General features: G+C 36.6%; 4 protein-coding genes across 6 annotated transcripts in view; 3 read left to right on the top strand and 1 right to left on the bottom strand.

Annotated features, from left to right (window-relative positions):
* Positions 1 to 1,161: 1,161 nt before the first annotated feature.
* Positions 1,162 to 4,081, top strand: LOC133866671 (mitochondrial import inner membrane translocase subunit TIM14-3-like). 3 transcript variants are annotated; one of them, XM_062303275.1, is made up of 4 exons: positions 1,162 to 1,361; positions 1,516 to 1,577; positions 3,484 to 3,662; positions 3,760 to 4,081. In XM_062303275.1, the coding sequence occupies exons 2-4, from the start codon at positions 1,575 to 1,577 to the stop codon at positions 3,917 to 3,919; spliced, it is 342 nt and encodes a 113-aa protein (XP_062159259.1). In that variant the 5' UTR covers positions 1,162 to 1,361; positions 1,516 to 1,574; the 3' UTR covers positions 3,920 to 4,081. The 3 variants fall into 3 exon arrangements, with proteins under 3 accessions (XP_062159259.1, XP_062159261.1, XP_062159260.1); XM_062303277.1 differs by having other exon boundaries at positions 1,507 to 1,577; XM_062303276.1 differs by having other exon boundaries at positions 1,431 to 1,577.
* Positions 4,082 to 4,830: 749 nt separating this feature from the next.
* Positions 4,831 to 10,848, bottom strand: LOC133866837 (cell division control protein 2 homolog). Its single transcript, XM_062303488.1, has 9 exons — positions 10,669 to 10,848; positions 10,089 to 10,120; positions 9,810 to 9,994; positions 8,981 to 9,101; positions 7,702 to 7,875; positions 6,836 to 6,999; positions 5,922 to 6,009; positions 5,734 to 5,787; positions 4,831 to 5,125 (listed from the first exon to the last, which is right to left on the bottom strand). The coding sequence occupies exons 2-9, from the start codon at positions 10,095 to 10,097 to the stop codon at positions 5,036 to 5,038; spliced, it is 885 nt and encodes a 294-aa protein (XP_062159472.1). The 5' UTR covers positions 10,098 to 10,120; positions 10,669 to 10,848; the 3' UTR covers positions 4,831 to 5,035.
* An 11,315-nt stretch (positions 10,849 to 22,163) lies between these two features.
* Positions 22,164 to 35,292, top strand: LOC133867101 (bifunctional D-cysteine desulfhydrase/1-aminocyclopropane-1-carboxylate deaminase, mitochondrial). The gene is made up of 10 exons (XM_062303782.1): positions 22,164 to 22,445; positions 22,538 to 22,603; positions 23,452 to 23,646; positions 23,768 to 23,878; positions 25,719 to 25,810; positions 28,443 to 28,535; positions 30,035 to 30,092; positions 30,176 to 30,289; positions 32,860 to 32,957; positions 34,983 to 35,292. The coding sequence occupies exons 1-10, from the start codon at positions 22,209 to 22,211 to the stop codon at positions 35,185 to 35,187; spliced, it is 1,269 nt and encodes a 422-aa protein (XP_062159766.1). The 5' UTR covers positions 22,164 to 22,208; the 3' UTR covers positions 35,188 to 35,292.
* Positions 35,293 to 50,672: 15,380 nt separating this feature from the next.
* The window catches only part of LOC133866287 (uncharacterized), a 25,967-nt gene continuing 15,089 nt past the window's right edge, over positions 50,673 to 61,550 (top strand). The window contains exons 1-5 of the mRNA XM_062302814.1: positions 50,673 to 50,730; positions 51,798 to 51,881; positions 54,490 to 54,563; positions 56,280 to 56,336; positions 59,732 to 61,155. Of these exons, the coding sequence (XP_062158798.1) occupies positions 50,673 to 50,730; positions 51,798 to 51,881; positions 54,490 to 54,563; positions 56,280 to 56,336; positions 59,732 to 61,155 (1,697 nt within the window). The remainder of the gene's footprint in view (positions 50,731 to 51,797; positions 51,882 to 54,489; positions 54,564 to 56,279; positions 56,337 to 59,731; positions 61,156 to 61,550) is intronic.

Here is a 61,550-nt window from a genome sequence, read left to right as displayed (position 1 = left end):
CGGAGTGACGGCGCGTGTGGGACACGCGCCGCATCCGGACGCACCCGGCCGAAGATCCGACGCCGGAGGCCCCAGACGCCGCCAAGCACGGCCAGAAAGTGCAGAGCGTGGCCTGCACACGCGGATAATAAGCAGAGACGTCCTGGCGCGTGAGGGCCACGCGCCGAGCTCTGAGGACCTGCCACGACCGCAGCTTCCAGCACCCAGGGCGGAACACGGCAGGGACCTCGGCTGGGTAGCGCGTGTCCACCAGGAGTCAACGGACATGCATAGATCTGGCTTCGAAAATAAGAGAAAAACCAGGAAAGTCCGACCAAAAAACAAGCCGTCGACGACACCAAAACCAACCTCACTCCACCGTCGACTGCTTAAGGAAGGTCATCTTGCCCAGAAACAGAAAGAGAACAAGAAAAAACAAGAACAAACAACGCCACCATAGCCAAAAGAGCTAGGGGCGAAACAACCACCACCGGTACAATCGAGGGGGACAAAACTCTACAGTCTGAAGACTGAGAGGAACAAAACAGCCGGGAGGAGGGAGGCGAGGCCTCCCTCCCCGGCGAAACGGTTCAACAACAGGGAGCTCTCTGTGCGGGAGTTTTTCAGAGAGAGAGAGAGAGCTGAGGCTGCTGTCCGTTTCTTCTTCATATATATATATATATATATATATATATATATATATATATATATATATATATATATATATATATAAAGAAAGTGAAGTGTGACTCTGGATCTTCCTTCTTATATTTTTCTATTTTTTAATTTTTTTTAAATTAAGGGCATAATTGCATTTTTTTAAAAAAATTACACGGATTAAATCGTACGAGAAAAGATTAAGGCCCCGTTTAGCAACTCCCTCCTTCTTCTCTTATTTTTACTTCTCCCAAAAAATATTAGCTTCAAAATATTTTTAATTTTTTTCAGTTTTTATATCACATAAACAATTTTTTATTATTATTTAAATAAAAAAAATTAACTACAATACAATTTTTTTTTTTAAAAAAAAAAATTATTTATACTTTGTATCACATCAATTATTTTTTAAAACCACTAAAAAAAAATTCCCTCCTCGAGGGAAGAGAGTTACCAAACAGCATTAAAAAAAAAAAAAAAAAAAAACGGTAAAAAGAAGTTAAGAGTTCAAATTAGAGAGAGACGGACCGGGTTCGAGAAGGCACCACGATTGGCCGCCTCAACTCAGTGGGCGGTTGATAGTTGGTCAGTTTCGTGAGGCCCAAGTCAGGATCCCAAACCCCTCCATATAAATAGCAAATCGCGGCATGATTTTCGAACTCTTTTTCACCAAGCGCGCGCACACAGATTGCTTAGAAAATCAAATCTCGTCGCTGTTCGCTCTCGTAAGCTCAAATTTCCTTCCTCTTTCTCATAATTCCGATAATAGCCCTTTTCTTTTTATTTCTGTCCAGTCTATTTTGAATCCATATAAGCTACGTACGGTAAACGATTACTGATTCGGGCGATTATCATCATCATCATCATCAGCAGCAGCAGCAGCAGCAGGAGCAGATAATTGGTCGCGCTGGTTTTTTGGGTTTGTGGTCGCAAAAGCCATGGTGAGTCGTTCGTCCATCGATTTCCTATCGATGTTTTATGCAGTTGTTTGTAGAATTTGCTTTGGATGTTATTGGATTTTGATTCAGGTTTGCTGTGAATTTATGTTCTTTTTGCTTTTTGGGTTTAATCTTCACTTCAATTATATGCTTTACTTTGAAACATAACAGCATCCTCGTCTTTATTACTACAAATATATATATATATATATATATAATAATTTAGGGACTTATCCATAAACTATCAAGTAATTTTTAATTGTTCCCTAAACTTTAACAATTTACGATTTACAACGTGGGGTTATAATCTTTTAGACCATTTCAATTACTTGCCCTTTCATTTTTTTAATTTTTAATTTTTATTTTTTAACTTCGATTGCTTTCATGTAAAATGTCCATTTTACCCCTATAAAATTTTTAAAAATACAACTTTTCCCTTATTTTTTATTTTTATTTTTTAAAATATTAATAAAGGGATATTTGGTCATTTTCTTTTATTTGTGAGGAATTAATGAAAAATATTAACGGAGGGGACGATTGAGAGGTTGGAAGATCATAAGTCCCCATTACAAACTTCTAAAATTTAGGGAAACATTGAAAATTGCCCGGTGGTTTTGGAGGGTTGTGATATCTCGAATTGTGAAGGGTTTATGTTCCAGTAGATGGGTTATATTATTGTGATAAAACTTTTTCCTTCTCTCTCTCTCTTTTTTTTTTTTTTCAAAACAAAAAATTAAAAAATATTCACAAAACATTTAAAATTATTTTCACATTCAGGTTACATTAGAACAACAAAAAAAAAGCACTCTTTAAAAAGTATTAACAAACGAAACCTAGTTCTTTTGAGATGTGGTTAGTGCCAATTTTTTTTTTTTTCAACAAGTACATATAAAATTATGGGAGAGATTGTGATACCCCAAATTGTGAAGGCTTTTTGTTAGTGACTAGTTCTATCAAGTATAAAGCTAACCACGCTAGGGGTACATGCGGATGTGGATGCAGTTATTTCCAATATCCGCATCCACATCATATTTTTACTAACTGCATCCGCACGGTTATTAAATGCGGTTATTATCTGCCATGCGAATATTAGGTAATGGGTTTTTTGGGCTTTCTGAGTCTCTATTAGGGCCTATTTTAAACGATTTAAAAAATAATTTTAAGCCGATTTTTAGTGTTTTGGGTTTGTTTTAATTTTTTGGTTAAATACGTTTTTGCCCTTTGAGGTTTAAAGACTTTATTTTTTTCCTCCTTGCGATTCATTTCGTATCTTAAATGGTACCTCGTTTATGGCTAAAGACGGAGATGGTACTTCCGTCTAAAAATTGACAGAAGTCCACACGACACATTTATGAAGCTAACACGTGTCCAATACTTAATTTTTTTTTTCCTCCTTGTGTTGAACAATTTTTTTTAAAAAAAGAATGGGTGGCTCGAGCCACCCCCATGGCCAGTCTGGGAGTGGTTTCGGCCACCCTTATTTTGCCCAAAAGCCACACCTCTTTTTTTTTTATTATTCAAAAAGTTTTTTTTTTTTTTTTAAAGCTTTAATTTTTTTTTTTTTTTTTAATTAGGTATAGAACACGTGTTAGCTTCTTAGAAGTGTTGACGTGGACTTCCGTCAATTTTTGGACAGAAATATCATCTCCGTCTTTAACCATAAGCATCCGCATGAGCGGATAGTGGATAGCAGATATGGGCGACTAATATCCACCCGCATGTATACCCCTAAACACCGGTTCCTTAGGGCATGAGAATGTTCACTTAGTTGCTTTGCTTGATTATTGTATCCAAATACCACAATTTTGGGTGTGCATAGGAGACGCACGATGCTTATTAAAAAATGTAGGTTTTGGTTGAGTGTTTATCATAGAGCCATAACTTGTTACTACATCTTTATTTCCGTCAGACAACTCCTCTAGTAATAGGTGCTTCTGTGGCAAGTGCTGCCATAGGGGCAAGATACATGATTGCAGCATGGCAAGCATTCAAAGCTCGCCCTCCAATTCCCCGTGTTCGAAGGTTTTATTATGGCGGGTTTGACAACGTCATGACTCGGCGGGAAGCAGCATTAATTCTCGGAGTCAGGTAAAACGTCAATATCCTATGGATATCTATCTCACCCTTTTATTTATATATATATATCAAATTGGTTGAATAATAATTTAATTTATTTCTCTTTCAGAGAGAGCACTGTGATGGAGAAGATTAAGGAGGCTCATAGGAGAGTGATGATGGCAAATCACCCTGATGCCGGTGGGAGCCACTATCTGGCTTCCAAGATAAACGAAGCCAAGGATGTCTTGACAGGTGGGTCCAAGGGAGGAGGAAGCTCAGCATTTTAGATGACAGGTCAGCTTACCAATGTATATCTGAGGGTGTTATTATTCATAAAGAAGATGAGGTTCTGCTCTTGCGTTTCTCTATACATTCTTTGAATTATGTTGTAATTGTATGTGATTTTGGATAATAAACCTCAAGCCTCATAAATAAGTTAAAAAGATTAATCATCCCAACAAGTGTCTTCCTCTCCATCCCAACAATATTTCTCTCATATTCTTCAAAACAAATTTGAGAGATGAATGGATTTAAGGGGCTTATCTCTTAGCCTACCACAGTTTCAAAGCTTACCAACCAGACATAGGTAGGTCCATGGAGAGAGAATGTCTAATAATCAACTATTTTCCTGTCTGTCTAAAAAAAATAGAGTGAGCTTGTTTGACAATGCTTCTTAGAATAGCTTTTAACTTTTTAGCAAAAAAGGAAAAGTTTTTTTTTTTTTTTTTTAATAAGTAAATCAAGTCTTATTAAATGCGTAAGACGTCCATCCATAAGTATACCAGAAATATAAAAAATGAATCACCTAACTAGAAAGAAAAAAAAAAATCGACATAATAACTAAGCAAAAAGGAAAAGTATTAACAAACAGTTTAAAACAATTTTTATCTTTATGTCAAGTCATAACATCACAACCAAAAAGTAAAACGAACCTTCTAAAAAGTTTTATCAAATGAGATAGCATTTATAAGAAACAAAACAAGTCACGGAATTCTGTTAGCTTCAAGGCTAATTAGGGAAAGAGGGAAGAGAAGAGGTATACATAGTAGCAAATACAAGGTAAACTTAACTTCCCCATTCAACATGAAAAAATAGTTTGCTGTCTCCTCAAATATGATAAGATTGTCAATTACAAGCGAATTGGACAGAAAATGCCATCAAATCAAAGTAATATATATTTAGTACATGGAAAGAAGGGAGAAGAAATGAAGCAGACTCTAGTTGATTCCAATGTATCCGTCCAAAACCAAATCAAATTAATCTAAAACTCAATCCAAGGAAAATGTGAAAAGAAGAAATCGCAGCGAAAGAAAGCACAAATATTTCTCACACAATCAAAAGCAATAATAGAACGCTACACATTAATATAGACACTTCTCTGCCACGAGAATGGTTACAGAGAATCAGGGTACAAATCCAATATCTTTGAAGTATTCATGCTCAAGAGCAATCCTGGCTGTAATTCTTCTGCTGGGGTCCAAGCAAAGCATTTTCTGGAACATGATATAGAAATGCTTAAGCAGTAGAACAACATTTTATCCATTTGTGATCATCTAGAATGGTGATGTGCTCAAGTCCACAAAAGGCTCCTAGATGCTACAAGTGGATTGGGTACAAAAAATGTTCTCTAGCTGTGATGGGGGGCTTGGGTTTATCTTATCACCATTTTATTTAAACAGGCAAAGAAGCTTAACGCCAATATAACAATGCAATAGCAGACAGCAAAAACCATTAAATTAGGAACTTGTTTCCAGGCTAACATAGAAGAGGTAAGAGTTCCTCTTTCCTTTTTATTTTTTGTAACAAAGTTGGGCATTACCAGGAAAAGGGACTTTGGGCGAACGAGAAACAAAGGAGTTGGAATAGTCTATACCTCGACAGAACTCGAACCCGACACACAACATTTAAGGCTGACTTAGGGTTGAGAGGTCTAACCTATTTTAATTAAATGAATCGGGTTAACGTTAACTTATATATTCTTATCTACCCATGCCTTAATACAACCTGAACCTGACGTGCAAACACAAATTGCCACTCCTAAAATTATCGTCTTGCCTCCCTGTGAAGTGCACTGTAGTAAATATATCAAATGTACACTTACGGAAAGAAGATCAACTCCAGCTGAATCAAGATTTGGAACTACAGCTGCCAGATCCTGCATGGTAATGGACACACCTTTTAAATTTTCAAAAAGACATACTCTGGAACTTATAATTGATTTTTTCTTCTTCTTTACATTCGGTCATGGCAATAGAAGTTTAAGGAACATATCACCTAAAGATTAGTTACCTTAGAAGGCCATTTGGGAAAAGCAGATTTATAATCAGGCAAAGAAGTCACTCCAGGCCATGTATCCTCGTTTGGGGTGCCCAAGACTCTTCATATAAAAGAAGATATGTTAATATAATAATATACTTGTTTGTTTGGAAGAGAAGTCGTGTACTGATTCTTTATAAATGTTTTCATTTATTTAACTATTTTGACAAGAACTTCAAGCATTATTTTCTTTAAAATGCAACTATGAGTGACGGCCACCAGTGTGAAAAGACTACTACCATTCTTGGCCATAAATATACATATGAGATATAAAAATGACAACATGGGTCAAACCTTATATATGGACATCTCATGACAGCAGTGAGCTATTCTTTTATAAAATACTCACCATGCATCTAGAAAGTGACCCATCAAAAGTTTAGTTTGATTTTTTTTATCAGAAACGAGTCCCCCCCCCCCCCCCCCCCCCCCCCCCCCTTCCCAAATAAGCCTTTATAATTTAATAACATAAGGATATCATATATTTTTGAAATTATATTTCCAACGGTTTAGCTTCCCAATATTATTGAGATGCAACCTAAACAAAAATTTAACAGAATGCCACAAATTGTGACAACCATTATCCAGTCAACAAAACCAGGGAAAAGGATAAAAAGAATGTGTACAATGAATACGTCAAAAGTACACTGAGTTAAAGCGTGAGAATAAGTATGAATGACAATCTGATCATCTTTTTTCAGATGTATCTAACGAAAATTTGGCGCCACTTTATCCAGCCACAAATTGATCTATTTTGGTATATGAGTAATCTATTTAGATGCATAACATAACATATTCATATTCAGAGTCATCCTACCGAACATATGTCTGCAACTAAATTCTCCAGAAAAATCAACAATGAATACTATGCCTGGGAAGCTACTCACCTGAAAATCCTAAACAGTTCATCAATTTCAGAGTCCCCAGGAAATAGTGGCCGTTGGTTAACCATCTCGGCAAATATGCAACCCACCGACCAAACATCAACAGGGGTAGAGTAATGGCGGGATCCAAGCAATATTTCTGGAGCTCTGTACCACAGGGTCACCACCTAAAAGAGCCGCCAAGAATCATCACCAGTTATGGAAATAATTGATGGATTGAAATTATTTTTCATCATTCAAATTTCTAATTAAGCCACAAATGAGGTATCATAAACATAGGATACACCAGGTGCCCCATATTATTTTGTCCCTGAAAACTAATAAATCCAACAATAAATTGAATTTTTAGATACTTTTTAACCATATAGATTTTTTAAAGATTCTGCTGGACACCAAGGGACACATTACTAAATGTTTTGACAAAGAAAGAATAAGAATTTTACATTGATTAGTTCCAAAAGATGCCTTGGGTGGCTCTACTAGAGGAATTAGCCATGAACAACAAAATTGCAAAAGAACTTTTGCTATAAAATCCATTACCATATCATGGATTCTGATTTTTCTACAGGACTAGCGAAAAAAAAAAAAAAAAAAACTCAGATCCGCAAAACAACAGAACAAGATCATTATTGCATGATCCTGGAGATCTTTTCTTCACTTTGTGTTTGTTCCATTTGATCCAAAAAATCGTTTGCTTTACTTTTTGATTTTTACTTTTGGGTGGATGTAAATTAATCACATTTGTTCAATTTTTGGCCATGAAGAAAGAAAGCCTAGAGCAATTGCAACAATTAAACATCATAATACACGATTACTAGAGAAACACAAATAAGAAGATAAGGAAACTTGAACACAGAGCATGCTTATACCTCATGTGTAAATGTCCTGACAGGAATACCAAATGCTCTGGCCAGTCCAAAGTCTGCAAGCTTTAGTACATTGGCGCTGCGATCTAATAGCAAATTCTGAGGTTTCAGATCTCGATGAAGAACTCTATGGGAATGGCAATAAGCAATGCCACGGAGAATTTGATGAAGGAACATCTGCAGAAATGGGAAAAAAAATACCAATTGAAGATAGCCATTGCCAATAGTCCCATTGCGCATCACTATTGCCAAATTTAATAATCGGATTCAAGATGAAGCTAAAAACAAGTTAAGAAAGCATGCATTTAAACCTAGAAAAAAACCAAAAGTTAAAATGTACTAGATTGAGCTAAAATGTATTCTAAACATGCTCAGTAGCTAAAGAAAAGAAAAGAAAATAAAAAAATCACTGTTGGCACCTGATAGAAATTGGAAAAATATGAAAATTTGTTCAAAGACTAAAAAACCAAAAAAAAAACCCATAAGCATCTTTGTCTACCATCTTCCCAATCTCATCACAAAAGTTGCAAGGCACTACAACCTAGAAATGGCCTGCACTGAACATGAAAATACTTTGATTTCCTGATCAAATAACTAAAAATGGACTATAATTCCTTCACCCAACAAGTTAAAATATGTGTGTATATATATATATCTTCTTTTTTTGGGAAACTTCACTTAACCCCCCTAAACTTGAATCACATTTACAATTACCTCCCTAAACTTCAAAAACTCTCAATTTAGTATATCCATTTTTTCAATTTCACAAATACCCCTCTTTTGTTTAGGGAAAAAAAATTTGCAAGAATTTAGGCGTTGGTCAGGATTTAACAAAATTTGCAAAAACACCCACGCCCGAATCTTTGAAATTCATATATATATATATATATATATATATATATATATATTTTAAAAATATGGGTATTTTGAAAAAAATTTGACAATATTTAACGGAAAATCCTAACAAATTGGTGAAATTGAAAAAAAAAAATTAAAAGATGGATACACAAAATTGAGAGATTTTTAAGTTTAAGTGGGTACTTGCAAAAGCGGGGATAATTCTGAGGGGTTAAGTGAAGTTTCCCCTTCTTTCTTTTCTCTCTCTCTCTCTCTCTCTCTCTTTTAATATATTAAAAAAAAAAAAAAAAAAAAAAAAAAAACCCGTAAGGCGCCCCTATGTACACAAGAAGTATACAAAAGGAAGCACCTAACTAGAACAAGCAAAAAAAAAAAATCTTATCACACGGATTGCACAAACCTCCAAAAGACAGCAGTCACTTACTTTCACTTGACGTAGATCCTTTCCGAAGTCTGGAGATGAATCCATGTGCTTCTTCAGATCCAAGTCAAGGTACTCGAAAACCAGATACAAGCGCTTCTCACTATGCACCACGTCCTGTAACCTGTCAAGCAAAAGCATCAACAATTACAGGCAACCCTGACGAGACAAAATAACCATAATAAAACAACCTAAATTCATAGGGAAAATGATGATGCTAGACAGTACACATAAGAAGATTTCCATAGATTAAAAATTTATGCAGCACCTATACTCTTCCGACAATCTCTGGCCGAAGTCAAAAATAAAAAAAGATTGCGCTCATTTTATTTTGAAGTTGCCATGCTGTACAATCAGACACCACCCAGATACCAATACAAATGCCATTGTCCTTTTTAAGCTTCATAAAATTATGAGAACTAACATGCTCAGAGTAGCATGCTGAAGGTTGAGTACATATCCAAGAAAGAAAGAAAAAAGTCTACCTATATATAAGCCGTGTAACTGTACATGCATTCCTCCATCAGTTCAACAAGCAATCAACCAGGAAAATGGCAAAGGATTTCTCCCAGAAGAAACAAACCAGATTTATTTGTAAAAGAAGAATTAAGGTGCACTTTTCTTCCTTCAAAAAAATCAGAAAAGCAGTAGCAACAGTGCTCTTAATGATTTAGAAGGGCACCTAAACTAAGTTTTTTTGATTGGCAAGGAAAAAAAACACAACATACATAGTGGACAACACGGTGCACTTAAAATTTCCACTCTCATCCTTATCTTATATGCATACTCCTAAATTAATGAAATCAATAAACGGCATGAATCTAATGAATACTTGACAATGTTCACATGCTGCATTTCTTTCAAGAGGGAGATTTCTCGTATTGCGGTGCTTGGTACTCCCTCATCTTCCTGCTCCAAGCGAATCTTCTTTAAAGCTATAGTCTCATTGGTCGAAAGGTCACGACCCTTATAGACCACACCATAGGTCCCTTCGCCAATCTTCTCAACTTTCTCGTACTGTCACATTCAGAAGCATCGTAACCATCACAAGAATTCCAAACAAAATTATTCACAAAATAATAAAGTAAAAACTAGGAATAATTTTACTAACCTGGTCCATCCAGCCCAGGTGAAACAGCCTCTCTGCTCAAGTTAAAGTTACAACACCCATGGAGATATAAACAGATTTAGTATAATGTTCTGAAACCCGTATAGTTGTAATATTAAAGAGTGTACAGACGAACAAAACAAGCAGATAATCAACAAACTAAATATTATACATATAATCACGATTTCGAAATCAATTATATATAAATATACATGCCATTTCTACTGTGAAATCTTATTTAGTCGAACTTTCTGAATGAAAGATGCACATAATCAACAAATAAATATACGCATTTGCGAAAATCAACTCTCAGAACATAATGGAAGAAGAACGCTTCGATTTACGCACTGCAATCCAGTAATCAACACAGACTCACACTAAGACCAACAAAATTCTTCAAATCCAAAGGCAAACGATTAAGCATTCGTTCGGCATTGCAATTGAACACAACAATTGCAGTGAAAACGAAGTAAAAAGAGAAAGGAAGTGGCGGTGAAGTAAATTGAGTAATACGGATGTAATCGTAGAGAAAATGGACCGATTTGCGTAGATGAGAGCGGCGATTAGAAGAGCAGCAACGTACCGAGAGAGAGAGAGAGAGAGGTCGGATCTGGTCAAGAATGGTCTCTTTAGGGTTTCGCGATGGAAGCCACTACGGCGTCGCAGTGACACTACGACTTCGCGGCGACTTGGGCCAAGACCAAGACAGACACTGCTTGTCTCCGCTTTCCTTTTTTATTTTCTTTCCCTGGCTGCTAGAGTGCTTGTTATGTATAATTTCTGTTTCCCTCCACCTCCCTCCAATTTCGGCCACGCCACAGCCCATGTCTGTTTGGTGCGCACCATTTTATTTTTTTATTTATTTATTTGAAATTTTTACGCTATCAACCTCAAATTCTGAGTCGGATTTGAAATTAATCACTGTAGTTTTAGGTACGTTTATATCCGGATTATATTTTCAATCTCAATTTTAAAATCAATTTGGTCATTTTTTGAATGAATCAGAGAGAGTGGTGCTAGATATACATGTTAATAATATAATTTTAAGGGAAAATTACAATTTAGTCCTCGCCAGTTGTTATGTAAGTAGCCCTACTAAAAGTTTTAAAAATATTCATTTTGTCAAAATATGCCTATAATACCATTGTCACATGTTATTTTTCAATTAAAAAAAAAAAAAACAGATATTTTTTATTTATTTTTTTTAAAAAAAAAAAAAATAGGTGTTTGGAGTGTTGTTCATGGCCACCCCGGCCCTAGGGGGTGGCTCCCATTTTCTTTTCTTTTCTTTTTTTAAAAAAAAGTTTCTTTTATTTTATTTTATTTTTTTTAGTTTTTTAGTTTTTTTTTTATTTTTTAAATGAAAAATGACACGTGACAGAGGTATTATATGCATATTTTGACAAAATTGGCCTTTTTAAAACTTTTAATAGTTTGGAGGGACAGAGTTCAAGCGTTGGCAATTCGTGGGGCTACTTACAAAACGGCTGGCAATTTGGAGGACTAAATTGTAATTTTTCCTAATTTTAATTATTTCATCAATTATGAATTGTCACATTAGTCGGTAAATGATTTTGTAATAAAAATTATAGTGCCTCCAAGTATTTTCTAAATAAGGACAGTCACACAGTAGTCCAAATGACACGTATCGCATTTACAAATTCATATGACAAACTACTCATTTTTTAGAGTACCCCCCAAAGCCCAATTCCGTAGATGATTTAATCAAGTTGATTGAAATTAATGAAAGTATTCAAGTTTATGATAATTTATGATATGTGATTTATCTCTTTGAGTTGTGACTCATTTTTTCTTGATGGTGAGATTCTACTAAAAGTTCATTGTTGACCAGTGAAACTCTGAATAATATGGTTTTATCTATTATTTCCTATTGTTCTCCTTCTGTCCAGTGTCATGTAGGCTATCAAACGAATTCGAAAGGGAATTATGAAGTAATGCTATTATTCACATCAATTTATTACACATATTTAATATCCGTTAATAAGACGTATTTTAAGGAGAAAAAAAAAAACACTTAAAATATGTCATGTCAGCCTGTATAAAATGAATGTGAATAATAACCTATGCAATGGTCCCAACATTTATCTTATCGTCCTATTGAAGATAAATTCTTTCCAAATTTATCTGTAACACGGTAATATTAGGGCTGTCAAAACGGATTGACCCGACCCGTTTGACCCGTGAACACGTTAAGGATCAACCCTGACACGATCCGTTTAGATAAAATAGTCAAATTATTAAACTCTAACACGACCCTGCTAAATAACGGGTTGACACGACCCAATCTGTTTGACTCGTTTATTAATAAAATCTATAAAAATAAAAACACAAATTTAAACTAAAAAAAAAAATCATATTGTTTGAATAATCATATTATTTCACAGTTGAAATATAAAATATTGAGTTGTTTTATTATTTACTTGTTTTGGTTCAACTTCTAAGTTCAAAAACTTGAAAGAAAAACTCCGCTAATTTTTTTTAGTCTTTGCCTTTTTTGTTCAAGTTCTAACTCAATAAAAGAAAAAGACTAGTTTTGTTTTTTGTGATTTTTTTTTAGTTTAGTCTTTAATCTTTAGACAATGAGAGAAAGAGAGAGGTAATATGATTGTTTAAATATAATTTTTAATGTTGCAAAAAAATGTTTAAGTATACTGGTCAAACGGGTCGACCCACGGGTCAAGTAGGTTGACCCTGTAACGACCCTTTTATTAAACGAGTCTAACGGGTCAACCATTTTAAGGTTAACCCTAACCCTTTAACTTCGTGTTGGATTCGCGGGTCGCGTCAAAAATTGCCAGCCCTAGGTAATACACTACAAGGTTCAAGAATTAGCAAGCATTTTACCAATATTGAAATTAGAAAGCAATCATTGATGTAATTGAAATTTTACAATTGAATTTAAAATCATAATTAATTATAAGGCTTGCAATATAATTATTACCTATTTTTTGTTTAAATAAATTAAATAATACATCTAATATATAATATATCTATATACAAATGTCAATAAGATAAATGGAAGACGATTAATATCTAATCGTTCTATTGGGATACATGACGGATAATAAATATAAATGACAAAAAAAAAAAAACACTTTTTTTTTTTTTTTCTTAAGGTACATGTAAGGGGGTTTTCAGTTGGAGAAGGAATACGGTGGAAATAAGAGATGAAAAAGGAATATAATAATGGATACTTCTATAATAGAAATACAAAGCTCTTCGAGAGGTCCAATATCTCCAAAGGTAAGCTACAATATCATTCTAGCCTACTCTGCCTTCATTCCTAATAGTTCTTATATAGACCATAACTAAGGAAATAACAACCGCATGAATCCTTCTAGAATCCTCTATCTGACTCAACCCAATCCATTGCACGTCACCCTTTCTCCTACACCCTAGCTGAAGGTTGGGGATGATCCATGGTAGATACGTGACAATGCTTCCCCCATCGGAGCACTTTGCTCACAAGGTGTGGATATTGGCTTTGTAGGGTCCAGAGGAGCTCTCAAGAGTCATTAGTAGAGGAAACCCCTTTCCAGCGAACTCGGACTTTGGTGGCTGCGCGGCCCAGCCACTTGACCATCCTACGATCCACAATGAAATCCGGTTCAGGTCGTAGCTCCCCATTGAAGGCGAGTGGAGAGAGGGTCGGAAGAGGGGAAATCTGATGGCCTAGTTTTTTCTTCAAACAAGAGGCGTGGAACACTGGATGAAGACGAGAGTCAGGGGGTAGAGCAAGCTCACACGCAACGAATCCAAGACGGCGCACCACCTAGAAAGGTCCATAGAAGAGGGAGGATAGCTTTAAGCTACGATGCAGAGCAATGGATTTATGGCAATATGGCTAGAGCAGTAGGTAAACCCAATCCCTTGGCTAAAATTCGCATTCAGAGCGGTCTTTGTTTGCCTACATTTTCATGCGGTTTTGGGCCTCGTGCAAGTGCTCCTTGAGAAGAGACACAACAGTGGTGTGATCCCGCAACTAGGTATCGACTGCCAAGTTAGTTGAGGTCCCTGGAACATAGGATAAGAGAGTCGATGGCGGGTAACCGCAAACGGCCTCAAAGGGAGTAAATCCCGTAGAGGAGTGGAGGTTCGTATTGTACCACCACTCAGTTAGAGGAAGCCATACGCTCCATTCCCGTGGCTTAGCACCTAAGATAAGTTTCAAGGCATTTGTTGAAGGCCTCAGTTTGGCCATTCGATTGGGGATGGTATGCCTAGCTGAACGCCAGAGTGGTGCCTTGGAGACGAAAAAGTTCCCGCCATAAAGAACTCATGAAAATCGGGTCTCTATCCAAGACGATAATGGAGGGTATGATGTGAAGTTTCAAGATGTTGGCTATGAAGGCTTCAGCCACAGTTGAGGGTGTATAAGGATGGACAAACGGAAGAAAATGCTCGTATTTCGTCAGCCGGTCAACAATAACCAGAATCACTGAAAACTTGTGGGACAATGGAAGTCCTTCAATGAAGTCAACCGATACATCAGACCATACACGCAGAGGAATGGGCAAGGGCTGGAGCAAACCTGGGGAGATGATAGTTTCATGTTTATTGGTTTGACAAATAGGGCATTCGCGCACAAATTTTTTGATGTTAGCGCGCATTCCCTTTCAGTAGAAATTCGCCTTGGCCCTGTGTATGGTCTTGTGATGCCCGAAATGACCTGTGGCAGGGTCAACGTGGATAAACTCTAGGAGCTTGTGCTAAAAAGGGGAGGCCTTCACAATCCAAAGCTTGTTCTTGTGAAGGATTAGACCTTGCTGGAGAGAATAACCCCTCGGGGCCAGTTCCCCGTTCTGAAGGGAGTGGAGTAACTTGGATGTGTGCTGATCTGAGTGGTAGGACGCCTTAAATTCCGAGACCCATGAAGGGGTTGGAAAATAAATGATGGACAAAGACATGTGCTATTGGGCTAATGCAGAATCAGTGAGCCGCGATAGGGCATCGACGACTTTGTTATCACGACTGCCTTTATATTCGATGATAAAATCATATCAAAACAGCTTGGAAACCCAACGCTGTTGGAAGACAGCACCCACCTGCTAATCTAGGAGATAACAGAGGGCTTGCTGGTCGGTGCACACTGTGAAGGTACGTCCCAAGAGGTATGGGCACCAATGTTGTATGGCTGTTACCAAAGATAGTAAGTCTTTTTCATATGTTGAGAGATGGAAGGCTTGCCCCTTAAAGGCTTTGTTGAGGAATGCAATTAGGTGTCCTTCCTGCATGAGGACCACGCCGAGTCCTGTGCCACAATCATCACATTCCACCACAAAGGTCGTGTTGAAATCTGGGACCTGTTAGACCGGAGGAGACATCATAGCATCCTTGAGCTTATCAAAGGCTATAGTGGCAGGGAGAATCCAGGAGAAAGCATGCTTGTTTAATATGGCCGTTAAGGGTGCCACCATGACTCCATAGTGGCGAATGAATTTTCGATAATAACGGGTGAGACCAAAAAACCCTCGCAAAGCTTTGATCGACTGTAGAATTGGCCAATTAGCCATGGCCTCTAACTTGGATAGATCTGCCCTCACGCCACATTGAGAAATGAAATGCCCGAGATATTCAATTTCCTTGACAGCAAATGTACATTTTGACAGCTTCGCAAAGAGATTGTGATGGAATAAAGTCTCTAGAACCGACTTCAAATGCTCCAAGTGATCCTCAAGGTTGCGGCTGTATATGATGATGTCATAAAAAAAAAAGAAAAAAAAAAAAGAAGAAGAGAACAAATTTCTGCAAGAAGGGCTTGAAAATGTCGTTCATTAGGGCCTGGAACGTGGAAGGTGCTTTAGGTCAAATTGAAAGGCATGACCAGAAATTTGTAGTGGCCTTTGTATGTACGGAACGCTGTCTTCAGAATGTCCTTCTATTGCATCCGGATTTGGTGGTATTCAGAGCGGAGATCGAGCTTTGAGAAAATGGCTGTGCCATGGAGTTCGTCCAAAAGCTCATCTATGATCGGAATTGGAAACTTATCTTTGATAGTTTCTTTATTAGGGGCCATGTAATCCACGCATAAACGCCAACTCCCGTTAGATTTCCGCACCAACAACATCGAAGCTGACAAAGGACTCTGGCTAGGATGAATGACCTCTGTAAGTAAGAGTTCCCGAATAACTTTCGATTTCGATTTCTTGGAAGTAGGGGTAACGGTAGGAGCGGACATTGATGGGTTGAGGGCTTTTCAGCAGGATCTTGTGATCATGTGTAAGGGATGAAGGCAAACCCGTTGGTGTGGAAAAAACCTGCCCAAATGACTAAAGAAGGGTCTAGATGGAATCAGGCAAGGAAGGAAAAACCTGCCCATCAGTGCAGGACAATAGCTTCAAAAGGACACCCTTAGTATATGACGAGGAAGACTTGAGAATATGTGGGCCGTCCTCCAAGGAAAGCTCAACAGGAGTCACGCCCCTAAGGGTAGTGGAATGGCCCAACCACATGCATTGCATGGTCAAATAGGAGAAACCCCATTGAATGGGCCCCAATGTGCGTAACTAGTCAACGCCCAAAACAATGTCGCAAACTCCCAAAAAGATGAGGTAAAAATTAGTGACGATGGAGTGGCCTTGGATTCTTAGAGAGACAGAGGTAACCTACCCACAACTTTGAATATAAGTCTTATCTGCAATTTTCACATGCAGCAACGGAGTTGGAGTGACTTGGAGCTGAACCTTGCTCAACAAGGCGGGATCCAGGAAGTTGTGAGTACTTCTTCAATCTACCAAAATGCTGACACGACGGTGAAGTATAAATCCCAACAGACGCAAAGATTTGGCACCGAGAGAACCTGAAATAGCATTCAGTGAAATCTCCGACTCCTTGCATTCGACTACATCAAATTCCGGAACAGGCTCAGCTACCTCAGTGGAATCATAATACACATCCTATGTAGCATCATCCGGGTGAAGTTCTAACCCAGATAAGAGGTACTGGTGCAGGGACTTGCACTTATGGCCTGGCTGCAATTTGTCGTCACAGTAATAACAGAGTCCCTTATCCCTACGTTCCTTCATTTGACTGGGAGAGATGCGTTGGATCAAAAGACCTGATTGTGGCTTAGAAGGAAGAGCCAAAGGGAAAGAAGAAAGGCCCGGTTGCTAAGGAGAGAAACTTCCAACATGGCTCTAGCTCTGTTGTCGACCAAAATAGAAAGAAGTCGAAGCAGCACGAATATGGCATTTGAAACTCTAAAGATACTCTTCTTGGAGCTTAGCAAAGCCGAAAGCAGAAACGAGGCTTGTGGGATTTAACATTCGTACTGGGAGGCGAATGTCATCCTTCAACCCACTGAGAAAAAAGCTCGACCTGTTATTCTCGGAGACCCCATGTAACCTATTTGAGAGAGCTTCGAATTGGGTAGTGTATTATGCAACGTAAGAGGATTGACGCAGCTACATCAAAGCTTCCATGGGGTCGTCATAAGCCGGCCCAAAACAAGTCAAAATAGCGTGTACAAGGGCATCCCACGTCGAAAATTGCTCAGATTCTTTGGCATCTTGGAACCAGATGAGAGCCTCGCCCTCCATGTAAAACGAAGCCATGCAAATTCTTTGATGGAGCGGGGTCTGGTAATAATCAAAGAACTGGTTAACTTTATTAGTCTATCCTGCTGGGTTCTCACCGTCAAAATGAGGGAACTCAAGCCGCAAGGGCCAAGTATGCATCAATCTGTCCCCCTTATGAGGATCGTGATGGTCGTCATCGAACTGAGCACGACAATCGTCCTGATGATGCCAACCAGGATTGGGAAGGAACCCGTGATCATCACGGTATTGGCGGTGCTCACCTCGACCTTCACGACCATTGAAACGAGGATCATCTCTTTCATTAATACCTGGAAGAGGGTAAATGCCTTGGTCGCCCAAAGGTGGTCTCTCCAGGGGTGGTCTTGCCTGAGTTGTTGCCAAAGTGCAGAGCAAGTCTGACACTTCAGTGAGCTGCTGTTGGAATGACGTATTATGGGTGTGTTGCTGTTGCTGTTGTTGGAAGGCGGTGGTAGTGTTTTGCTACTGGAGGATGGCATCCTGGCATTCTTTCAGGGCCTCGAAAAGTTGGAACAATCTGGTGCTGTTGGCCATGATAAGGAATATATATATATATATATATATATATATATATTTGAGATGAAAAGGGAAGCTGCGGAAACAATGAATGGGAGAACTTTGGCTCTAATACCAAATGTAAGGGGGGTTTCGGTTGGAGAAGGAATATGGTGGAAATAATAGATGAAGGGTGCGTTTGGGATTGCGATTTCGTAGACAATAAGTGCGATTTTAAACCAAATCGCAAAACATAAATCGTTTGGAAACTGCGTATTTAAAAATTGCGATTTGAAAACGCATAAAATCTACTTTTTCAAATCCCAGATAAGATGATGTTTTTTTGAAAACGCATAATTTTAAATGTAAATTTGCGATTTTAAATGCTAAACTGCGATTTTGCCAAACGCTTAACTGCGTTTTTAAATATCAATTTTTTCAAATCGCTCATTTTAAAATCGTTATTTTAAATCGCACTTTTTGAAATCGCAAACCCAAACGGACTCGAAAAAAGGAAGATAATAATGGATACTAGTGGAATTGAAATGTTAGAATAGAAATTCAGAGCTCTTAGAGAGGCCCAATCTCTCCAAAGGTAAGCTACAATATCATTCTAGTCTACTTTGTTCATTCCTAATAGTTCTTATATAGACCAATCGGTTGGAATATTACCAACTGACTTGCAACCATCCTCTAGCTACTTAACAATAAAAGATACCACTAGGACATAAAAGTAAAATAACCAAGGAAATAACAACCGCAGGAATCCTTCTAGAATACTCTATCTGACTCAACCCAATCCATTCCACGTCATCCTTCTCCTACACCCTGGCTGAAGGTTGGGGATGATCCATGGTAGATCCGTGACAGTACATAGATAATGATGTTTGCAAAAAAATTTTATAAACTAATTTCAAGGAAGATAATCATTGAAAGTAGAGATAAATTATCAATCTCAATGCATTCTGATAAAATTCCAAACTAAAAAAGCAACAGAACTTTCTTAGGATTTGATAAACTTGGCAATTAGGAGACCCTCCGATAATCAACCATTTCATAGTCCATATTTAATTTTAAAGCATATGAGAGTGTATGTGGTGTCACATTATTTAAAAAATTTAAAGGGTTAATTATAAAAAAAAGCCTCATAAACTACTAGCCGTTTTTAAAGTAGTCACACTACTAAGTGAATCACTCAGGCCCCACAAACTACTAAAGAGTACAAAAAATGCCCATTTTGTCGAAATATTCATATAATACTATCGCCATGTGTCATATATTCAATTAAAAAAAATAAAAAATAAAAAATAAATTTAAAAAAATGAAAATAAAAAATGAAAAGAAGAAGAAGAAGAAGAAGAACTAGTTGAGCTACCCCATGGCCCTTGGGGGTGGGTTCGGCCACCCCACAAGGCCAAAGAAAAATAAGAAGAATAAGAAGAATAAGAAGAAGACAATGAATAAAAAGAAGAAGTAGAAGAAGTTAAAAAAAAAAAAGAAAAAAAGAAAAAAAAGAAAAAAGTTTGAGGGTTTGGCAATTGGGGATGGTTTGGCCACCCCCAGACCGACCATGGGGGACGGGGGTGGCTCGAACCACTCATTTTCTTTTTTTCTTTTTTTTTTTCAATTTTGTTTAACTTCTTCTTTTCTTTTTTTTCTTTTTTTCTTTTTTTTTTGAATATTTTTAATTTTATTGGATTTTTAAATTTTATTAATTTTCAATTGAATATATGACATGTTGCGATGGTATTATAAGACTATTTCGACAAAATGAGTCTTTTTGGCACTCTTTGATAGTTTGTGGGGCCCGAGTGTTGCATTTGGTAGTTTATGAGACCACTTTAAAAACGGCTGATAGTTTGATGGCCTTTCTGTAATTAACCAAATTTTAAATTATGTGGCAACGTAGACAACATATACACCGTTACATGTTGTGAAATCTAATATAGACTATGAAATTATTCCTCTTTATTTCACTTGAAATGGAGAGGATCCTATCCCGGACCAGATTTATATGAGGTAGTTAGGGATCCTCTCCATTTCAAGTGAAATAGAGATGAGTCGTTTCATTGTTAAATTCTTATTTTGTTATATTTAACGGTGTATATAATATTACGTGATGCATGCGTTGTAATATCATTTAAAACTTACAAATAAAGTGATATCATTTATATCATTAGATACAACAAAATAAAAATCTTTGTCATAAAATACTTTCATTCCATTTTAAGTCCAATTGAGATGATCATTGTCCAACTGATCCACCCACCCTTGGTCATAGGCCTTTATCAGACATCCCTTTCGCCCATCCATTTGGGCATTTTCATCGAATGCTCAATTTGGTGTGAAAGTTGCAGTGGCTTTCATGTTGTGGATTCTTTTAATTGCGTTGGTGAGTGAGATTGTAGATTTTTATTCTTATTTTTTTTTTATATATTTTTTTAGATATAACTTGCAAAAACCTACCGATTTATTACTAATTAATAAATAAATAAATAAATAATAATAATAATAAACTAGGAAGACCAGATGCTACTTCGCCTTGGAGGAGTTCAAAAGATATGATCAATAGTTAAGTGAAAGACCTGGAGGGAGGACTAAGATAAAAGAGTAGTGGTATATAAAAGGCTAAAGGATTTAGGTCCGTTTGGGTTTATGATTTAAAAATAGATATTTTAAATTGTGTGATTTGAAAAAATAATTTTTAAAAAACGCAATTAAGCGTTTGATAAAATCGCAGTTTAACTTTTAAAATTGCATGTTAGCATTTAAAATTTTGTATTTTCAAAAAAGTACACATTTATCTGCGATTTGAAAAAGCATATATTTGTTTTTTCAAATTGTATTTTTTTAAAAACATAATTGTCAAACGATTCATTTTTTACAATTTGATTTTAAATCGTATTTTTTTTTTATCTACGAAATCACAATCCCAAACATAGCCTTATACTCACTAGTGATTTTAAAATAATCGACCGTTAGCGGTTATTGAAACTCATAACCGCATTTTAGAAATGGACTTATTTTGGTATTTTGGGTCTTCCTTTAGCTTCTTTTTATGGCATATTTTAGATAGTTTTGGGCATTTATAAATAATTAGAAGGCTTTAAATTATAACAAAGCTTAATAATAATATTATTATTAATTTTTATTATTAATAACAATGAATTTTATTAAACTCAAAATGAAAATCCTATTTCAAACTCAATGAAATGACGTCGTTTTGTATGGTATTATTATTATTATTTTATATATAATAATATATATTATATATAAATATAAGAGAATGCAATTAGTTTTTTCAACCGCCTATAAAAACAGTTATACGGTAGCGTTAGTAGCTATAAACAATTAATTAGTTTTTTTTTTTAATTTTTAATTTTTAATTTTAATAAATAAGAAGTCAACTAGTTTTTAGTTTTTTAATTTTTTATAAGTAAGAAATCAGTTTTACACTCGTATATACTTTTGAACCCTTAAAAAACATTTTCTCAAATGTAGATTATGCCAAATAAATCATATTTCACATTTATGACACATTAAAATTATTTTTTCAAACTCAAGACACAAAAATACTTACCCAATTACATATGTAACATTACTAACAATTTTATTTTTTCTGAGTCTTATTCTTTCTCATAAAAAATTAAAATTATGTGGAAATGTTTTTTCATCTATTATTTTTTATTTTTAAAAAAAATTAAAGTAACTATAAATAATTAAGGGTCCGTTTGAATTTGCGATTTCAAAAAGTTCGATTTAAAATAACGATTTTAAAATGTGCAATTTTTGAAAAAGTAATTTTTAAAAACACAGTTAAGCAATTAGTAAAATTGTAGTTTAACCTTTAAAATTTAGCGTTTTTAAAAAAATATCATTATATTTACGATTTGAAATTTTTTTTTTATTTTATATTTTTAAATCGTAATTTTTAAAAACCGACATCCAAAATGAAGGACATAATCGGAATAAATAAAGAGTTACGTGTCATAGAGAAGCATTTGACTTTCTCCTTTCCTAAAGACGGCTGGCATGACGAAAACGAACTGAAATGTTGTTTTGCCGTTGGCCAGTCCGTCCTCTCAGTCCACTAGTCCCTATTCCTCCGATCAACAAGTCCTTCAGTCTCTCTCACTCTTTGACAATGGACGCCAACTCCAAAACCAGCGATGAAGATGCACCAAAGCAGCCACCGAGCTTCGACTTCCTCACCAGGAAAGCCTACGCCCCTCCTTCCTGGGCCTCCCATCTCAGCCCCATCCCCTCTCACGTCTTCTCTCTCGGCCATGTGAGCTAAATTCTCTTCTTTTTTAGTTCTATTTTTCTTGGATTCTAACTTACAAATTGGAATCATAGCAATTTGATCTTGTTCTTTATCAGCTTCCAACTCCAATCCACAAATGGAACCTTCCCAATTTGCCCAACAACACCGAGGTCTGGTTGAAGGTAATAATCCCTTTATACCTCGTCTTTGCTACTCTTTTTTAATCGTCCATTGCAATATTTGATTTTGTTCTTTTTGGTGGGTTATTGTTTTGAAAATGTTTGACTTGTTATATTCAAGGAACCAAAGTATGTTGGGGTGTGACCGTGTAATCACAGATCAACAGGACAAATTTAAATGAAAATAGAGATAAGTATTAACATGGCAATCGAAAGTTCTCTCAATTTTTGACTTATATGGCGTTGTTGATGCCCATTTGGATGAATTGAGAAATCAGAAACTGTGACAGTGTAATCACAGATCAACAAGAGAAATTTAAATGAAAATGGAGATAAGTATTAACGTGGCAATCGAAAGTTCTCTCAATTTTTGACTAATATGGCGTTGTTGATGCCCATTTGGATGAATTGAGAAATCAAAAAATCACTTAGGTTAAGTTTCAGTATTTTGAGAGTTTGGTTTTGGGCCAGTGTTAGTTGCCCATGAAATATTGGAAGAGTGCATTTCATATGCATGCATATGATTTGCTTGAAGCTTTTATTCTATTGCATTACATTATTTTTTTTCGTCTTTTACCCTGAAAGCATTCTTAATTGTTTCTGTTGTCTTTCTCATTTTATTTTGGTCATAATTTTAAAGCTAGTCCTTTTGGGGTGTATGTGTGGATACCAAATTTTATTATGTGGTCAAAAGAAGAAGAAAATGAAGGGGAACTATGGACTGTTTGCACCTATGAGCAATCTAAGCACAAATGGCGATCTTGATATAATGTATTGAAGTTTGAGATGACCCTTGGATATCTTCTTCAATTTCATGGTTTTCACTGACAGAAAAATTTGCAATTCTATAGCGTGATGATCTTTCGGGAATGCAATTGAGTGGGAACAAAGTCAGAAAATTGGAATTCTTGATGGCAGATGCCGTGGCGCAGGGTGCTGACTGTGTCATCACAATCGGAGGCATCCAAAGCAACCACTGCCGTGCAACTGCAGTGGCTGCAAAGTATCTAAATCTTGACTGTTTTCTTATACTACGAACCTCTAAGGTCAACTATTTTATTTTTGAACTTTCCCCTCTCCCTTGAAAAAATATCTCATGTAAAATTTGCCTATTCTTGAATAAGTGTTTGGCACCCTTGTTGCTAATTATCTCTTGATAAACTGCAGGTCCTTGTGGACCAAGATCCTGGATTGACCGGCAATCTCCTGGTTGAGCGTTTAGTTGGAGCTCATATCAATCTTATTTCCAAAGAAGAATATGCCAAAATTGGAAGTGAGGTTTGTCAGTTTCTTTTTTGTTCTGAGCTATGACATATTGATGCATGTTTAGTTACGTAATCATTACTGCATGCACTATTGGATAGTTTATTGATGTGTTCTAACTCCGCTGTTACTACTATTAATATCTCAAGTTGAAGTCTGAAGCTGAAAGGTGTTTGTTTAAGTGATACTTTTGCTAGACTTATTTAAAAAACTACAACTTAAGCAATATGTATGGTTGACATGGATTGTATTTTGTTTGGACAATGAGAAATGTTTGGTTTCCATCTTTTGCCCATCTCTTGTCCATCTCCATATAAGAAATGGGCAAATCAACCATTGAATATGTGGGACAGATTATAGATTTACAAAAGAGATGGGTAAAAGATGGGCTGGATGTGTCATGTGTGTCATCTCTCTTGGACAATACCAAAAGCGCTAGTTGACCCTTTTTAGTTACAGTAATATGGATATGCATAAGACTAAGGTCTGAATGAAAATCCTTGTTCAAGGATGTGAATCTTTCTTTCCTGGTTAATGATACAGAGAGAAGAAAGCTTCTCCCTCGGGAGAATGGAAGATAATAGTTGAGATTAGATTAGATTCACCTCCCCACCTCCCTCCTGCGCCCACCTTTTTTTTCTGCGGAACATCTTCCATGCATATGGATTAAAATTTCTTTTACAAGGCTTGAGTAATGAATGTAGCTAAGGATGCAATTAAAAATATCCAGTTCAAGTTAGAATGCTATGTCTTATTTTCTCTCTCTCTCTCTCTCCCTCCTAACAAAAGGGTAATGAATGTTGTGGTAGTATTGCATTGAAGTATCCTTACCCATATCTAGTTCACAATTAACTTGAAACATTTTGGAATGGATTTATTCATTTGGAAAAAAAGTTATGTCTTAAAAAATTTAAGAGGTCATATATGTAATGTATCTAGATATAAAAGAACTTTAGACTAGTACCCAATGTTTGCCCCATAAAGGTCTGGTACTAGAAGGGAAATTTAAATACGATTTTTCACTTTTGGCAATTCTGCATGAAGTTGCATTTTAAGGTTATGTTTGGGTAGAAGGAAGAGGGTAAGATGGCAAAAGGGATATCCTTTGGTTAAGTGGTGAAACAGAGAGGGAAGAAAATGGAGTGAGCCCCCTTACCTTTGGGTCCACCATTTTGTTTTCTTCCAATGGGGAGGAAATGGAGGGAAGAAGAGAGAAGAAGAGTCTATTTCAATCTTTAATATGGGGCCCTTCATTTCCTTTCCTTCTTATTTTTCTCACTCAACTAAGCACCTAAATTGAAATTTACTTTCCTTTCTTAGCACTTGTCCCAAAAGCCTAAGGCGATGAGAAACGGTGAATTTAATTTAACCATTATTCTAACACCCTCTCCTTACATATGCACATGGGTTCCTTCTCAATAAGTAGGGTCCAACATGTGGAGCTTTTGAATTTAAATGGGAGGTATAGAGTGGAGGCAAAATTTATATTTCTTCTTCTGTCCAGACCTTTGTGTTGAATGATCATGGTTAATTTATATATTGTGTAATGCTCTAGCTGATGGATAGGTTGGCCATGCCATATAATGTTGTTTTCTTTCACTATTCTACATTCATCCATTTTGCTTTTGACTGTTGGTGTGGCTTTATGTGGCTGAACTCATGTAGTGGAATTTGTGTTACCTCAATCAAATTGCTCAGATAATGCATTATTGACTAAATTATTATTGACTCATGTAAGTTACATGTGACAAACTGTATTATGTTGCATACAATATTCATTTTTTCATATTGATTAACTGAATTTTTCCATTGCAAATACTTTTAGTGATTTTCTTTGTTCTTCTGAATTTCTCAGTCTCTTACTAATCTCTTGAAAGAAAAGTTGCTAAATGAAGGGAGAAGGCCATATGTTATTCCTGTCGGTGGATCAGACTCCCTAGGGACCTGGTGAGATTGGGTTGTTGATTTCTATGTTATTTTATTTTTCCATTTGCATTCTATTGTTTGGGAGAAGTAATTTTGTCAATTGAAAATTATAGTCGGCTTTCCTTGTAAGCTACTTGTTATTGTGAAATCTTATGTTTTATTCTGTATCAGTAAACTGTTCTCTGGTCCAAAACCATTGGAATATGTCTGATATCTGAAAAAAGGCTTGGCAAAGCATATAACCTGACTTTAAATGATTTTTGGTTATGCTGCAAATCTCATGACCATGAGTGGCTCAAGGGATGATAGAAATGTCAAGTGTGACTTTCGTGACTTGAGAGTCTAGCTGGAGTGTCTGAGAGGGGAGATGGACCATTTAATTGAAAGTTTGGACGTGGGCTTGGGTCATTATGGGTCGGAGGATAAAGTCAGCCCAGTGGGGGCCAACAATTTAGTAGTTTTCATATTACAGTAGTATGGAAGAGGGTTCTGTCCTACCTAATGTGGTATATATAAAGAGAATGAAATGATCGAAGTTTTGAAGACTATGAAAGGGTGGTGGTGGAATTAAAGGCCTTTTTCTTCAATACCCTTAGACAGCCGCCGATGATTGCTTTCATTTTTCTAGCTTTCATGATTTTCTTGATTTTTCTTTTTTCCTTTCTTGGTTAGGTGTTTTTCTTGTATATTTCTTGTGTACTTGGGTTGTGCCCTTTGGCCTTGCGATTACTAATGAATTAGCACCAGTGATGAAAAGAGAGTAGGACGGAGGCTCTCCATTTTTACCTAAATGTAATATAATTTTCCAGTTTTTCTGTGATGCTGATTAGAGAAGTTGGCATTTGTAGAACCCACTTAAAATTCTGGAATTCTAGGAAATTTAGCTCCTTTGGTAGGATTATTGTACCCTAATCTTGGGAATTCTATTTTTTAATTTATGTGTGCTCGTGTTTTTCATTTTTCCCACGATAACTGCAGTGAGGGCCAAAGTGGAAAGAAATATTTGGATTGACATACATATCTAGATATATTGCTACAAGGAAGTGGTGTGTTTGTAGTCGGGTATATGGCTTGACAAACTGTTTAGTCTCTTAGGAGGTTATTCTTATTCTTTAATTTTTCTTTTTTTTTTTTGGGGGGGGGGGGGGGGGGGGGGGGGGGGAGTTTGGACACGTTCCAAAAGTAGGATGCACTTTGTGGCCATTCTGAAGTTTTAAGTGGTCTGGTGATTAGGTGCTTTGTCTTTGTTCCAATTGAAGAACTGGGGTGATTAAGAATTTCCAGATCTCATCAACTTGCTAGAACTTCTGTATCTGAATTGCTCTAGGGTGCAGTTAGGGGGAAGGAGGTACTCTGTCCTTGCGACCGTAGGTGTTCTCCAAGCTACTTATTGGTTTCAAGCAAGCATCAATGGGAAAGGAGTGCCAACTTTTTTCACTGCTTCTTTCTCCTGATTTATGACTATCTATGTCAATATCTTGTTGGATGAGTTTTTATGAGGAGACAATTCGACCAAAGGTTATGGCAGGTGCACTTGTTGTTTCGTTGAAGAGCCAATTGTTCATTCTTTAGTTGTTGACTTGCATCAATTCTTCGGTCTTGTGCTTTGTTGAATGGTGAAAACTCTTTAACAAATGAACTACTTTATGGTCTCATAAAGTAACACTCTTTAATAGCTGATAGGAAATGATAAATTTAATCACTTAATCAAATATTCTAACACTCTCTTTTATGTGTGGGCTCAAACTCCTTAATAAGTGAGGTCAAACACATGAATATTTAATTGAAATGAGAAATGAATGACAGAAACAAGGTTCGAATTCAGGATCTTTGTTCTGATACCATGTTAAATCGCCACTTATCAAGAAAACTTAAGCCGATAATGAATGATAAATTTAATCATTTAATTAATATTATAACACTTGTAAATCTTTTCAGTTTTTGGTTTGTGAGAGGGAAGATTCCACTTTTTATGGTTTGCGTACACGGAAGGAAAAATAACATTGGACAATTTAGTAGTGTTTTTTATGACTGCAGTTTGCTGTAAAGCGGTGATGGTGAAAAGCTTTTCAACCTGGTGAAAGCTCATAATACCCTAGGTTTCAGAGGACTTTTCAATTAGGTTTCTGAATAATGATTGGGCTGATTTGATTTTCTCAAGAGGTTTAGTTTTAATTGTCTTCTTATTTGTTTCCTCTTTTCCCTTTTTTTTTGTTGGTAGAGTTTGGGGTTGTAGGGGGAGTTTGAGACCTAGGTGCTCCACTCGTGTTTTTTAGGGCCCTACAATGAAAGTCAGTTTTAGTTACCCTTGAGTCGGTTTTAGTTACATTTGACTTGCCCTTGGGTGCTCTCCTATTGGTTCCTTTTGGGTATTTGGGTTCACCCTTTTGCATCTCTTTTAATAAATTACATTAAGAAGTTGAAAAAGGATCTGGGTTACTACTTGCCAATTTTTCTTATTGGTTTCTCTCTTTCTTCCTTTCTTTCTTTTTGGTGTGTGCCTATGCAATTCCCTTCAAACTCAAACTTCTAACCACTCTCTCTTAATGAGTTCCGTTATTTTTTTCCCAAAGTTTCCTCGATTTCTTATTCAAATGTTATTATAATTGCTGTCTGCATTCTACCTTTTTACATGCGATATTGTACTGTTCAGGGGCTATATTGAAGCGATCCGGGAGATTGAGCAGCAGCTTCAGACTGGGACTGGCAAAATAAAATTTGATGATATTGTTGTAGCATGTGGCAGGTTCCACTCTACTCCATCTGTCAGTTTTTGCTGCTATCAGTGATGTTTTTTTCCCCTTTAAGCTTCTGTCTATCTTTATCTGGTGTAATACTGATGTTGCATAGCCCTTTAGTTCTAAGATTAGGGGCTGCCTACAATCTGAATGGGTGGGCTGAAGGCATTGAAGTTTGGTTTTATGGTTTAGAAAGCTAATTTGATAATTATTGAGAGAAAAGGGATTGTTATGTTTGGAAGAGATACATGGGTTAGGCATTCTTTGTGTGGACGGTGGCATTAGGGAAAATCTTGACTTTGGGTAACCCAAGGAAGTGGAATGTCATAGTGGTGGATTGGTGTTGAATGTGCAAGAAGAATGGGGAGTCCATTGATCACCTTCTTCTTCACTGTGAAATGACAAGATATTTATGGAGTTCGATTTTTCGTCATTTTGGTGTTGATTGGGTTATGCCTTGAAGGGTAAAAGAGTTGTTGGCTAGTTGAAGAGGTCAGGTAGGAAGTTGTAACATTTTGGAAGTGTGGAGGATGACGCCTTTGTGCTTAATGTGGTGTATTTGGAGAGAGCGGAATGTAAGGTGCTTTGAAGATCGTGAGATTTCAGTCGTAGAGCTAAAAAATATTATGTTCAAATCTCTTTATACTAGGGTTATGCCCCTTAGCGCTTTCAAGGAGGTTGAAATACTTATCCCAAAAAAAAAAAAAAAGAGGAAGAAAAAGTGAGATCGCAGAAATTTTCTAGGAATCATCTTTTAGGAGTTGTGTGCTAAAATTGGGGTTTGAGAGTAATTCTTCCTCCAGATGTGCCTTCTTATATGATCCCTTTCAAAGCCATTGGTTTGGTTAAACAATCAGACTCAGCTAGAAAATTCATGCCAGAACTACTCCTAGTAAACATCCCTGAATCCAGATAGGTGTTCTTAAAGTCCGCTACCAAATCATAGATCTTCCAGAAAAGACTGAAGCAAATTAACTCACTCAGGACTGGTTGTCAAAGAAGAGGTTGAGGCCAACGTCCTGGTTAGAAGACTATTAATCCAGACCATTTGTGTAAGCATTCAAAGGCTCTCTATAGAGTCAACTCAAACAGGCTTTCAAAATTCCGCAAAGCACTAAATATCTGACTTTATGAATTTTAAAGAGTAACAAAAGAGTATCATTTTTGGGGTTCAGAATACATGGGCACTAGAAAAGCTCCCTGTATACCTTTGGATTTGTTTCAATTATTTCCTCTTTAGTTTTTTCACAAATATATTTGTTCTTTTAGTGACTCATTTGCAGTAACAATGACTTCACTGAGTTGGATTTGAATTTAGTTTAATTCTATAAACTCTGCCTTTTATAATAGCAAACATTTTGTAGGGCGTTTTACCATCAAAGAAATGACTATTCATCTTTCATATCGTTTATTTTTGGGAATTTGAAAGAATACTGTGATGCAGAAAATATGAGAGTTGATGATTGTACTGATACCTCACTAATACGTAATTTTTATTGATTTTCAGCGGGGGTACAATTGCTGGTCTGTCGTTGGGATCATGGCTGAGTACATTGAAGGCAAAGGTTTGTCCTTCTTAATGTATTTTCTCTTTTGCTGTTCTTGAACGTGCCAATTAATTTCAGTTCTATGTTTCACTTATTTGTAGGTTCATGCATTCTCTGTTTGTGATGACCCCGATTACTTTTACGACTTTGTTCAAGGCCTACTCAATGGACTTGAAGCAGGTGTTGACTCACGTGATATTGTTAACATTCAAAATGTGAGTTTTTAATTATATTAACACAGGTCTTTTATGAGAATATTATGCTGTTTCATTTCTGAGCTTGCTGTCATTTGCCGTCTGCATTCTAGAAATGCATAAATTAAAATGTGACTACATATATTCACTTTTGTTGAATTTATAGTGTTTGCATGAGTTGGAGATCTTTCTTGGTGGCATGTATTACTTGTAACGTGACTGAGTGAGCTTGCTGTAGTTTGCCTATTTAAGAAGTTCACTTACCAGAAGGGCAGACTACAAATTTTACCTACATTCAACATAGCACGTGTGTCATTGAGAGAGAGAGAGAGAGATCTTTTTTTATAGACATGTATTATAGGGCTGCACTCATTTCAGTTTGAGAGAGAGAGAGAGAGAGACAGTTTTTTGTTGACATGTATCATAGGGCTGCACTCATTTCAGTTTGCCTGCTGGTTTTTGTTTTACATAAATGCTAAGGAAACTAAAATTTTTCATCTTTTTTAATGTAGTAAGGGTGGGTGGGTATGTGGGGCACACACCTGTACCTATACACTTGAAGGATAGTCTCGGGTATTCTTGAACTTTTCCTTTTTCTTTTTATTGTTAATTATTTTATCTTTTCCTTTTTCAATTATTTTTTTCTTTGTATTGGGCCCTCATGGAAATCTTTGATTTCTAGCTATCTGGAAAATTAACGTTGAAGTGGTATGTTTTGTATTTTATTGGTAAGTTACGCAATGACCCAATAGATATTGAAGCCACAACCTCATCCTCTATCATTTTTGATTGGCATGTCGAGTTCTCTCATTCATTCATTCTCTCTCTCTCTCTCTCTCTCTCTTGTCCCTGCTTGGGGGTAGGGGTTGTATTCCCATAAATTTTGGGCTTCTTTAGTAACATGTTGGAAAGACTTTTCTCTTTTTAAACACAAAAACACATGCTCTGTTTATTAATGTATTTTGGGGGGTATTTTTTGCTTTTTGTTTGAAAAAGCATTTTAATGTGATGTAAAGGCAAAAACTATTTTTGTGTTTTTAGGAGTATTTTGTGTTTAGGTTGTTTGTTAATGTTTTTGTTTTGAGAAGAGAGAACAAAAGACAGGAAGCTAGAATTTTGACAAATGGAGCCACACTTTTTGAAAATAGGTTACTAAACGAAACATTTTTCAAACAAAGCACAAAACACTCTTAAAAAATAATTTTAAGAAATGGAGCCACACTTTTTTGAAAACAGGTTACTAAACGAAACATTTTTCAAACAAAGCACAAAACACTCTTTAAAAAATAAAACACAACACAATACTTTTTAGAAAACTATCCTAAAAATATTTTGAGAAAGCACATACTTATTTTTTCAGGTATGGAGGTTGGCTTGTTATTTGTGAAAAATAAATAAATAAATTATTAGTATTTTTTTTTAAAAAAAATAGAAGGTATCTGCACGATGGAGGAGAGGGGTGCTGCAGCGGGAGGGTGTGGCCATGCAACGGCCCCTAAAGGGACATAGTGGCCAAGAGGGTGTGGATGGCCGCCACTAAGTTTTTTTTTTAACAAAAAATAACAATAAAAATTCAGGCCATCCTTTATCTTTAGTTTCTTTGGTTTTGGAAATACCTAGATTTTTTGCTTTTTAGAAACGTTAAAACACACTTTTCTAGTAGTTTATCAAACAATTTTCTTGTGTGAAGCCCACAGACAATACTTTTCAAATGTGAAACCTATTGAAAACACTTACTCAACTTTCTATCACATCAAGAACTCTTTTCAATTCAAAACACACAAAACCTTTTTCAAAACACTTACCAAACATACACTATATAAGCCTATTCTGGAAGATTTGGGTTTGTGATTTTCTTGCAAACTAATGATCAAACCCTGAAAAATCACACTGTGATAGCTCCCAGAATTAGAGTTAAATTCTAAAAGAAACAATACGCACGTTAGTTGTAGATATGCTCCCTTCGGGTGGGAGTAACCACATACAAGTGTAACAAGACTGAATTCTCCCCCTCTTCCACCGGCAACAACACTTCTTAAATAATAAAGACTCCCCTAGCTAGACACGTACTATCAAACATCAACTACATTACAGTTAGATTAATGCTAAATGTCACCCAATATCTCCTTGTGTCCTCCTAAAGTTGATGTGGCTTTTAAACTTACCATTGAATCAAAATCCAATAGTGATTTTGAAAACTACATCAATTTTGGAAAACACAAGGACGACATGCGTCTTACATTTAGCATTACTCTTACAGTTAACTCTCCTAGACACGTACTAGCAAGCACTCACTTCTAGTGATACGTCCCTTGTTTCAGCCTCCACGAATAGATTTGAAGCCTACGTTTTTCGGCCTCCACAAAGAGACGTTTTGGCAGTTTTTTCGTGCCTATCACACTGTTCTTTAATGACAATCCTTTAAGATGCTGTGTATGCTATAGATTTAATGAGCTATGACGCACAGACACAGACCCATGATGCACACAAGCACATATTATCTAGGAAAATTTGCTTACAATAATAATCAGCATGAGAATGCTGGTTGATTGATTATAAAAACAAGTAATCAGATTCTTATCTCCCTACAGGCCAAAGGGCTGGGCTATGCAATTAACACCTTGGAGGAGCTTAAATTTGTCAAGGAGGTCGCTGCAGCCACTGGTGTTGTTCTTGATCCAGTATACAGGTATGCATAATATTTTGCAATGCGTCATATTTTTTCTCCATATAGATGCTTAGTACAGGAGAATCTCAACTCATAAGACAACTTTTTGGCTAGAGAAAAGTTTAATTTCTTAAGGGGAAAACAATGCCTTATGTCAGAGCTTATATGGAATATTGGTGTGGGAGAGTTGTATTGGCAGTGGTGATACCCCTGACGCACGTCTCAACTTTCAAATACTGAAGTACAGCTAATCGTAAAAGAAATACTCCAATGATCCAATCAATTAATAGTTTCCCAATAAGAAGAGAAATTCCTGCTTCAAAGCTTTGATTAGAGGACTGAGCTCTCTTCTTTTTACACCCTAAATCGTTAGCAATTAGTCGTTTGGTCAATGTATGCTTCAAAGGGTCTCTCTCTCTCTCTCTCTCTCTCTCTCTCTCACCACATTACAGTGTCATGGGGCAATTTTTCTTGAATTTTCCTTTGCCTTGTGATGGCAGTCAGTATTCCAATACTTAGTCTCTGCCTACACACACACACAATGCACGCACAAGAATTACGTGAAAACTCCTAGCCTTTGTTCAACAAATTGATCGGTACAAAGGACAGATCAAGGCCCCTGCAACCTTCGTGTCCTCAATCATCTTGCCACCAACGCTTACAATATTTTTCCACGCATAACAGAGGCTAGCACACTTCACATTCTGTTTTACACACTAGAGTCTAGATACAAAGATTTCTCTCATCCTTGGGGCAGTTTCTTATCGAGTAACTGCCCCTCAATGTTTGGGAGCAAGACAAGTAAGATTGCCATGTCTTATAACTGCATTCATGGACTGTCTCAATGCCTTGCTGCTAGTCTCATGCTTGTCTAGTTATTTCAAATAACTATTGATAACTGCTTTTCCATGGGCTGCCAGTCACATGCGTTGGAGCATGCATGACAAACCATTTGTCCAAGAGCTTTTGTAACTGGCTTCAACACTCTCTAACTGACACTGATGTGCACATAGCACAATCTGCCTCGCCTGCATGCTTGTGTGCCCATACTCGTGTATTTGTTACTTGTGCTCAAAACACACTCACTATGATCCATGTGCGAGGTTGTGCATGCATAGATTACTTTCTGCACATAGCACGCCACACATCCATTCGCAACGCATAGCACACTCGCACCACGAGCATGCGGCATACTAACACATCAGCAACATACTATCATTCAAAGAGTACCAGTGGCCACAACATATAGAGGCCCATGTTGTGTTAAGCCCAGGGCACTGCTCCCACATGCATCCATCAAGATAGGCTACTCCCATACCCGACATATGCACCTCGCAGGAACACAGTAGGCTACATCCCAACAATCTATGCTAGGGCTAACTTGGAGCCAATACATGGCACACCAAGCCATCCTCGACACCCTGCTGGCAGCATTATATACCTTCTTCCACCAAGCTCCAACTCGGTGCAAGCGCATGCCTCCATGCATTTAGATTGCATGGTTGGCATGGATAGAAGCTACCACCGCATGTTACCACCATTGTCATCGAGTCAAGGGTCTGGCACACGGTAGGATTATTGTTGAAAGGTTCCTCTACACATGAAACTGCCAACCATGCAAGCTAATGGCCGGTGTAATAATGTCTAGTCTAGTTATTGAGCATTTCTTTCAGCATAACATGGTCTCTTTTAGGACGGGGGTAATTGATAGTCACACACAGTGGTTAATTATTGGAAATTATATTGCAACAACGGGAAAAAAGCTATTTCTTGACTGTTTGGATTCTGAATGAAACAAGGTTATTGTTAACCCTGATGTTATTTTGTTTTGTTGTTAGTTTGTTTCCCCCTTCTTGTTTGGTTTCATGTGAAGATTTAATAAAAGAGTTCACCTATGTTAGTTGAGCAGAAGTTTCAACTGATTCCTATGTACATATTATTGTTTCTGATGAGAAGATTGTTGATTCGATTGATATTTTGTTGTGGGTAAGCATAAGCATAATTGGTTTGAATGATATTTTCCCTTATTTGGTTGTTTCATTGTAGTGGGAAAGCTGCTTATGGGATGATAAAAGACATGGTTGAGGATCCTAAGAAGTGGGAAGGGAGAAAGGTCCTCTTCATACACACAGGTGGACTCCTAGGGTTGTTTGACAAAGTTGAGCAGATGGATTCATTTGCAGGGAATTGGTGTCGAATGGATGTCCACGAAAACGTTCCTCGCAAAGATGGCACTGGAAAAATGTTCTAGAGAAGCAAAACAAACATTTCAAGTGCTTTGTACTGATGCATGTAAAATACTCCTATATTTACATTCATATATAATGGATCTATAACGATTCTGGAGGGAGTACAATCTTTTTTTTTTTTTAATAATCCCAAGGGTGCTCAATCGGTTTGGAATCACGCTTCATAAAGCGAAAACAACTAATTCGGATAACCTGAAGTTTTGCCATTCTTTCTTCGGGAGCTCGAAGAACTTCTCGACTTCACAAATTCAATCTAAGAAGTGTTTTTTAATACACATTCCCATTAAATGTGGGAATATCAGCTTTTACCTATATTCATTGATATCGATTCTTAGTCCATGAACAACATCGTTGGAATTTGCTTCATTTGCCTCCTTATGTTGTTGGACATCATATTTGTCCGAATTCTTTCAAATTCAGGCAAATGATTGTGGAAGGCTATTTATAGGACTCATCTGACCAAATAAAAATTAGATTGTTCAATCATTTATCTGGTTAGATGGGTTCTATAAGTGATGTCTCACAATCACATGCGAGTGAATTCTCTCAAATTCGAACAAATAATTTGGGAGCCCTCAGCCAAACGAGTATTTTATAGAGAGTCGACAAGGAATTCCATAAATAACTGCCATTTTGATCCTCTGGTACAACTTGATGAATTTAATAGATCCTTTTAGGAGGCCCCCCTATTAGTAAGCTTGGATCGAACCTATCCCATTTTTACAGTGCGATGGTTGGCTATTCACGGACTTGCTATACCTACCGTTTCTTTTTTGGGGTCAATATCAGCAATGCAGTTCGCTAATACTAATCTAATAAGTGAAGTAGCCGTCGTTTGACCAATTGGCTTAGGCACCAGACTGCTCGTGCCCGCCCATTGTCTCGCCCTAAATGGAATGGCTCTCTTAGTTATGTTGCGCCCTAACCCGAGTCCCCACGTCCGCTCTTTTCCACCCACAACCCAAGATGTTGGCTTTGCCAACACAACATTAGGGTCGTCCCCTTCATTCTATGCTAACCCTAGCACAGAATAGGGTAGGATTGGTATAACGATTTTATATCATATTAATAAAGGTGAAAGCTTAGTTCTACTTTGTTCAAGTGATTTTGTCAAAGCCACAGAAAGGAGAAGGGCCTTTTCAGCAGGCTGATAAATGAATGTGAATAGCACAATGAGAAAAGAATTATGATCGTTAGAATGCCACAACAAGATCTTAATCTTTATCCTTTTCCTTGTAAGTCAAAAACAAACCCGAATGTGCTGTTTCACCCCTATTCTTGAAAGCTTTCTTCCTTGATTCTAATACCAAGGAAGAAGATGGCCAACCTCTCTTGCTTGATATTCTTCTTTCAGATAGTATTCTATCTTCCCTATCCGAGTAGGTCGTTTCCACTCATTGAAGATTTTATTATATTCCCCAGTTGACCTTTTTTTGTTGATAGAATCTTCAATGAATGGAAACAAGCCACCTTACTAAGAAAGGTGCTTGTTGAATAAGGTCGGCTTTCGAGCCCAAGCCCAAAATATAGGTTGGGTGCTTGAGCGGATGTTTCTCATATCGAACAAGGCTTTTCTGTGCTTTGCATTGTACTAGGGTATATAAATAAGTGCATATATTCAAACATTACTTTATGTTAAATTACCACTTGTCCCAAAAGCTTAAGCTGATAGGAAGAGGTAAATTTAATCACTTAATCAATACATTAACACTTCCTCTCACGTGTGGGCTCAGACTTTCTTTTAATAAGTGAGGCCCAACACGTGGAATATTTAATAGAAATGGGAGTAAATGACGGAGTCAAGGTTCGAGTTCAGGACCTTTGGCTCTGATACCATATTAAATTATAACTTATCTCAAAAGCTTAAACTGATTGGAAGAAGTAAATTTAATCACTTAATTAATACTTTAACATTTTAAAGGCTTAAAGTGTCTTGAGCCTTGAAAATGCCAATTACACTTTCTCTTTTTGCCATGTGGGACTCACTTCATTCAATGCTCTTTAAAAGCTTCCATTTAAAACATTTCCAAAACACAAAATAAGATATATACATATTAATTTGAAAATGCTTTAACATAAACACTGTGGGACGAAAATATAATTTCTAATATTACTCTTTTTAAAATAATCTCTAAGAGTGGCCGCCTGTATAGGGATTCAATTATTAAAATCCTCCCCTCATGCCAAACTAGACCCTTAACCATTAAACCAGACTTCAATTTTAACAAGAGCCCCATGGCACATGGCCAACTGGCCCCTAGTCTTGAAAACAAATCTGAAAAATTAAATTTTCAAAGAGTAAAGGTTTCCTTATCTATCAAAACAAAGCATGTTGCTGGCTTGATGCTAATGAATTTGGACCCAAATTTTTTTCCTTTCCAATCTATATTCTTTTCCTCCAACCTTTGAAGCCAAGTTGAAGGTTGGGTTTGTAGTTTCAAATTTCAAAGTTTATTTGTAACGCAACCAAAGTAATAAGTTTTTCTTGGAAGCAAAATAATCCAAATTATCTCATTAAATTTTTGATTAGTAACTTAGTATCTATTTCGGCCCTATTAAGTATTTGTGTTTGGAAATTAGTAGATTAAAACAAATTAATATAAGCATCGTAATTATTGAGTCATGGCGTCTGTCTATTGAAGATATCCAAAATGTTTTAAAAATTATTAAGAATATGTTACGTGAATGATTTATCAAATACGGAATATGATAAATTGTTAGGTTCTGAGAGAACCTAGACCTTTTTAAGTTATGTGGGAAACCTAAACTTTGGTGTTAGAACAGTTTTCAGTCTGGTGACGTGTAGATCTTTGATTCGTCGTGTTCTTCGTAATCTGCAAGGAAGAACAAACAATGGGTTAGAGGGGGAGTCTCCTGACGTCCCTTCTCCGATGCCTAAGTCAGTGGGCCATTTTGAAGTGCATTGAGAGTCGAGAGTTTAATATATTTTTAGTATATATCAGAGTGTATTTTGTACCAGGGGTAGCAGCCTATTTATAGGCACATAGTTATCAACCGCATTGTTCCACCTTCATGTCATGGCCGAGTGGGACCCTTAGTGGGATAAGATAGAGGTTGAGTGGGAGAGTGGGGGAGTGGGACACTTACTCTTCATAGGATATTTGAATCATGTATCTTATTCCATGTGTTCCAAATATAGCCTTCAAGTGTTATAGGATTCTGTTAAATCCTAGTGACTAAGCGGGTCAAGTTGGGCTAGCAAGATCAATTGGGCCCTGGTTCGGGTATAAGCCCATTTGCCTAGGGGATGATAATTTCTCCAATACTTAGGTTATGAAGGAAACCTAGACCTTAGATTCTAAGGGAATCTAGAAATTTTTATACACAAGGCTTGAGATTAATTTTCTTCTTCTTTATTCATTCAATGACATCGCTTAAATAGAAGGGATACACGACTTAGACTTGGACTATAACTCATTAATGACACCTACTTTGAGATAACTCACACTCAGTTAGGAGATAACTCCTACACTACTTAGAGTTACACCCCTTACACACAAATAAATGCAAGACTCTAACATTTGATTCTAACACCACACTGACACTAATAATAAAGATAAAGCAAACTACAATATGTAATCAACTACATGACTACCATATATAATCTGACTGCAACACTGACATATAATAAAAAATATAAGAGTAGATACTAACTATCTAATGCAACACTGACTTCACAACAAAAGTAGATACTATGGCATGCTAATCACTTGCACTTTATTATCATAAGAGAATATCTACCAAGTATTCCTCAAATTTCAATAATTGTTTTCAAATTAAATGAAAAAGAATTTGATATAGCAGTACGAGTAATGTTATATGTCACTCTTACCCTCCCTAAAGCCTATGTGGCACGGTCCTCTTTATTAGAAAAATCATTCTCCATGCACCAAATGCTATAGAAGACCACGCCACATAGGCTTCAAGAGGATGAAAGGGGATGTGAGGGTGACGTATAATGTCATTACTCTATATCATTATTCATGAAAAAGAATGAAGTATTGATTAATTTGACAAAATCTTTGTGATTTAATTTGAAAACAATAATTGAGATTTGAGAGAATTTCTAGAAATTCTATGGAATCCTAATCTTGTTTGGTTTCTATGATTTAATTCCCTATTTGGGTTAGAATTATTTTCTTATTGAACTTTTTTTCTTATTTGTTGGTACAGTTTTCAATACGGTGTGAACTGTACGTTTTTTGATGTTATTCACGCTCCCACGAACAACCACTGCAAAACAACTAAAATTAAGAAACCCTTACGGGGGTTTCGCTCCGATGCTTAAATTAGCTTATGAGAGAAAAATATGTTTTGCATAAAATATTTAGTCTGTCGTTTATACCTAGGTATGAGTCTATTTATAGGCAAAGAGGCGTAGTAAACCTAAATGGGTTTACTACTCCAACTTAAACTAGGAGTATCTGGAGTTTGATTTGGTCTATGAGTCATATCCCCGTTCAACTGGAGTTGGACTGTTGACCAGATTATTCAAAGAGTCCTTATTGGACCCCGATTAGGACTATTACCTCAATTCGTCTTGGAGTAGGATTATTTCCAACATTAATGAACTCTTGATTTAACCTAATTGGTCTAGATTTTTTTTTGGTAAGTTTATTGGTCTATAATTTATTTCTTTACTTAGCTTCTTACTTTAATTTAATAGGTTTAGAATTATTTTCTTACTAGCTTCCTACTTTTAAATGGATTCTTCAATCTACCTATATATAAGGTGAGGTTTCCACAAACTTTAGAATATGTAGAGGGAGGCAAACAAGAGGGCTTTAGTTCTTCAGAGCTTTTTAATAAGGTAAATTACACTATCTTTTTTTTTTTCCTTTATTTTTTTTAATGTTCAATTATATTTTTTTTCTCTCTCTCTCTCTCTCTCTCTCTTTGTAATATTATATTTTCTCTTTAACCACCGCCTTTATGTGGTCTATAGTTGAAATCAATAAGTGTGAAATTTATTTTCATTGATAGATTTCAAGCTGTGCATTTTGTGATTGCAAAACCAAAACGGATTGTAGTGTTATCCTTCTAGTAATGTGAGATATTATGTTTTAATTTTATAATTGTTTAATAATGTTGACGTGACATTTTAAATTAATTATTGATTTTTTATTTAACAATTATAAATTAAAAGATTGATTGAGAGTACTACGTTAGCTTTATTTGATAAATGTTTGATAGAATTATAATATCTAACATTTAACTATTTCTTTTAAGTTGTCCCCCCCCCCCCCCCCCCCCCTTTTTGATTAAAACTTTTTTGTGTTATGATGAATGTTTTGGATTGTTTGTTGATATTTTTGTTGTGAGAAAAAAATATATATACATACATACATACATACGTACATACGTACATACATACATACATACATATATGCTAGGTCTTCTTTGCTTGAGTTGTGTCAGGTCTTTTTTTTTTGCTCCGAAACAGGCCGAGTTGCACCGATCCCTTATTTCGAAGACTTTGTACTCGAAACAAGTCGAGTTTCACCGATCCTTGTTTTCGAGGTTTTTTGCTCCAAAAGAAGCCGAGTTTCACTGGTCCTTTATTTCGAAGACTTGGTACTTGAAACAGGTCGAGTTTCACCGATCCTTGTTTTCGAGGTTTTTTGCTCTGAAACAGGCCAAGTTTCATCGGTCCTTTATTTTGAGGGTTCCTGTATTAACACAGCACAAGAAGACAAACAGATCAAAAATATAAGTTTGAAAGAGATGCTTTGAGTGACCATCGATTTTATTGAGGCTTCTAGCTGTCATCGAACGAGGCGGCGCTAAATCTCCTTTGTGTGTTGCACAAGCTCGAGGTAGTGTAGCTTTTTCATGGCCTCGGATTTTTCACCCTTGAATCGGATTTTCATGGCCTCGAATTTTTTAGCATTAGTGAGCTCATGGTTGCTCTTCAAAGTAAAAAGTTCCAAACCTGGCCATGTTTTGCTCACGAGCGGGCATTTCTTTAGAATTTTCCGATCTCACTGGATAGAGACCTCCAGCCTGAAATATTAGCTTCGCCTATGTCTAAAATGCACATAGGCATGCATATATGCAGCAGAGTCTAGCAATTAACAATTTATTAATGCAAAGTATGCAAAATTGCATCAAGATTCAATCATGCGACTTGATATAGTCTTCTGTTTCAGTTTTCTATTTCACCGGGTTGGTACCGCCCAACTTTTATACTTAGCTGATTTTTAGCTAAGTATGAAAGTTTTAGGATATTTGTTTTGTACTACCGGATGAAAAGTTTATGGATACCCCCCAATTTTTTAAACTTGATGTGTAATCATTTTTGCGGTGAGAAGCTAATTTTAAATTTCACTGATCAATGCATGAGATATATATTTGACTGTCTAAAAATTTATCAGAAGGCTAGCATAAACGAAAATGCAAAGAGTGAACTTCTCTCAATATTTTGATGAAGTTGTGCATTGGGACTTCTCGGAAGAGACCTTTGAAATGTGCCCTCGGATTGGAACCTCGGGAAATCAGACCCTCGGTCGAATTTGAGCCTTCAGGAAAATTGGATCCTTGGTCAAATTTGAGCCTCGATCTGATTGCTCCTTTGTCTCGGAATGTTTCCACAGCTCGGAATTTATCTTCGACTCGTATTTTATCCTCAGCTCGAATTTTATCCTTGGTCGTATTGGAGCCTCGGTCAAATTAGACCCTCGGTCAAATTGGACCTTAGGCTCGGAATGTGTCTTTGGCTCGGATTTAACCCTTGGGTCAGGATTTATCCTTGGCTCGGATTGGATCCTTGGCTAAGATTTCACCATCGGGAAAACTATACCCTCGGTCGGATTGGAGCCTCGGTCGAATTTGTCTTCAGCTCGGATTTTACCCTTGGGTCGGGATTTTTCCTTGGCAGGCATCCTCCATGACCCTACAATTATGTCACTTCGTCGTAGCTATCAAGCAAGTAATTAAGTATGTTGATTTTCGCAACACAGCAGGTAGAAAATACAATAACTAATTAAATTACTGCATAAAGGAACAATACCACTCATTTTTTGTCAGCATTGCTTTTTGCTTTTGATTGTGATATCACCTCACCTCATTTATTTTTTTTTTCCTTTTTTATTTTTTATTTTTTTTATAACCTTTTGTCTTTATCTTAAAAAGAAGGAAATAGTAAAGCACTTATCTATAAATTTGGTGAGGTGTGTCGGAGCTTGCTCCAAAAGTTGATTGTGGACGGATAGGCCTCCTCGGGAAAATTGGACCTTTCGGCTTGGAATTTGCCATGGTGGTTGAAAGACCCCGAAAATCCTACAGGAAGGAGTCCCTCGTTGTGGGAAGCTCGGCCAATATTCTGTATTGGTCGGCATTTAAGTAGTCGGCTTGGAAAATTGGAGCGTCGGAAAATTTCTCTTCTCTACCCTTGCTTCGGTTTTTTTTTTTTTTTTTTTTTTTTCCAGAGAGTGTTCTCTGCATGTCTCGGCTGGTAGCCTTTTTATTTTTGTGCGGTAAGGAGCATATAATTGTAAGATGCCCAATCTGCATAGAGAGCTTAAAGGGGCTCCACGATAATGAAGGTTCCTTGGTAGTGATAATCTAAGCCTCTTTGCTTGCCATTTGGTTGAGTTGGGGCTACTTTCCGCTGTTTGGATACTGTACACGATACTCGTGATGTTTACCCACAAACGTTTCCATTGAGACTTGGCCACCTCTCAACCTCTTGCTTAAAGACAAAACTTGCAAACAGTAATGAATCATTCAAGCATAACTCTCTCGATAAGCAAATTAGACATTAACTGCAGATTCCTACAAGTCGTGCTAAACGACGGTTGCTCTAATATTCATGTAGCAATTACTCAGAGAAACTTTTATTTTTTTTTCTCGAGATTGACTGTCAATAAATCGTTTTCTTCTATCGGGATTACCAAAAATATAGATCTGAATAAGATATCTCATAATATGAGAATGCAGAAAACTTGTAACAGGTGAGTTTCCTGTTACAGAATTTGGATTAAGGGAGAAGAAGACAATGGAATTGAATAAGGAACACTTTACTAAAAAATTAACAAAACATAGAAATTAGGCATTCGAGGTGCTTGGCCTCCATGAACATTCGAGGTGTTCTTCCTCCTTACAGTCTAAGACTGAATTACAAGATGAATGCCCACTCTCTCACCCTTCTCCCCATTTATATAAGATTCTCTCAATACCGTCCCTCCCACAATAGCCTCGCATCTTAACAGAATTTGGAAACCAAAACCAACTAACAGAATACTATTTACACCCCATACCCTCCACGTCATCACTGCATGAGTTGGCGCTGGACTACTCGTGACATTACCTTCCCCTTTTAAGCACCCTGCCCTCAAGGTGCTGATTGAATGAAAGAAATGTAACTCAGTTATGACATCTCTGCCCTTCCTTTGAAACAACAATTCTTCCCTTTCTAGTAAAACAACCCAGTTGATCCTCAGTACTGCCGGACTCCAGCAAGACCCATGATGCACTCTACTCTAGCCAAATGCGGCCACAAGAACTAGAATCCTCCACCCCTCTCCATGTTGTAGCATATGCCTATGCAACTCGGCTACTAGGATGTTCCAAGCCCAAATTACAGCCCCCTTTACGAGATCAAAATAGAGCTCAATGTGCTCGTCACGTGTAAAAACACCAGCTATACCAGTTCCAGCAAGATTACCTCCAAAAGTAGCCGCCTCACCCTCTTCTTTGTCACATAGCAAGAGTGGCCAACTAAACCCATGTGGAAAAGTTGTTGTAAGGTGCAATAATTCCTCAGCTGCCACGTAACAACTGACTGAACTCCACGGCGGTTTTCAGGTTCATTTACAGCTAGTTCCCGAGGCTGCAATCATGTTCTAATACCACAATTCCGCTTCCTCCAATTTCCCAGCATTACAAAATCCTTTAATCAAAGCACTATATCTAGTCACATCCAAGTAAATTTCTTTACTCTGCATTTCATCAAACAATTTAACTGCGTCAAATATTCTATTGTTATGAACCATACACAGAGCAGTACCCTCCCATGAACCCATCTTACAAAATGCTTTGAGAAGATGGATTGCAATTCCTTCGATGGAGATGTCTGGGTACTTCTTCTGGGTTTCTATGATTTCTTCTCGCATGGAGAATTTACCCTCAGTCAACTAGCTTGCTTGCTTCGGTTGACCCATCCATTGCTGTATGTTTTAAAATATTCGCAAATGCACGAATCGTTTGCAATATAGCGTTTTGCAGTGCGAGGTCTATCCACAGGGAATTGCGTTATAAAAATTAATTTCTATTTAAACTAATTATATCTTAACCCAGTTCCAATTTTTTTTGGTTTTAGCATGCAAAATATCAGACTAAAACTAAAATTGAAATAGAACAAATGATAAAAAGTACTAAGGTTTTAGAATCCACCTAACCAAATCAAACAACACACTATTGTATTTTATTCATATACCCGATAAACATTTAAACTTTGTTCATTACTCAAGTTCCCTAACAATGTATGTTAAAACATTTAATGAATCCAACTCAAAGATAAATCACAACGAATATCCATTTGAAATCAAATCATCCATTGTATTCGTTTGATAAACAAATCACAATGGATATCCTCTTTCAATCAAATAATTCGATGTATCCATCGGTTGAAACACATTAAATATCTAACCTTTTAATCAATAAACATTCAATCTAAAGACACAAATCAATAAAATGAATGGGACTTGAATAATATTTTAATAAACATCGGATTAAACAAATAGCACAACAAGAATGTATGTGTTATCAATGGTGGGGTTTCATCCTCAACCTTAGTTGAGGATTTTAGCCTTCCATGACTCGAAACAACACACTAACTTGAATTAAAAACATATACATTAAAAGAAACTATGAATGAGTACTTAATAAAGAAAAGCTTATAAGTAGTTAATGTGTGAAGAAATCATTAAAAAAAAAAAAACACTTCAGAATTGCTACACTAAAAGAGAACACGCGTGAACAGGAACTGAGGCTCCAGTCATGTACGTCCGGTTCTCTTTAAACAAACAAAAAAAAAAAAGAACAAGGCTGGGTCATGCTGGAAAGCAAAGGAACAAGAAAATAAAAACAAAAACTATCGAACTGCTTTATGTTTACAAAAGAAGAAAGAAAACACAACTGCAGAGAAGAGGCAAACCAGCATGAACTGGTGCTACCCCCAGTCACGTTTTGGACTGCGTATTTCTACAAGAAAAGGAAATCTGGGCTGCAAATTAAAAAAAAAAAAAAAAAAAAAACCAGAACAAGAACCTTGCAAAATAAATCTGAACAAAAACTTGTAAAAAAAAAATGAATGGAAATAACAAGACCAGCATGAACTGGAGCTACCGTCCAGTCACGTTCTGGACTGTGTTTTTCTACCAGAAAAAGAACTCTCCCCCCACTGCTGGTGTCTCTAGGTTTTTATAAGGAAAATATAGGTTTGAAACGCGCTGAAAAGTGGCGCCTCTTGTCTTCAGATTTATGCAATTTCTGCTGAATCTTGTACGTCCAGCTTGTGTCTTCTATTTTTTCGTTTTGCTTGCAAAGACTTTTGTGCATTGCCTTCCAAAATAAAGAGAACTTGTTTCTTCCTATTTTTGTCATCTTTTTGGGAAGGGCCGGCCAGTTCACGTGTCTTCTTCTTCTTCTTCTTTTCTCCTTGCGCTGTGTTGTCTCATGGCTCATGCTGTTCGGGTGCTGTGAATTATGGACAGAGTCACAAAAAAAATTAAACAGTAAAACTTGCTCTTCAAACGGTGCTCCACGACTTTCTTGGAAAGGATTGCATGTCTGGTTCGGTGCTCCTTTAATTTTTTATTTTCTTTGGTCATTACCCACGCCAGGTCACCAAGAAGAACGTGTATAAAAATTCTGCTGGGTCTTGGTGCTGTTCCTTTGGAAGGCCACGTCCATGTGAATGTTTCTCTCCTCTTCATTTTGCACCTCCTCTTCACGTTCACAAGAGAAAAATAATTCAAACTGCTCGGTCGACTTGTTATGGAAGTAGCAAATTCAACCACTTCTTTTCTATTCCTTGTATGCAGCATGTCTTGGTTCGACTTGACTTCCACGTGATTTCAGGAGAGAAAATAGCAACTTGTGTTGAGACTTTCATAAAGGAGACCTATGCCTTGGCATGCCTATGCCTTTATTGAGCATGTCCTTCACGTGATGGGATTAAGATCTTTAAAGACTTTTGTCTTTTCTATATTAATCTCACATAAAGTCAAGAGCCTCCAGGTCTTGCATGGCTTAATTCAAGGGTCTAGAATTTTTCTTGCAATTTCACATAAAATATTACCATTTTAATTCAATTTCCTGTAAAACACTAAAACATCAAAACTAGCAAAAAAATTAGAAAATAACAAAATTAAAGGCTTAACAAATGCAAATTAAGGGGGTACAAATATACAATATTTTGGACTCATCATCCATCTATGAAGGTGTCCTTGTCCAGCTCAAAACGGCACCATACTTATAAATCTACTGCTTGCTCTTTTAATGTTGCAAAGACGGAAGTTCCCATCCCTTGCTGCCGCACAGATCTTGATGAATTCACTCAGCACTGTTTGTATAAAACTGGTATTGTTACCTACCCCTTAAAATGACACACCCTATCAAACAAAACGCACCCCTTCTTCCAAGCCCCATGCACCATTGGATTATTGGTTGCCAGTTGGTTTGCACCAATGTAAAGAGCCATTCTCTTAGTGCTACGTTGCAGTATGCCCTTACCCAGCTCTAGGTTCTTCTTTTAGCGTTCTGCTTTGTCAACAGAGCGTCTGGATTTCCACCCCCGACATTCCTTTTTCCAACCCTTGCTGGTCGGCCAACCACCCGACCTCATCCGAGTCCCAAGCCAACTCACTCGACCCTTTAGACAATCGGTTTGCTGTTCGGCACGGCGACCTCTCCCAGCCGAAGACTGCCATCGGCTGCCTCTTCTCCGCCCAAGGGATGGACAAGGAGGGTCGACCCGCCTCGGAGGACCACCCGTTCTTTCCCACTGGACTCGGCGGCATCGACTTGCCTCGGTGGTGCAGCCTCTAGAATGAGGTTTGCTCCTGTTGAACCCGCCACAAGCTAGGCCATCGTTGGCTCCCCGGATGCTACACGAGGGAAGCTCCACCGAACCCTTCAGTGGCTCGGTCTCTTGACTGAGTTCTACTTCGGCGTTGATCTCCACGTTATTCCATCACCATTTGTGCTTCCAGACCACCACATCCAACTCTCCCGACTGATCCAGAATTTGCTGCTCCTTGAGAAATTCGGACATTCAGAAATTCAGAAATTCAGAATTAAAGTGTTGTGGATCTTCGATCGGTTCTGTTGCTGGGTTTGTTGTGCGTTTTGCGCCATCTGTCGGAACTGGAATTACTGTGTGGTTGTCGCCTTGCTCCTCCTCTTCGTCTTGGATTTCTTCTAGTTCTTCAACCTTCTCAGAAGGAGAAAAGTGTGCTTAAAGAGCCTGAACAACATCTGCCTTTAGTGTGATTCCCTTCCTCGAGCAAGAATCATCAGGAGAGGACGATCCACCACCCGGAATCCTTTGATTAGGATTGCTGAAGTGTGGTTAAGCTCCTGGCCATTCTCCCGGTGGTCGAGCACGCTCATCCAGGAGAGTCTGGAATTGCTGCGAAAGGAGAGCAAGCTTAGCTCGGATGTCAACGAACATCTCGCGGGTACTTGACATCTTAGATCGAATTACCATATCTTGAGAAGAGTAAGCCATGGTTGCAATATAGTGGTTGCCACAGAACTGCTGAGAAGAATTTGGGGTTGAAAAAGGAGAGGGAAGGAAGAAATCAACGAAAAGATGGCAGAATTCGAAGTGATGGAAGAAGAACTGAAGGCTTTGCTACCACTTATAACATGTGAGTTTCCTATTACATAATTTGGATTAAGGGAGAAGAAGAAAATGGAATTGAATAAGGAACACTTTACTGAAAAATTAGTAAAAATAAAATAAAATTAGGCATTCAAGGTGCCTGGCCTCCATGAACATTCGAGGTGTTCTTCCTCCTTACAGTCTAAGATTGAATTACAAGATGAATGCCCTCTCTCTCACCCTTCTCCCCATTTATACAAGATTCTCACAATACCGTCCCTCCCACAATAGCCTTGCATCCTAACAGAATTTGGAAACCAAAACCAACTAACAGAATACTATTTACACCCTATACCCTCCACGTCATCACTGCATGAGCTGGCGCTAGACTACTCGTGACATTACCTTCCCCTTTTAAGATCCTTGCCCTCAAGGTGCTGATTGAATGAAAGAAATGTAACTCAGTTATGACATCTTTGCCCTTCCTTTGAAACAACAATTCTGCCCTTTCTAGTAAAACAACCCAGCTGATCCTCAGTGCTGCCGGACTCCAGCAAGACCCATGATGCACTCTACTCTAGCCAAATGCGGCCACAAGATCTAGAATCCTCCACCCCTCTCCATGTTGTAACATATGGCTATGCAGCTCGGCTACTAGGATGTTCCAAGCCCAAATTGCAGCCCCTTTTACGAGATCAAAATAGAGCTTAGTATGCTCGTCACGTGTAAAAACACCAGCTATTCCAGTTCCAACAAGATTACCTCCAAAAGTAGCCGCCTAACCCTCTTCTTTGTCACATAGCAAGAGTGGCTAACTAAACCCATGTGGAAAAGTTGTTGTAAGGTGCAATAATTCCTTAGCTGCCATGTAACAACTGACTGAACTCCACGGCGGTTTCCAGGTTCTTCTACAGCTAGTTCCCTAGGCTGAAATCATTTTCTGATACCACAATTCCGCTTCCTCCAATTTCCCAGCAGTACAAAACCCTTTAATCAAAGCACTATAACTAGTCACATCCGGGTTAATTCCTTTGCTCTGCATTTCATCAAACAATTTAATTGCGTCAAATATTCTATTGTTATGAACCATACACAGAGCAGTACCCTCCCACGAACCCATCTTACAAAATGCTTTGAGAAGACGGATTGCAATTCCTTTGGTGGAGATGTCCGGGTACTTCTTATGGGTTTCTATGATTTCTTCTCGCATGGAGAATTTCCCCTCAGTCCAACCAACTTGCTTGCTTCGGTTGACACATCCATCTATGAAGGTGTCTTTGTCTAGCTCAAAATGGCCCCGTACGTGTAAATTTGCTGCTTGACCTTTTAATGTTGCAAAGACGGAAGTTCTCATCCCTTACTGCTGCACAGACCTTGATGAATTCACCCAGCACTGTTTGTATAAAACTGGTATTGTTACCCCCCCTTAAAATGACACACCCTATCAAACAAAACACACCCCTTCTTCCAAGCCCCATTCACCATTGGATTATTGGTTGCCAACTGGTTTGCACCAATGTAAAGACCCATTCTCTTAGTGCTACATTGCAGTATGCCCTTGCCCAGCTCTAGGTTCTTCTTCCAGCGTTCTGCTTTGTCAACAGAGCGTCTGGATTTCCACCCCCGACGCTCCTCTTTCCCACCCTTGCTTGTCGGCCAACCACCCGACCTCGTCCGAGTCCCAAGCCAACTCACTTGACCCTTTAGATAATCGGCTTGCTGTCCGGCACGGCGACTTCTCCCAATCAAAGACTGTCATCGACTACCTCTTCTCCGCCCAAGTGATGGACAATGAGGGTCAACTCGCCTCGGAGGACCACTCGTTCTTCCCACTGGACTCGGCGGCATTGACTCGCCTCAGTGGTGCTTCCTCTAAACTGAGGTTTGCTCCCGCTGCCACGAGCTAGGCCATCGTTGGCTCCCTGGATGCTACACGAGGGAAGCTCCACCGAACCCTTCAGTGGCTCGGTCTCTTGACTGAGTTCTACTTCGGCGTTGATCTCCATGTTTTTCCATCGCCATTTGTGCTTCCGGACCAACACATCCAACTCTCCTGAGCGATCTAGAATTTGCTGCTCCTTGAGAAATTTGGACATTCGAAAATTCGAAAATTCAGAATTTTAAGTGTTGTGGATCTTCGGTTGGTTCTGTTGCTGGGTTTGTTGTGCGTTTTGCGCCATCTGCCAGAACTGGAATTAGTGTGTGGTTGTTGCCTTGCTCCTCCTTTTCGTCTTAAATTTCTTCTTGTTCTTCCACCTTCTCAGAAGGTGAAAAGTGTGCTTGAAGAGCCTGAACAAAATCTGTCTTTAGTGTGATTCCCTTCCTCGAGCTAGAACCATCAAGAGAGGACAATCCACCACCCGGAATCCTTTGATTAGGATTGCTGAAGTGTGGTTAAGCTCCTAGCCATTCTCCTGGTGGTCGAGCACGCTCATCCAGGAGCGTCTAGAATTGTTGCGTAAGGAGAGCAAGCTTAGCTCGAATGTCGACGAACATCTCGCGGGTACTTGGCATCTCATATTGAATTACTATATCTTGAGAAGAGTCAGCCATGGTTGCAATATAGTGGTTGCCACAGAATTGCCGAGAAGAATTTGGGGTTGAAAAAGGACAGGGAAGGAAGAAATCAACGGAAAGATGGCAGAATTGGAAACGATGGATGAACAACCGAAGGCTCTGATACCACTTGTAACAGGTGAGTTTCTAGTTTCGGAATTTGGAATAAGGGAGAAGATGGAAATGGAATTGAATAAGGAACACTTAATGAAAAATTAACAAAACATAGAAATTAGGCATTAGGTGCCTGGCCTCCATGAACATTCGAGGTGGTCTTCCTCCTTACAGTCTAAGACTGAATTACAAGATGAATGCCCTCTCTCTCAACCTTCTCCCCATTTATACAAGATTCTCTCAATACCGTCCCTCCCACAATAACCTCGCATCCTAACAGAATTTGGAAACCAAAACCAACTAATAGAATACTATTTACATCCCATACCCTCCACATCATCACGTCATGAGCTGGCGTTGGACTACTCGTGACAAAACTTATCTCATATTTAATGGAGCTGAGCACTAATTTAGTGCTAGTTGAGCACAAATATGTCAGTTGAACGCGATCCATGAAGCGTGAATGTAGATTTGCAAATTTGTTCCGGCTGGATGCGGATCTGCTACTATACTTCTCGAGAAACACGTGTTGGAGTCGTAAATGTAGTCTCGATACTGTGATCATCATAAATCTGTTATGTTTGGTTCAGACCTATTGTATGTAGGCATAGATTTGTGTAAATCTGCCTCTATTGACAAAGGGCGTGATTTTATTGCAAGTCACCTTTCTAGATTTATTTTTCGTAAGAAAAGATTTGTCAATTTCCCACAGACGACGCCAAACTGTTAGAACAGTTTTCAGTTTGGTGACTTGTAGATCTTTGATTCGTCGTGTTCTTCGTAATCTGCAAGGAGGAACAAACAATGCGTTAGAGGGGGGTCTCCCGACGTTCCCTCTCCGATGCCTAAGTCAGTGGGCCATTTTGGAGAGCATTGAGAGTCGAAAGTTTAATATATTTTCAGTATATATATAAGTGTGTATTTTGTACCTGGGGTAGCAGCACATAGTTATCAACCGCATTGTTTCACCTTCATGTCATGGCTGAGTGGGACCCTTAGTGGGATGAGATAAAGGTTGAGTGGGAGAGTGGGACACTTACTCTTCATATGATATTTGAATCATGTATCTTATCCCATGTGTTCCAAATATAGCTTTCAAGTGTTATAGGATTTTGTTAAATCCTGTGACTGAGTGGGTCAAGTTGGGCCAACAAGATCAGCTGGGCCTTGGTTCAGGTATAGGCCCATTTGCCTAGGGGATGATAATTTCCCCAACACTTAGGTTATGAGGGAAACCTAAACCTTAGATTCTGAGGGAGTCTAGACATTTTTATACACAAGGCTTGAGATAAATTTTCTTCTTCTTTATTCATTCAATGGCATCGTTTAAATAGAAGGGATACAAGACTTAGACTTGAACTATAACTCCTTAATGACACATACTTTGAGATAACTCACACTCAATTAGGAGATAACTCCTACACGACTGACAGTTTCACCCCTTACACACAAATAAATGCCAAGACTCTAACATTTAATTCTAATACCACACTGACACTAATAATAAAGATAAAGCAAATTACAAAACTACAATATGTAATCAATTACATGACTACCATATATAATCTGACTACAACACTGACATATAATAAAATATAAGAGTAGATACTAACTATCTAATCACTTGCACTTTATTATCACAAGAGAATATTTACCAAGTATTCCTCAAATTTCAATAATTATTTTCAAATTAAATGAAAAAGAATTTGATATAGCAGTACGAGTAATGCTATATGCCACCCCTACCGTCCCTAAAGCCTATGTGGCGTGGTCCTCCTTATTAGAAAAATCAATCTTCATGCATCAAATGCTATAGAAGACCACGCCACATAGGCTTCAAGAGGATGAAAGGGGATGTGGGGGTGACATATAATGTCATTACTCTATATTAGTATTCATGAAAAAAAATGAAGTATTGATTAATTTGACAAAATCTTTGTGATTTAATTTGAAAACAATAATTGAGATTTGAGAGGATTTCTAGAAATTTTATGGAATCCTAATCTCATTTGGTTTCTACGACTTAATTCCCTATTTGGGTTAGAATTATTTTCTTATTGAACTTTTTTTTTTATTTCTTATTTGTTGGTATAGTTTTCAATATGGTGTGAACTGTACTTTTTTGATGTTATTCACGTTCCCACGAACAACTACTGCAAAACAACTAAAATTTAGTAACCTTTACGGGGGTTTCGGTTCGATACTTAAATTAGCTTATGAGAGAAAAATATGTTTTGCATAAAATATAAGAGGCGAAGTAAACCTAAATGGGTTAACTACTCCCACTTAAACTAGGAGTATCTGGAGTTTGATTTGGTCTATGAGTCATATCCTCATTTAACTGGAGTTGGATTGTTGACCAGATTATTCAAAGAGTCATTTTTGGACCTGGATTAGGACTATTACCTCAATTTGTCTTGGAGTATGATTATTTCCAACAAAAACTCTTGATTTAAACTAATTGGTCTAGATTATTTTTTTTTGGTAAGTTTATTGGTCTATAATTTATTTCTTTACTTAGCTTCTTACTTTAATTTAATAGGTTTAGAATTATTTTCTTACTAGCTTCCTACTTTTAAATGGATTCTTTAATTTACCTATATATAAGGTGAGGTTTCCACAAACTTTAGAATATGTAGAGGGAGGCAAACAAGAGGGCTTTAGTTCTTCAGAGTTTTTAATAAGGTAAATTACACTATTTTTTTTTCCTTTTTTTTAATGCTCAATTATATTCTCTCTCTCTCTCTCTCTCTTTGTAATATTATATTTTCTCTTTAACCACCACCTTTATGTGGTCTATAGTTGAAATCAATAAGTGTGAAATTTATTTTCATTGATAGATTCCAAGCTATGCGTTTTGTGATTGCAAAACCAAAACGGATTGTAGTGTTATCTTTCTAGTAATGTGAGATATTATATTTTAATTTTATAATTGTTTAATAATGTTGACGTGGCATTTTAAATTAATTATTGATTTCTTATTTAACAATTATAAATTAAAAGATTGATTGAGAGTGCTACGTTAGTTTTATTCGATAAATGTTTGATAGAATTATAATATCTAACATTTAACTATTTCTTTTAAGTTGTCCCCCCCTTTCTTTTCTTTTCTTTTTATTAAAACTTTTTTGAGTTATGATGAATGTTTTGGATTGTTTGTTAATATTTTTGTTTTGAGAAAATATATATATATATAGACACACGTGATTTGTCAACTACCTCTCTTTTATTATGAGTTTTTTTATTTATTAAATTTATTTTTGTAATTAAATGTTTTTGAGTTTGGGCATGGAAAACCATGTGGTACGTAAAAATTTGAGTTATGCTATTCTTAACACCCATTTATCACATTTATTGACGTAACGTGTTTTAATTATTATTATTTTTTTAAGTGACTACATGATAATTCACTTAAATTGCGCGCACACACATAAAAGAACTATATGTATCTATGTATTAATTTATTTATGTTAATATAAAGGGGCATCCATGTGGGGGCGCCCCTCAGTATTCAAACCAGGTGATACAATGCCTGGCTTGTAAAATATAGCTTGTAAAATATAACTAGTAGGCATAATGCCTGTCAATTATATCGACTGGAGTTATGCCTGTCAATTATTTTTGTAGAAAGTAAATGCTCAAAACTACTATCTCTCCTATATATAGTCTCTTATTAAATGAGTGGAGATAAGAAATTGGGAAAAGACAGAACTCTCTCTTAGTTTTTCCTTAAGTGCTTCTAGACTGTAGATTTTGTGAATATTACTCTAATATTTTTTGGTAGTGTATTCCATTGCTGAGAAGAAGAGTTTTATTAAAGAATCACGTAAAACAATATTTGATCGTAGTACAGATAAGGTACTGCTCTATTCCGCTATGCATGAAAATTTTATTTCTAACAATTTATTTACATAAATTTGGACCCTACATGAAAAATCTTAGTTATGCCCTTGCTTGTGCGACCACCCCTCAGGCCTCAACAAAGGCGCGATTCATGCAGCCACTCCAAACAACCCCTCTGCTTGGGGTGGCTGATCGAGCCAACCCTTTATAGGATGTGGCATGTGGCGTGGTAAAATTATTTATGACCATTAAGCCGTTAATACTATGCAAATAGTTTTGGATAAAAAAAATGAATTAAAAAAATTAAGGAATTACAAGTTTTTTTTTTTTTTTTTTTAAAAAATAAAAATAAAAGGAGGGAGTAAATTGAAATAGTGTAAAAACATAAATGCTCGTTTGTTAAGGCTTTTTAGCATAACATTTTGCATTTTGGCCAAAAAGCAAAAGTATTAAAAAATAATTTTGAGTGCGTTTATAGACAAAAATTGTTATTTTAAATCAAATTGTAGAGAATGTATTGTTTGGAAGTTCGTTTTTAAAAAATTAAGATTTAAAAATGTAGAAAATTTGTATTTCCAAATTGCAGGCAATAGTATGTTTTTAAAATAAACAATTTTAAAGATTAAATTGTGATCGTAAATGTCAAACTGTAATTTTATTAAACGCTTAATTGTATTTTTAAAAATTACATTTTCAAATCACTATTTTTAAATCGCATGCTTTAAAATCTCAAACTCAAAAGACAAAACTACCTTCACTTTTATATCACGTTACAAATAATAATAATAATAATAATAATAATAATAATAATAATAATAATAATAATAATAATAATACTAATAACCCTCTCAAACTACCATCACATTGTTAATGTCCTCTCCAAAAATTAATTATGTCAATGCTCTCCCTAAATTATCAAAAAATGTTAATGTCCCCTAATGACAAAAATATCATTCATAAAATTATTAAAATAAAATAAAAACTAAAGAAATTATTAAAAAATATAAAATAACAAAAATTTATTCAATAATAATAATAAAAATTAAAACTGGTTTTTCTTTTTATTTTATTTTTTTAATTTTTTTTCTTCATAATTTTCAGTTATTTTTTTGTTTGTTTTTTTTTTCCTATATATATACTAGATTATGAAAAAATTATATTATAAACAAGGGGCATTACTTTTTTTGGATTTACTAACCAATAAATTTTTATAGTGTTTTATAACCTTATCAATACAACAAAGAACTGTGAAGGTGGACAGTCAAGATTTGTCAAAAAAAAAAAAAAAAATTAAAAAAAATTGGTGTTTGGGGCCTTGGGGGTGGCTCATAGGCGGCAACCAGCCCCCAAATACTCTTTTTTTTTTAAAAAAAAAATTTTATTTAATTTTTTAATTGAATAATGACATGTGGCAAGGGTATTATAGGCATTTTTCGTCAAATTGGGCCTTTTAATTTTTTATTTTTTTTGGTAGTTTAAAGGACTAAAGTCTAAACGTCAGTGGTATGAGAGCTATCCATAAAATGACAGGTAGTTTAGGGGCTAAATTGTAATATTTCCTCAATCCTATGCACGACAAAAAAGCGAGCGCCCACAATTTTAAAACCGTCACCTTTTTGTTTAAAATGGCGCAAACGTGTGTCTTTTGGCCGCTTGATTTCAAATGCGCGTAGTTTATAATAAATGGCGCAAAAGGTTTCTACAAAATTTTCGAAGAGATAAACGGAGCAGAAGACGAAGAGGTTTTTTCGAGAGCCACATGTGGTTTCAGATACTTCCTTACTTCTGGTATTTTTTAGGCCTTTTCAGTTTCTCCGATTTCCACCATTTTATTTTATTTTTTTCACTCTGCATGTGCTTGGGATTGAGATTTTTGTTGTTTTGTTCTGATTAACATTGATAGCCACTTACACAGAAATGAAAATTAGGCCAAAACAAAATCTGAATTCTGGGATTTTTTTAATATATTTTATTTAGTTTTTCCACCTTCTAAGTAGAAAAGAAAAGTTAAATTCTGCAGAAAACGTTGCTATAAGTTGTGGGATATGATTAAATGCAACTTTCAATGAGTCATAATTCGATTTCTCGAGACATGGGTTACAAATTTATGTTGTAGTAATTAAGTTGGTCTACCAGGTCTGATAGATTTCTTTGTTTACATACAACAAAGCATGATGGGGAATTCTACTGTAGTATGTTCACTAGATAAAGAAAAGAAACGTAACCCTCAAAACTGGCTTTAATCTACATGTTAACCTATAATTACTTCGATATGAACTACTGAAATACTAAACACGTGAAGGATTGAACTACTGAAAAATGAAACTACCTAAATATTCATCAATTTGTCTCATCAGTCATCATACATCATTCGTATTTAATGGGATTATCAAGAATTGAAGGGGAGGTATAGTCTCTATGTAGCTTAGTTGGTGCTTGGAATGGAAATGGTTTAATTTAAAGGGAGGCAGTGATGGAGTCAGGATTTTGGTTCACAAGGGGGCAAAATTAAAAGATAAAGTTAAAAAAATGATTAAAAATATTAAAGAATATAACTAATGAAATAAATAAGCAATTCAACTAAATTTAATTATAGTTTAAAACATATAAATTTAATTTGTAATTTATTTTTTCACGCTTAGTGTTAATTTATTCAGTTGTACTCGACGGCTTTTCATATTTTGAAATTGCTACATGATTTCTTTGTTGCTGATATTCTTGAATATATCATTCTCGATGTACTTAACCAAACAATCATTCATTCATTGATCTCCTATTTGGTTGCCTAATCTATTTTTAACAATATTTATTGCTGAAAAAAGCTCTTTCATTTGCAACCGCAAGAACCTATGCCAATGTCATGAATGAATAAACTAATGGATATACCATATTTTTTTTCATCTCTACCATCTTCTAAGCAAAGATATCCAATTCCTTTTGAGTGTTGCAAATTATTTAGTAGGATATATGTTTCAAGCTAATTATCTAAGGCGATAAGTTGAATGCCTGAAAAATATTTCGGATAAAACTGAGCAATCCAAATTAATTTCTCTTAGTTAAAAGTAGCAAATGAGTCAGCCAAACTCAAGCACATAGCATGGAGTAACAATTCAGAATGAGATGTGATTGGTGTCATTTTCTTTCCCATCTTTTGTACATTTATTTTGCAAATCTCATGTAAGGAGATGGACAAGAAATGCTCAAGAGAATAAAACCAAACATTTCTCATTTAGAATTTACCTCATCAAAACGTTTGTTAAGTTCATGGAGTTGCATATCTATAATAATATAATAAAGCTCCACATGGTAATGATGTGAATTTTTCATGCTTAGAGCTTTTCTTCATAACCGTTGTTGGTATAGACTATTGAATTTAAGATTTGATGTGAATTTAAGATTTAATGGTAAAAAAATGTTTCATGCTTGGGGCCTTATGATTAACCATACCCAATCTAGTGATCAATTGATCATGCAGTTAATTGACAAGTGCACATCCACCATGCCAATTTACTCGTCATTCACTGGATTGAGTTTTGTTAATCATAAGACTCCAAGCATGAAAAATGTAAGATTCAGTTGAAATGCTTGTAATAAGATTTCATGTTTCAAGCTTTTAGGTAAGCCAACGGCGTCATCTACCCCCTCTCAGCCCCAGCTTTGCCATTGAAGGGGGGTCTTAGTTTAAAGTTGTGCCTTGAAAGGATTTAATTTAAAAGGGAACTGGCATACTTTTGTCAATAACTTCTTTATAATTCTAGTAGAAAAAAGCTACCTTAGAAGGAATTTTTGCTCTCTACGTGGCCTTATGATCCTCAACTCGTCAATGTCTTATGACAAGAGTCAGAAAAGATAATAAATATTACAAGTTGAGGCTCATTGTAGTTTGTCTTCCCTACTTTGTTAACATGAATCTAAAAAATACATGGAATAAAGCTTCCAACAAATCTATTTTTATACTGTTGTTCTATTTCAAATTTTGGGCTTCAGTGAGGTTCACCTTCTAACCAGCCAATATAATTGGCCTACGTTCTTTAGCTACAGCAAATAAATCTGAAGAAATTGGTTGGAAGTTCTGTAACCAAGTTGTAGGCTATGCCTAAGAGATATTCTTTTCCTATCTCTCACCTTAAAGACCGGAAACCCTAGGAAATCTTAATGGCGGTCTAGATAATAACTTCATAAAGACCAACTGCCAAAGTAGAGGAATCCTCCTCTGCCCGTACCACTGACTTACTATTCACCTCAACAAGCCTCCCATTCCATAGCACACCTCCACAACCACTTACTTGACAAGGCATTTTTGAGAGAATCAAGTCTCTTGATATATGAATCACCTACTAGGAGGACAATAAATCAGTTACTTCTTTGGTCCAACTCATTTAGAGAGAGAAATGGTAAAGAAATACAAAAATCCGGGGATACTCAATTTGTAAGTAATTGGACAAGCTTGAGTACTTGACCACATTGTATGATTAAGAATAAACACCTGAAGACTAAAGTTGATGATTTGTTTCAGCACTATATAATTTTGTTCTTACTTATATATTAAAAAAAAAATGTATGCTTCTGATGACACATACACATGCATGCACATATATGTGATGGTTAGTTACACTTTACCTGCTCATGGTTTCTGTTGTGTTTGATTTGCCAATCTCTAGTATAAAAAGTTGTACTTTATCCATTCGAGTCGCATGTTTTATTATTTTTCAGTCCTTAATTGTTAAAATTCGGATGTATAAATCCGGGGTTTCAAGCCCATACACAACAATAGTAATCTCAATAAAATTTGAATACATAAACCTATGAACCAAAAGCAAATGCAACTAGACCTCAGGAGACTCTAGTGTGACTTTTTAAATCATAGGTTGGCAATTCAAACTTGACCCAGGCCAAATAAATAAAGTATGATTTCCCCTATATAAGAACAAAGTTTAAAACCTATTCTTGGATAATTGGTGCTAGTTGTATAATTTATTTATTAGTTTCTTTAATTCTATATGCTTATTTTTCACTCTCTTCTGCTTTTTTTTAACTCTTGTGGATGTGTGTTTGGGTGTGTGTGTGTGTTTTTTTTTTCGGTCCTCATTTACCTGCTTACCATTGGTCAGAATTTTCTGATTGAAGTAGAAGGCTGGGTTCTGGTTGCATGCTTGAGAGCTAGTGTGGAAATGTTATTGCAGAGCTCTCTCCCAAGTTCAGTTGAAGCAGCTTTATCCTTTACCTCTGATCATGGAAAACGAGACTTAACGTTTGAGTGGATAAATGCTGAGACCAGGCAATGTTGTATAAACTGTAACGAACTCTCTCAGGATGGTTCAGAGCTATTGACTGCCAGCACAACATTTGAAACTTCTGGATCAAGTTATATTTGCAAGCGAAGGAAGCTCCTGAAAAATTCTGTGGTTATTTTTCCTCTTGAGGCGGAAGTTAATGTAGTACCTGTATTTGCAGTTAAGAATGGTCCTTCAGACATTCAAATTGAGGATACAATTGATGATGGAACTGGTGCTCCTCTCTCTGCAGAGAAATCAGTTTTTGAGTTTAATAGTGCTAATGCTTCTATCCTCAATTCACACAAGTTTAGCAAGAGTCCTTGTTCAAAATTTAAATTCTCTATTAAACCTGATGTGAATACTAAATCAAAGTTTCTTAGCTTTGGTAAAGATCTTAGATCTGACTGCTCTTTACGGGAACCGGATACACAAGTTGGCTCTGTTATCAAAACTGATGAGGCTAATCACATTATAGAGAGCCTTAATCATGATATTCAGGTTAATGTAGCACCTGTATTTGCAGTTAAGAATGGTCCTTCAGGCATTCAAGTTGAGGATACAATTGATGATAGAACTGGTGCTCCTCCTCTCTCTGAAGAGAAATCAGTTTTTGAGTTTAATAGTGCTAATGCTTCTATCCTCAATTCACACAAGTTTAGCAAGAGTCCTTGTTCAAAATTTAAATTCTCTATTAAACCATACGTGAACACTAAATCGAAGTTTGTTAGCTCTGGTAAAGATCTTATATCTGACTGCTCTTTACGGGAACAGGATATACAAGTTGGTTCTGTTATCAAAACTAATGAGGCTAATCACATTATAGAGAGCCTTAATCATGATATTCAGGATGCTAAGGTTTCAAATGAAGAAGAACTCTTTCTCAAAGACCTATGCATTTCTGTACTAAGAAGTAATGGATTGCTTGAACCTGTTTGTCCTAAAATAAGTTGTGCTTCTACAGATATTCTGGGAATTGGTAGTGATAGAGGCTATACCCAGTCTTGTAAGCAATGCAGTTTTTCAGAAAATATATTGAATATGTTGCTTTGTGATCAATGTGAAGAAGCATTCCATGTATCTTGCTGCAAGCCTAGGCTGAGGATGTTGCCGATTGATGAGTGGTTTTGTCATTCTTGTTCAAAAATGAACTGCAATCCATCAAATAAGAATTCGTTTTCAAAATCATGTATTACTCGGAGTTATACTGCTTCAAGATTTGGATTGGGTCCAATAGCGCACATGTTGAAACACATTGAGCATTATACATCAAAAGTTCGGATTGGAGAAGATTTTCAAGCGAAAGTTCCTGACTGGTGTGATCAAATTTCCAAGTATGTCATATTATTGTTGAAGATCTGTGCTATTATTGTTTATTTATCATTTATTTTATTTATTTTTATATTTAGTTTATTCTCGTTTCATGTGAGTTGCATGTGTTGAGTTAATGAACCTCATCTTCTTTTAAGTGCAATTATAAATTTCAAATCAGGATTGTTATAATCAATCTGATAATTCAATGTAGACTTCACTTATCTAATGTATTTTTTTTAATTTGAGTACTTTTGCTTTACTTCATCTGTTCGTATGTAAATAGGTGGTTATAACTTGTGTGATTATCCGACTATGTGGATTTTCATCAACTCTAATTCTTGTTTTTATTTTGTATTTTCATTTCTTTTATTTGTGTTGCAGATGTTGTACTCTTGCTTTTTTAAGTAGTAACTCA

This window comes from Alnus glutinosa, chromosome 4 (assembly GCF_958979055.1).
Source record: "Alnus glutinosa chromosome 4, dhAlnGlut1.1, whole genome shotgun sequence".
NCBI classification, from domain to species: Eukaryota; Viridiplantae; Streptophyta; class Magnoliopsida; order Fagales; family Betulaceae; genus Alnus; species Alnus glutinosa.
Note: the sequence above shows the minus strand (reverse complement) of the source record. Positions and strands in the feature narration are given on the sequence as shown.

Bases quoted from the DNA above. Each gene is read 5' to 3' on its own strand.
- LOC133866671 (XM_062303275.1), top strand. The intron at 3,663-3,759 runs GTAAAACGTCAA...TTTCTCTTTCAG, and splicing joins GCATTAATTCTCGGAGTCAG to AGAGAGCACTGTGATGGAGA.
- LOC133866837 (XM_062303488.1), bottom strand. The intron at 6,010-6,835 runs GTGAGTAGCTTC...TTTTATATGAAG, and splicing joins GAACTGTTTAGGATTTTCAG to AGTCTTGGGCACCCCAAACG. The intron at 5,788-5,921 runs GTAACTAATCTT...ATTACCATGCAG, and splicing joins TTCCCAAATGGCCTTCTAAG to GATCTGGCAGCTGTAGTTCC.
- LOC133867101 (XM_062303782.1), top strand. From the start codon at position 22,209: ATGTTGTTTTGCCGTTGGCCAGTCCGTCCTCTCAGTCCACTAGTCCCT. The intron at 28,536-30,034 runs GTTCCACTCTAC...ATTGATTTTCAG, and splicing joins ATTGTTGTAGCATGTGGCAG to CGGGGGTACAATTGCTGGTC. The intron at 30,093-30,175 runs GTTTGTCCTTCT...ACTTATTTGTAG, and splicing joins TGAGTACATTGAAGGCAAAG to GTTCATGCATTCTCTGTTTG.